General features: G+C 39.1%; 3 protein-coding genes and 1 long non-coding RNA gene across 6 annotated transcripts; 3 read left to right on the forward strand and 1 right to left on the reverse strand.

The window, feature by feature from the left end:
- The first annotated feature begins 5,455 nt into the window (after positions 1-5,455).
- Positions 5,456-12,218, forward strand: LOC133790981 (meiosis-specific protein ASY3). The gene is made up of 11 exons (XM_062228848.1): positions 5,456-5,807; positions 6,445-6,527; positions 6,688-8,340; positions 8,448-8,601; positions 9,061-9,204; positions 9,315-9,375; positions 9,450-9,599; positions 9,672-9,730; positions 10,499-10,633; positions 11,326-11,417; positions 11,596-12,218. Exons 2-11 carry the CDS (start codon positions 6,498-6,500, stop codon positions 11,665-11,667), a joined length of 2,550 nt encoding a protein of 849 aa, XP_062084832.1. The 5' UTR covers positions 5,456-5,807; positions 6,445-6,497; the 3' UTR covers positions 11,668-12,218.
- Positions 12,219-13,387: 1,169 nt separating this feature from the next.
- On the forward strand, positions 13,388-15,704 carry LOC133791005 (transcription factor PIF3-like). Its single transcript, XM_062228889.1, has 5 exons — positions 13,388-13,598; positions 13,940-14,741; positions 14,851-14,916; positions 15,018-15,083; positions 15,189-15,704. The coding sequence occupies exons 2-5, from the start codon at positions 13,950-13,952 to the stop codon at positions 15,465-15,467; spliced, it is 1,203 nt and encodes a 400-aa protein (XP_062084873.1). The 5' UTR covers positions 13,388-13,598; positions 13,940-13,949; the 3' UTR covers positions 15,468-15,704.
- LOC133790988 (uncharacterized) lies at positions 15,695-18,428 on the reverse strand. 3 transcript variants are annotated; one of them, XM_062228869.1, is made up of 8 exons: positions 18,186-18,428; positions 18,055-18,111; positions 17,841-17,908; positions 17,571-17,682; positions 17,124-17,254; positions 16,475-16,643; positions 16,199-16,328; positions 15,695-16,111 (listed from the first exon to the last, which is right to left on the reverse strand). In XM_062228869.1, the coding sequence occupies exons 1-8, from the start codon at positions 18,366-18,368 to the stop codon at positions 15,837-15,839; spliced, it is 1,125 nt and encodes a 374-aa protein (XP_062084853.1). In that variant the 5' UTR covers positions 18,369-18,428; the 3' UTR covers positions 15,695-15,836. The 3 variants fall into 3 exon arrangements, with proteins under 3 accessions (XP_062084853.1, XP_062084844.1, XP_062084861.1); XM_062228860.1 differs by having other exon boundaries at positions 17,571-17,927; XM_062228877.1 differs by having other exon boundaries at positions 17,571-17,908; positions 18,186-18,343.
- On the forward strand, positions 18,428-22,758 carry LOC133791015 (uncharacterized). The gene is made up of 4 exons (XR_009874103.1): positions 18,428-20,264; positions 20,362-21,221; positions 21,595-22,100; positions 22,187-22,758. It is a non-coding gene; the product is annotated as an uncharacterized LOC133791015 (long non-coding RNA).
- Positions 22,759-72,089: the final 49,331 nt, after the last annotated feature.

Consider the following 72,089-nt stretch of genomic DNA (forward strand, 5'->3'; position numbering starts at 1 on the left):
AAATGGTGCAGGTAAAGGGAAGGAAAAGCTAGACCAGCCATGAGTTGGAGAGCTTCAGGGGCAGAGTGTACATATGCGGCCTGCTCTTCCATCATGGCCGAGCCTATCAGTTGGGACTAGGGTTGGACCTTGATTTTGCTGCCTAGGTCAGCTTTTGTATTTGTTTTTGGGTTTGTAACCGTTTTGAACTACGATGGGATCCCATGTATTGTAGTCAAACTTTTTTAATGAAATCGTTGACTTTTGACCAAAATTTTTAGTACCTAAACCTATGGTTAGTTTTAATTACACGATTTAAACTCAAATGACTTGTTTAGCGAGTTAAGCACAATTTAAACTACACAGTGTAATGGTCCTTGATTAGGAGGACGTGACACCATGTAAATGGCTTCGTCAAAAGCGGCCACCAGCAACTCGTCAGCCTGCTCCTTCTCCTTGCGAGCCTCCTCGCTCCGTTTCAACTCCAGCTGGACCTAGACCTCCAAAAGCCTGGATTTGGGCCCTAAGAGATTCCACCTTCTCTCGCTCTTGACGAAGTTGGGCCTTAGCCGCCTCCAAGAGTGCCTTGGTCGAAGCCTCCGAGCCACGGGCACGAACAGTTTCGCCTCCAAGTTGTCCACCACCTTATTGTGGTTAGCATCCTTCCTGGACAAAGTTTCCTCATGTTGAGCTTGAACCCGAGCAGTTTCCTTGGTGAGGGCCTCCTTGGCAACTTCTCGTTGGTTGACGGCCCCCTCCAGCTCCATCTGAGCCATCTCCAACTTCATGGCCATCTCGGCTACCAAGTCCGCGTTTCTATGAGCCAACAATGTGTCCTGGAACAAAGAAAAGTTAGAAACAACATAAAAATATAATTGTAATAAAGAAACGAGACAAACAAGTGGCTTACTATCGTGGCCTGATGACGAATGGCTTGGGAGATGAAGAGGGCATCATTGTTAGGAAATGTGGCATAGCGTTTGAGCTGAAGGGTGGACATGGACGCCCCCACTTGGGCCAGTAAGTTCGCAGCAAATGAGGCCACATCCTGCCTCAACCTAGGCCAAAATCCAATCTCGACTCCCAACCAATCCAAAATCTGTTGGGGAGCATTAAAGGCCTTTGGACATCTGGAGAACTCCACTTTTTGACGAATGATCAGGGCCCGGGCCACCTCGTCCCATTTGTCGCGCCCCTCGTCCTAGACCAGGGATACCATCTTCATCCTTTCCTCCAAGACGATTGACTCCCCTTCCCCAGGAAGGTCCGGGTTGATGGGAAGCATGGGAGCACCCGGGAGCTCCGACGTGATAGTGAGACTTTCACCAAAAGAATGTTCCTTAATTACAGTGAAGTCCTTCATCTTGGCTTGCTTTGCGAACGCCACGACAACAAAGTCCGTCTTCCTTTTATTTTCCCGGCCTCTTACCGAAGGCTCCTGCTCCAAGTTTATGATTTGGTTAGGAGCAGGATGGGATAGATGCTGCTCAACAGGCACCATAAGGGCCAAGGAGGCAGCTTGAACTCCCTCTGAAGCCCCCGTGGCCGGTTCTGAGCTCCCGAGTATCAGATCAAAGATCTTCTTCTTGGTTGGGCCCATGGCGACCTTATTCGCTGATGCCTTGGCCATAGCAACCCTGGCCTCAATCAGTTCCTTCATCTTGGCCACGAGATCAGACATTTCCGGTTCACCTAAACTAAGAATAAACATGCAAGTCTAAGTCCTTTGGGACGAACCCTTATCTATGGAATAGGCCCGACTTAGTTCTCCTACGGAAAAAGCATGAATTTGATCCCCCATGTCATCCAAGTCCAAAAAGCTACCATATTGAAGGAACCAGAACGAATGCATGAGGGTCAGCATGTCCACGGCAATGGGGCAAGGAAGCCCCACGTTGCTAGCAGTCCTGGTCAAATAATCCCGATACTGTTGCTTATTCCTAACAAATCCCTCAGTATGAGGGGCATAAGTAAAAAATGGAGGCGTTTTACCTTGCCCCGAGATGTTGGCCCTAGGAGCTTTAGTGTTGGGCTGCCTCCCCTCGAGCAAGGCATCCAACTCCTCGGATTCGGCCTACTCCGCAAGGCGCACCCACTTTGCATTCAGCCTCTCCGCGTTCACCTTGACCGCGACCTCCACCGCCTTAATGTGAATGAGGGCCAATTCTTCCCTCAGGGCAGAGTCCCTCTCGCATTGTAATCCTCGAAGGTTGGGGGCGTCTATCGACTGATGGGCGGCAATCAATCTGGTCAGTTGAAGATTCTCCGTGGTCACGAAGCCCCCCACGTATAGACCTTCGACATTGGTGGTGACATATATCTTCTTCCTGTCAAAGATGAACTTGGTTAACCAGGTTTGAGCATACTGACCTGTTCACAGGAATGTGAGTATTCAATAAATAAAACAAAGGAGGAGACACAGAACGGGAAAGGATAACTTACCCACTCGCTGAAAGTCCAGCACCAAAGTGGAGTTCTTCTCTAGAAGGAACTCAGATGTCATAAACCAGTAGCGTTTGACATCTAGGGGATGTTTCCAGGAGCTGTATGGAGCCGGACTGCCACCACGGCTCTTTAACCGATAAAACCCATCCTGTGTTTTATCCTTGGAGTTCAATTGCGGCTCCAACCGATAGTAGTGCAACACCTCCACGGGGGTGGCCTCTGGGATCTCATTACAAGCCACCCCATAAACAACTTGTACGCCTGGGGCAGGAGTTGGAACGACGTGATCCCCACGAATTTGAGAAATCACGCGAAGTAGTAGTGAAGCGGGAGAATGGCTCCCGCACTAATGTCGCCTGTGCTCCAGGCCCCGAATATGCCCACTCCAGTATGGGCCTTCTCTTCTTTCCAAGCTAGCCTATTGAAGAAAAGCCCTGTAGTCGACTCTATCACAAAGGATTTCTCCAGCTCGTTCAACATTCGATAGTTCCGAAACTCGTTTACCTCCGCGTCCATTCCCACGTGTTGCCAGTGGGAAGGTTCTGCCCCTCCAGGATAACGGGGCCCGAGTTTACTACATCTTTCGGGTGTAGGGTGATGCCACGACCCATGATCAAATACCTGGAAGTGACAAGAAAAGGAAGAGCCAAGTAGTCAGCACCAAAACCGAAAAATTGGTTAAGGTATGAGGATTCTCCTAAACTGGTCGAAGAGGTTCCCTCCAGACACAGATCCGGGAACAATTAAGTTCCTAGGAGCATGAGTCGGGAACTAAAGGCTAAATATTATTGCAAAAGGAAACTAATTCACCCGGACGGTTTTGAGGCGTCCGAGTTCGATGATTCAGAGCAGTCCAACCCACTCCATCGACCAATTTATCTACGGAAGGAAGTGTCACTTAGAAAGTTCCTTATTATTCATCACTACCACTACCTAAAACCACCCTACACGGTGGTCGCGGTCCTAAATGCCGCATGGTCGCAGAAGCAATATGATAATAAAGAATAATGAAGGAAAATAAGGAATTGACCAGAAAACTTACTGAAGAGACTTGAACTTGGGATATGTTGATGTACATGCGAGAACGCCGACAAAAACTCAGTCTTGAACTTGAGGAGGCGGTAGAACAACTCGTCAATGTTTGCAGAAGGGTCGTCCGGGGCGAAGTCGTCTTATTGATGAACGAAGGGTATCTCCATTGGACATAGGTGGGCTTGAAAATGCAGTAGACGTCGGAAAAGTTCGTTTGCGATTTTGAACATTCAGAATTTTAGCTCTCTGTTCTCTGGTTTGAAAGTTTAGAATCGGTAAAAAGTGAGGAAATGAGCCCTCTGGGGTATTTATAGGAGAAAAACTTCTTGTTCGATCCAACGGTCCACATGGAATACCCCCAAAAGATCCACATCCGACGGTTCCGGATAGCACAGGCGCATTAACTAGCCCAATCAAGTGCTAAATCTTGGATTCGTCAATGCTCGACCGCGCCTCTTTCATCCAACGGTCTGCATTGAAAATCCCAAGACAATCCTCATTCGACGGTTCCGGACAATGCAGAAACATTAAACATCCCACTCGAGTGCTAAAAGCACATTTTCGTCTAGACGGGATGCTTCGAGAAAGCGCTAACATCCATTAGTGACCCAGGACATCAAGGGATTTTCCCCAAGTTATTTGGGTGCTAGTGGCGCAAATGTACCATTTACCTAGAGACACGTGCCTAGGTCAGTGGGAATTCGAAAGGTTGGAAATTAACCAGTTAGCCCTCAAGTAAACGAACCGAGACTTAGGTAAACGAACCGAGACTCCAGTAAATGAACTGGGGCTTAGGTAAATTAACCAGAAGTCAGGTGATTGATCTGGGATGAAGTAGGCAAGTCTCCACCATGCAAACACAGACGAAGACTTGGGGGGTAAATATTGTCCATATTTTCCACCTTGAACTCGTGGCATTGACAAGTGGGCCTCATAGGCCCTCAAGAGAGGTCAAGGCCCAGCGAATACTGAGCAACCAGGGGCCCGGAGGCCCAGACCCGTCTTAGGTTCAACAACTAGCGAATAATCGTATGGTAAAGAGCCCGAACCTGAGACATAGGCCCGAACCAACTTTATGGACTCGCTCAATCTCCACCCTCCGAGTTTAGATCGTTGTGGTAGACGGTCCATTCCAAGGGACGGATCCCACCATGTGGGATCCAGATGAAGTTTCCGAGTTCATCATCTCGATCCAACTCGCTACCAGGATCTTTCCTACGATCCGTCATCGCTAGTTGATATTCATCTTGGTAGAAGAACTCGGATCTTGGTAGATGACCCCAAGCCTGAGTAAACAAACATGAACCTCGGTAAATGATCTCGGACCATATGTCCTGGTAGATCAAGACCAACTCTTCATGCAGCTGACGTGTCCCCGAGAAATCCGGCAGTTGGTCTCCCTAACTAACCTACAAAAGGGGATACACACAGAACGTACAATGTTTCTAGGGATCAGTACTGCCACTATTTTGATAAATCCTGTCCCCAGAATTCCCTAGCATCTGTAAGGCTCTACTACGCTTAAGCCGGCCCAGTGGGCCTAGATTAACAACCTGTAATCATGTTACACTCTTGTATTATAGCTCTGTTAGAGAACACTTATGATTATATCCCTATTGAGCTCGAATTAGTTCGACCAAGCTACATGACCACCTATAAATAGGGTCATTTGTACATTATAGCAGGGATCCGATTTTCTTATGTACGCATAAACGCTGCTGAGCTTGCAAAAAACATCCATTGTTAAACTATCTAAAGTTCAATACTAGTGACTCGTGGACTAAGACTCATTAACGTCCCAACCACGTAAAAACTGTGATCTTGTTCATTTTTTTGCCTTTCTTTCTAGCTCTTATTTCTCGATATATTTGTAGTTTCTGAAAAACTGGGTAAACAAAAATTAAAATAAATTAATTTTAAATTATAAAAAATAATTGAAATTTCAAAATATAAAAAATAACCTAAAATAATTAAAACAATAATGTTATTTAAAACAAATATTTTTAATTAAAATAGTTATAGCCAAAAAACTTTTAAAATATAAAAAATAATAAAACACGTTTTTGGAAGACTCAAATCCATAAAATTGGAAAACCCATAGTATTGGATGATATTTCACTCCCAAAAGAAGAAGAAAAAAGAAAAAAAAAGGGGAAAGAGAGTGTAGGGGCAATATGGTATTTATGATCGTGTGAAGAAGAGGGAGCAACACAAAGAAGTTACATTGCAGCTTCTTATTTCCCGCCTTTTCATCATTTGCTCTTCTCAGCTCAATTCCATTTCAAACACACACACGCAATCTCTCTCTCTCTCAAGAACTGAAACGACGAGCTTATCCATGATCACCGCCTGTAAGCCATTGTTCTTTTCTACTCATCACGCTTCTTTAATTTTGGCTTTCCATTGATTTTCAGCTACTGTTTTCTACTCTCTTTTATTTGATTTTATACAACTTCATTTTCGGATCTCGACTCTATCAATGATTCTCTATTCTATGTGTATCGATTTCGTTTCCAGTTAGAGAAGTAAATTTGAACTTACCTGTATATATTTATATAAGATTATACTCATAATCAGGGTTTCATCTATATTTGAATTTATGATATCTAATTCTGATCATCGTTGATGAAGTTCTAATTAAGAAAATCATGAATGTTCTGAGCTACGTCTATGAACAAACGGTTAGTATCGTTCAAATTACCATAACTCTTTTCGTGATTTTCGTTGGAATTAAGTAAATGTGAGTTGCAGCTGATAAATATTTTTGAGTATATGTCTGCATATCATGCTTCGTGTTCTATTCTTTTGAAGGGGGTTTTCATATTTTCTGTAAGAATGAAAACTTTCCTAATTCAAGGGGAAATGAGATCACGGACCGTTCTTGTTTTTAGCCCCTTTGTTCTTCTGAAACAATATTGAGCTTTGGAACTAGCTAGCTCCTTTTTCATTTTATCTTCAGCTGCAGTAAATTTTGGCCCTACTCTTCAGGTTAGAGCTGCCATCGTGATTCTTGGTTTCATCTTCCCTGCTGAATCGCAAGGATGGAGGTTGACTCACAGAAATTGCGAGATGTAAGTAGGAGTAAACAATTACGTATTAGTATTCTTTGATTCGCCGCAAAGAATCCTTTACTCATTTCAGTACTTTTTCTTAGTTTACATTTGCTGCCACATACGTGCTTGCAGACTCTGCTGCAGTCATTGCAATTTTAATCAAATTTGACAATTTCAGGATCCAACGATCCATTACTGGAGTTTAGGAAGTAATAATCAACCATCGAGTCAGTCCAGAAAGATATCAATTGGGATTTTGGTAGATTCATTACAGAAGAATGCTTCAAAGGATGGAGATATTGCAAATCTGAATGCTGAAAGGGTAAAGTCTGGTTCTGATTTTAGGAAGTCTGCAAAAGGAAAAAGTAAGATCGAAGAAACGACAGCTCCCCAGAAAACTAAACAGACTGAAGCAATAGAGCCGGTGAAATCCCCATGGATTAACACAAGAAACTTCTTCCCCAAAGCAACCACTTCTGAGACTATTCTTTGCACAGAACGGATTTCTAATTCACCAGCCAGTAAGAAGTTTAATGGGGTCACATATGAAAGGAAGGGAAGGAGGGACGGATCCACAGAGGGTGTGCCGGAGTTTACCTTTGCAACGGTGCCGAATGTTTCGAAATCAGATAAAAAGGTGATCGAGGACAAAGCGAATGCAAATGGAAAAACTGAAAGTCTACGACTGAAGCTCCAGGAGATATTGGGAGCTGTTTCAACCCCTAATGAGCAGTCTCCTAATTCTCCAACTCGTGATTTAGGTGTCAATTGTATAAATCAAGAGCAAGCATTTGATGAAATGGGTGATGCAGTTGATAATCATAGACAGAGTCCAGAAAACAGAGAACAGACATTTGATAAGATAGGTGATGCATTATCCAAGCCTACACAGAGTCGTGAAAACAGAGAACAGACATTTGATAAGACAGGTGATACACCATCCAAGGCTAGACAGAATCGTGAAAACAGAGAGCAGACATTTAATAAGATAGGTGATACACTATCCAAGCCTGGACAGAGTCGTGGAAACAGAGAACATACATTAAATAAGATAGGTGATGCACTATCCAAGCGTAAACAGAATTCGGATACAATAGAAACTGATTCTGACTCTGATTATAGGATCAAGAGACCTGTGACTCGTTCTTCGACAAGGAAGAGGGCTCCAGCCAAGGCGCAAAAGAAAACTAAAAAGAGTGGTCAGCTCCCTGGTTGCAAACTGAAACACCAAGAAAAGAACATTTCCCCTTGCGAAGATAAATTTCCCAGAAGACTAAGTACTGTTGGAGGTAGTTCCTCCATGTTTACACAAAAGAAAAGTGATAAGAAGAGTTTCAGAGTTGAGCCACGTACTTTATTTCACGAAAAGGATATAGCAGAAAAGATTCAAGAAGTATCACATAGGAGTGAAACATCACCACCTGCTCAAAAAACATCTTCATTTGGTAAAATTAGAGATAACAATAGTTTCGAACCTGAGAAAGAAAGAGACTATCTTGGAGTGAAGAAGAATATCTCAAACAATTCACCTCTGATAGACAACAGAGACAATCAGTATGGGGATTTTGTGAGTCCAGATAGCAGAGATCAACACAAAGACATTGGTACGCCCTCAATGAAGCGCCAAGAAAATGTTGGTAGTCCAGTTGTAAGGAATGTTGTAAACCTACAAGATGGGTTTCGAAGTCCAACATTTGGAATTAATGCACCTATATCAAGTTCTTCCCTCAGCTCAATGCCCAATTCGGACAAAATGGGAGAAATTCGTAGCTTCAGGGTTCTGCAAAGTAAAACATTTGACTGTTCTGACGATCAACTGATAGAACCTTCAGTATCCTTGGTTAAGTTAACGTTCCTACTAAGATATGTCTGTAGTGTTCCTGTTTTTAAATTGAGGCTTTGTGTTCTGGCTTTCTGTATTTCCTTATTGAACTTCAGGTTAGTACGGAGAAGCTTAAGGGTTTTCCCACCAGAAAAGCATCAAATAAAGTCAAAGAGAAATATGAAGAAACTCCTCTCTCTGAATCATCAACTGAAGATACACGCTCAGCGAGTTCTGAAGAAGGTTCACCGATTAATGATAAATTTGACCGTATGTTCCTTGCAGAGGCTTGTTTTAATTGTAGTACAATGAATGCTACAATTATATATATATATTTATATACATATGTATCTCTCCTATACAATTTATTTCAAAATAAGTTAGCTTGTCATGTTCTCTTATTCACCTCCTTGGTGCTAACATGCGAAGAAGAGTATAAGAACCTCGATGTTTTGTTAAACATAAAAGATTTGTATTAGTTTTGTTGATCATAGGAGTTATCCCAAACACTGCAGCCTTATGCAATGTCTTTTCAGCTTGCTAACCTGTTATAGCTTTTATAGGATCATTATCCGCATCTCGTCATTACTATTTACATGTGAAGCTTGAAACGTTTATCTGAAATAGTTCTTTTCACTGTAAGAAGATATTCTCAATGGGGTTCAAAGATCGACTCTGAAGTTTATGTGTGTGATCAGGTTCACTTATGACTGTTATTATCTTGTGCAGGTTGCAGAGAAAGAAACTCATTGCTTCCAGAAACAAGTACTGCCAAAAAAATGAAGTTCTTGTTTCGTTCAGCTGAAAAGCTCCGTAGCGTTGAAACTAATGTTCAATTAGATGATGTCATTACTAGATCACCCTCTATTAAAGGTCAATTTTTATGTGTTTGTATATTCGTTTTCCCCATTTTTAATTTTTTTCACCTATTACCATATACACATGGCAAAAGCAATTCATCTCATCTTGGTACAATTTGGCAGGGAGGGGAGAAAGTAATTGGATACCGGAACAAGAGCACGGCCAAGAGGACGGGCTAGCTAGGTTTTATCTTCGTTCTGCCAACTTGATAAGAGACATCTATTTTGGTTTTGTTGATTCACTTCACAATGTTTCAGGGCTCTTGAAATGTTCGCATTGGAGTTACAAAAACTTAAAAGCAAAATCAAATCAGTGACTAGCAAGAAATCCTCTGAAATTTTGATGTCTGTAGTAGAAGATATCCATTTGCGATTGCACAATGTGGAGTCTCAGATTCAAACGGATATGTAAGTACTTTCAGCAGTATCTGCATAGCAATAGAAGATGTTTTCCTAAGTATGCTCTTAATGATATTTCAGGGGGAAGCTGAAAAGCGTTAGTACATTAAAAAGAAAACGGATGGATACAAGATTTGAAGGTAAGCTAACTTGACCTAGTTTTTCCTCATCTCCTAACAATTATGATTTTGATTTTGATTTTTCTGTTTTTGGTTTGGTTGTCCTCACTATTTTATGATCCAGTATCAGTTTTAGAAGCTCCCTCTTTGCTTGAAAATAATGTTTCTGATATGTAGGCCTAGGACAAAGTTCTGAACGGTTGACTGTCATTTTAAGAAAAGTGGTGAATATCATCTGGTGTAGTGTAGTGATATTCCCTACAGATTTTTCAACTAATTAGAAGTTATACTTAGAAATTAACACGTATAGTTCCGGGATTCATGTAGTTTCAGAGAATATTTGAATATGTAGATGACCGATCCATGTAGCATCATAATTCATTCCAACTGTCTCCCACGTCCCACCACACCTAAAAATATTTGGTATCATAGGATGGGTTCTTAGAGTTTAAAGTAGAATGTCCAAACTTTATGCTTTTTGAGCTAGTGAGGTGAATTTAGAAATTAACTGGGGATTTCTTTTCCCCCTTAAAAAAGAAAATAAACAAGTTGAGATGCCTTCACTTTTGTTGCTAGAGGACCACGATTTTAAGGTGCTCCCTCACTAAAGCAATCTTCATCACTTGCTGTTGGAATTAAAGTAATCTCAGTATCCCTTGTATAAGCTGTATTAATGATTTAAATTTCGTTGTCAGTGCAATTTGAGACTCAATGTTGTGTGACTAAATGGGTGAGGTTTTCCCCTTGTTGAAACAAATAACGAGGCTTTTAACTCCTACTATTTTGCAGAGCAACAGGAAAAATTGCAATTGATTTGTGAAAGGTTCAAGGAACAGATCAATCAATATCTGGAGGACTGCAAAAGCTCATTTGAAGAGCTGGAAACAGATCATCTAGAGTTGAAAGAAACCATGGAGAAGCGAAGTATGTCAACTATCATTTCTTCATACTTGCATATTTACTCATATAGCCAAAACTGTGTCTATAAGCCATACGCTAGTAATATAAAAAGTGCTTACATAAAAAAGTGAGAATCAGCTCGAGCAGATGATTCAATGAATTTCTGGTTTAGGAGTGCAGCTAGCATGGCATCAATCATTTACTGTTTGTATGATAGTTTGAGTTGGATGTACAAAATTTAGTCTTGTTGAGCTTATCCATTCATTTTTCAGCGTTGTACTAGTTTGAGATGGCAGATAGGAATGGGAGTGGTACCTATATTACCATTTGCTACAGATAAAAACATATGCAAGTAGACATGATATCACTTCTTTGTGCTTGATGCATTTGGGGGTACCTGGATCCCCCTAGGAAATAGAAGTACTCTCTGTTATGTCACGAAGAAGCTGACAAATTATAATTTAGTTTGTCTACATCACCTATGTTAATAAGAGCTTTTACCGAGATAAAAACTTTCCCATCCAAGCACAGAGGAAATGTTCACCTTTTATTTTTTATTTTTAAGAATTCTGAAGCCATCCCATCCATGTAGTTTGTGGCGTACGTTCATTTATGTCTTTCACTGGAACATTATAACCTGGATTTCATTGCTTGTAAGTAATACTGTATTGCAAACTAATTTTATACTGAATTCTGGTACTATTCTCTATTTACAGAAAAATCACATCTAAAGCTTATGTTGCAAGTGGAAGAGGCAATCCAAACCCTATTAAATGAAGCGGAAAGGAAAATCACAGCGACACACGAGGCAAGTTTTTTTTTTAACTTATTAGACCTTGCTCTGAAAAGAAGTCGAGAAATTAGATACTGTAGTCTTAATTTAGCACTGGATATTCTGCTTATCTTAAATTAATGTAATCACTTTTATTGCTGAGACAATTTCTGTCTTTGTAAACATAACTTGTGATAATTCCAATTGAGTGCAGTTTGGGCGGGAAAAGATGCTTCAGTTGAAACAGATTGTAGCTTTGTGTTTGAAAGAGGGGATCCTTTCGTAAGTGGGCACAAGGATCATCAATCTGTACAGATAAGTGGTAACCAAGAAGGTGGTACAAAGAAACTCTCATCTCTTGTTTGTTTCTGATTATACAACTCAATGTAAAAACTGGGTCCTTCCCTGAAATGGTCCACAAAGTGAAATTGGAATCTTATTGTTATACATAGTATTGATATGCATTTATTTGTCTCGAATGAGGAGAGTAACAATTGCAGCGCGGGCAGGCAGATGGATAAGAGTCATTCATTTCATTATAGGACTTGTTTGTTCATCTCGACCTCATATTAAACAGCAGTATATTTAGTGCCTACGTAGTAGTAGTAGTGTGTTTAGAGTAAGAGAACCCATAGATTGTCAAGCGAGTCCATACCTAACGAGTGTTGGAGTGTCAACATTTGGATGGCACCGATTGATTGGTCCCTACTTATCCAATCTGAGGTTGTGAAATAGGAGGGAAGGAACACATTCTCTATATGTAGCAGCTAGCTAGTAAGCTACAATAATGATGTATTTTACTATTATTAGCATAAAATGAATATATTTTCTTGGTTTTGTTAGGTTATTTTTAAGCTTGGGTCGTTTTCGCTTATTGTCTGTTAGTTGAACAAAAGAGGAAGAGTAGGGTTAAAGGGACACAAAAACGCAGGGTCACCTGAATGACACGGGAGAGACACGTGAAGTGAGGACTATTTTTTCTTGGGTTTGGGTATTGGGGTCTCTTCCCATGATTGGGACTGCTATTTGATGTGAGGGACCTCCACATGTCCCACAAGATTCTCATTTGCATTCGAAATTCAAATTGTGTTTTAAATATCCATTTAATTAGGATAGATACTACACTTTCTTTTTCGACATAAATAATCCTAACTCGTGGATATAAAATATGCATCGAATATATTTGAAAACTATTATGTTAATGTGTAAAAATTTAATACTCATTTGTTTGCTTGTATGTACATATATATATATATTATATAATGTGACAGTTTAATTATTTTCATAGTTAAATAGATGTGTGATTGGTTGGGAGACTAACTAAGCCTTGAAGATTAGACAACAAATGTGAATTCGACCCCACAAGGAGAAGGAGAGGAAATTAGATGTGGACAAAGAATCCGTCCGGGCGGAGGGGATTGGGTGGGTGGTGGTGGGGTTAAGACCCACGTGATTCATCCAATCTTTATAAGATTCCCATAATCCATCTTTCTCATCTCATCTCAACACTACTTTTGAACGTACGATGCCTCTTGCCACTCAGGTCTCGGTCAAGTCCCACACCACACACCACACACCACACACCATGCATATTTGAATATTTCATTCTTCTTCTTATACACATACGTGGCCCAAATCCTTACGCTTCATCTCTAAAGAACTCTTTACAATTTCGTGGTTCACCTTCAACCCCCACACACATCCATCCTCACAAAACAATTTTTTTTTTATTTTTTGGATTTATAATGAGTTTATTTTGGAAACGAAACCAACTAATGTAGTTACCCATCCATTCCAAATTTATGCACTCATTTGCTTTTTTGAAAAAAAAAATGAAGGAAATTTAGTTTAATGCCAAAATATTTATATGGGTCCTGACCCCACTTTCGAATTGTGGACACCCGTAAGATGTGACATGCACCATAATGATAGCAATAATAATCAATAAAATATCAAACGAGTAACTAGGGTGAGGTGAGGTCCTTGCTAAAATTTGTGGACGATGTTAGTTCCATGTGTGGTATTGGCAACCCAGGCAGTAATTAATGGGGTTATAAATGAAGTCTATACCCTTCGGCTTTTGGTTGACTATTATGATATCAGCAGAATTCTCTCTCTCTATTCTCTCCCTCCACAAGAGGCATTAGTTACAATAAGGCATAACTAGGTACCCAACGTTCAGATCTGCGGCTCAATCTGATACAAGAAGAAGAAGAGGTGTGTATTACAAATCAAATCAACATATATACCTAATTTGGAATAACAACAACAATACGCTCACAACTCCAATTAGGACATTATATTTGTCGAATTATGCTTATTTTTGTTTAGTTTAGTTATCTATCCTGTCCTAGAACTCCGTGGCTAATTAACAACAAAATATATGTTTATATAAGATGATAGTTCTACTTATACATGCACAAACACACACACTCGTATACATATGTATCATGAAATTTTTTGTACGTTCTTAGGGTTATATATATTAGGGTTATATATTAGAAGTAACAATAGTAGTAGTGATGATGATTTAATGATATGAATGTGTGGATATATAGGTTGTGGAAGATGGATAGTGGTTTTGTAGAATTGGCATGGGAAAATGATGAGATCGTTAGACGACGTCCTCCATCCACCTTCATGTTAAGCCAAAGGAATAGTAACAGTAGTACTACTGCTGCTGCTGCTGTTGCTGGTGGAGACTACAACGACAACTCATCATCCCAAGGCCATACGCTTTCTAAGAAGAGAGGCAGCCTTCGTACTCATACCACTAATAACTACTGCTATCAGGATAATCACCAGCCTAATACTACTCCCACAAGGAACGTGTTTGAGCTATTCTCATCACCAAAGCAGTGTAATAAGTTAGCTTCTAATGGTGGTGAAGATCATCATCGAGCTAGGCCAGTACTACTTAAGGACTGCTTGAACAAATCTAGCAGTACTTTTCAAGATGACCATGACCGTGATCTGCAACCACCGATGAAGATAGTGAACAATAAGCGGCCAGTACAGCCAGCTCATGATAATTCTATGTGCTTGGTCCCTGATGATCATGATGACCGCCAAAACCCTACTTTGGATCAACCCCATCAAACCTACTACGACTATGACTACCCCCAAAACCAAGAAGATGCTGCACTCGTTCCCTCTTTAAATTCGGTGGGAGCTTCAAATGACCATCATGATCACCTACCCATGACGCATAATGGACGACGGCATCACAGTACTGCTACTACTACTACTCTTGACCAAGATGAAGACGAAGACCATGACCATGACCAGGACCAAGAACAAGAACTACAACATAATCTCTCAAGAAAAAGATCTACAAAGCTCCATAATTTGTCTGAAAAGGTTAGTTATTTTGTTTAAACTAGAGATGACTAGTATATTTTTCTTTTATTTCTTTTATGTTTTTTGACTAAGAAACTAACAAATCATATGGCAATATCCTAATTATCAGAGGCGAAGAGACAAGATCAACAAGAGGATACGCACCCTAAAAACTCTCATACCCAATTGCAACAAGGTGAGCATTATATAACACAATCATATAATTTTATGTTATATTTGTATTATTAATTATTATATAGTATGTCAAGTACTAAATATTACATCTGTTTGTGAAAGGTTGACAAAGCCTCGATACTTGACGATGCCATTGATCATCTGAAGACACTTCAGTTTCAATTACAGGTACATCTATAAATATATTTACATGTCTGCCTCAAGTTTCTACAAATAATAAACAAACTATACATAGATCATATTATAATATATGTTGCGTGGAATGGAATACAGATGATGTCGATGGGAGCGGGGCTTAATGTTATGAATCCAATGATGGCGCAATATTTGATGAGCTGTTTCTCCCCAATGGCAATGGCACCAGTATCACCACTCATTGCTTCTCGATTAGGAGTTCAGGTGTTTGGCTTCCCAGCTGTTTCATCTTCAGTTTCGCAGACGTCACAGCCTTCAGCTTCATTCATGCCTTGGCATGTACCAGTACCACCTTCTCCTCAAATTCCAAGATTTCAGACGCCAATGAACTACTACTACTCACCACAAAACAACTAACACTAACACCATTTGGTATTTACTGATGATGACCTTTCTAACACCCAACCGAAAGTGCCAAAACTAGTACTAGTGTTTTATATTGCTTTGATTGTAAAATGTTCATATTGCTCATTTCAAGTGTTAGTCTCCTCTTTTTTAAGGGAACCAAGAAATGGAGAAACTCCACGTTTCTTTTTCTGTTGTAGGTACTCTTATGTAATTGTAATACTAAAATAAGATGAGTCTTCTTCTTTACTTCTCAATATTTTATAATATCACCAATCAAATACAACATCAAAATATTTACCCATTTGAAACGTGTAGTCTATACATGCATTAATTAAGGCAGCCAAACATTTGCCTTAAAAAGAGTAGTTGTTAGATTAGCTAGGCAGCTTCCAGTACAAGAGTTTTTGTTTCTTTGGCAGCAATATTCCCATCCACTGTACTACTTGAAGGGTCATCTGCAACCTTGAGATTTGAGAACAGATCGGTCAATGATTCGGCCGATTCCAACCCCTCCGTTTCCCCAACTGTACTGTGAGCCACCACCTTTGGAATCGGTCGATGGGGATCTTCTCCACTTCCGATCTCCAGCTCTAATTTGTTAAACTCCTCTTCAATATCTTCATCCTCAACAGATGTATACAACGGTGTAGATTCTGCCATAGTCAAAAGGGAAATTAAAAACAAGAGCACAGTTTGTAGTAAGCAAGACTTGAGATAAAAGGGAAAAAAAGTTAAACTACCTAACGCATTTTCTACTTGCTTCTGTAAATCAATGCTCTCCTCAAGTTCTTCTAAACTATGTTGAACTTCTTCCACACTCATCTTATTTTCTTTTATTGCTTGGGCTCCAATTCGGATGGCTTCAGTAACCTACACACAAGCCAAAAAGACCACCATATTCGATCTTGTTTCCTTAACAAAAGCCAACTTCTTAAACTTGTTAAGCCATTAATCAAAACTGTGGAGTACAGCTGAATCTTATTAATATAAAAAGATCACCTTCATGCCAATTATACCTTTTTTGTGGATTCAGCATTTCCAATTACAGTAAGAACTTCCTCTACCCTATTCAAAAGCGTAGTGCATTTTTCTCTACTATTATTAGCCAATTTTAGTGCCCTCATATGTCTCAAAGCCACATTCTTGTTTCCAGAATTTAATGAAGCTATTGCTGATTTTCTGGACCTGTAAAAAGAATACATTCAACTCCATGACCCAAAGAAACAAACAAAAAAGGAAAACAGAAGACACAAGTTTGAAGATCCACTGGTTCTACATTCATAGCATAAGACAGCTATTGACAAAGAGAGCCCATTTCTTTCTTATCCTAAATTATAAACAAAAAAGTGAGAGACCAAACGAAACTAGCTTTTTACCCACCTTCACCAAAAAAATAAACACCCAAGTTCCAACAAACATTCTTCTAATGAATATGCCTAATCGATATAAACCAGACTTTCCTACCAGCTAGAATGAGCCTAATATCTCTAATTGCTCAAACAATTATATATCACAAAATCATCATGTCATTCAACATTCACATGAATGTAACCTCCTTCTTCCAATGTCAGTATTAATAGAGGTAGAGTCACTCTTTCGAATCTTCAACAAGAACCATCTTATCGTTCATGATTTATCTCACAATCAAGATACACGACAAGTTACCTTTCACAACGTTGGTCAATCACAAGATGTTGTTGCTCAAGCTTTTCTGTAGTCCAGATCAAGTGCAGAACATCACAGTCTAAACTTGAAATACTAGAAACAGGTGTTCTTGAGAGGGAGACTTTAACACCCTGGAAAAAAATTATTTTTATAATTTGACATCTTCGAAAAGAAAAAGACAACGCTACAGCATGTTTACGTATATATAGGTATTGGGAACCATAAAACATTCGCTCTAAGCAGTTTAAAACCTATACTAACATTTGCCAAAATATTAGAACTTCATAAACCTAGAGTTGCCTTAAATTTTAAGCCTTGGTAGGTGACAAGCCTTTCATCTGTTAGTTAAATTTTTTGGGCAAGTTTTTGTAGTGCATTCATTACTTCTTGTTGTTAAAGAAAGCATATAGGAGTTTATAGTTTATAGTGAAGTAAAACTAGAAGTACCTGAATAATATCCCCCCTATTCACAGAAAGATGGCGTGCCTTCCCTTGAGATGAAAGGAAGCTGAAAAGAGCAGAAGCTTCATCTGTTGTACCTCCACATATTTCCCGAAACCTTCCCATAGTAACAATACAAGAGCAAGTCCAATGAGTTTGAGATAAAAGATTGACAACCTGGGTAGCTTTATCCTTCAACACTGACATGACAACGAAAACATCTTGGGTGTTGATGTGTTGAGGAGTAGTGATGGGTCTAACCATAAAATTTCTTACTTTTCTGAAAATCTGATAGAGTTGCCCGGTTGTAGGATCCACAAGTTGCTCACTTGGTACAATATCACCTTCATTATACATTACAAGCTGAAGAAAAAGATTGAATGGAAAAGAGAAACCCATGTGTGTATTTCCTTTTTCTCTTTTGAACCAAAAACATAATCGAAAATACATAAAGCAAGAAAGAAGGTGGGATCAAAGCTAACTCACTCACCAATACATGGTCGAGGCATAATGGGGTCAAGCCTCCTCGATTGAACCAGTCCTTTACCTTCATCAGTGAAACAAAAATGGTGGGATATCATCCAAAAGCAGAGATATTTATGAAGAAGAAAAGAAGCAGACCTGGGAAGGTCGGAGGAGGAGAATGTGAAAGTGGCGAGCGACGTTGAGGATCAGATCTCTCCAGAAAAGAAAGATGGGTTGCCAATCCGACCTTTGGCCACTGAAAGCCTTAAATCGAGCCCTGGCCAGCAGTTCATCGTCCCAATGCGGAACTTCCTGGAGAATGAATTCTGTTATCGACATCGGAATGCCAAGCCGGGATAAGATAATCCTATTCCTATCCCTAACCTCCTCTAATTTTGATACTGGGGATGTATTAATTCGAAAAATTTCATTATTAATGCTTAATAGTGTCTATTATTAAAAAAAAAAAAAAAAAACCTCCACTATTAACTATTTTATTTGCATGCTAAACATTCATCATCTACCCAAAATACCCCTCCCATTTTTCTACCCAATTTTTTTTACATCTCTCTATACACTCGGTTTCTCTCTCCCACACAAGAAACCCCAACTTCCCATCGAACCCAACCCCTGTCGAGCCCCAACCCCATCGAACCCCAACCCCTGTCGAGTCCCATGCCCTGTCGATCCCCAACCTGTGACGAGCCCCAGCCTCTATCGAGCCCAACCCTCGTCGAGAGCATCTCAGGTGACCCACGGCAAACGAATGCAATTGGAACCTGATGTCCCACGACAACACGATTTCCTCCCAATCAAATCAAAGGTTAGATCTTGAATACCCACACCCTATTTAATCAAAAAACAAGTCTTTCATTTGGAATATGGGCTCTGTGATCTGTGGAAGGGAATGGGTTCGTCGATATTGTGCATTTTTTTTTCTGGGTTCATGCTAGTTGCTCGATAGGTTCGATACTAGTTTGATAGTAGGCTCGATAGGGGCAGCATGAATGGTTTGATAAGTGCTCTATAGGAGCTTGATAGGATGAGTGTAAATTGCTCGATGGATCTATGGTATTAGATAAAAGGGGCTCGATAGGTTCGATAGTAGGCTCGATTATTGCTGGATGGTTATTTATGTAGAAAGATTTTGCTTTTCTCGATAGGCTCGACACTGGCTCGATAGTCTCTATAGTTTTAGGTTGTTGATATTGCTCGATAGTTTCTCGATAGTGGCTCGATAGGGTATGTTACAGCTCGATTATAGCTCGATAGAGCTTGATGACAACTTATTTAAGTTTTTTGATGATATTTTTTTTTAATTTTTTCCCGATTCTATTTAACATTCTGTTTCTTACCAATTTTTTTCATGTGTTGTTGCAGATGCCTAAGTTGCTTGTTCCGTTTAGTGATCACTTTCCTGGTCGAGTCACATATCGGGGTAGTAGCACTTTAAATCACAATAAGACTAGGTTTGTGGACCTTGGGTTGATAGAAAGGGCTAAGGAATCCCCTTTCAAGCAGTTCTTTTTGGCTTCGAAGTTTAATTTTTCTGGAGTTTTGGTGCATCAACTATTTTTGAGGAAAATCGCCAGTAACAATGAAGATGAAGTACATTTCTTCTTGGGGTCGAAGTCTTGTAGATTTGGCATGGGAGAGTTTGCCCTGGTGACGATGTTGAATTTCAGTACCTTCTCATCACTAGAAGAGTTGGAAGAGCGTAATCTCAGCGACCGCTTGATAAAGGAGTGTTTCAATGATGCTGAGAAAGTAAAGTTCTCACAGGTGGACCATGTTTTCAAGACTTGTACTATTATGGAAGATGTGTACAAGCTTGGTCTATGTTTGTTGGTTGAGGGGGTTCTAAATGCCATAGAGGGAAAGTTGCACATATGGCGAGATATTCTGAAGATGGTTGAGGACGTAGAGTACTTTTTCAACTATCCATAAGGGAAGTACTCTTATGGGAGGCTATTGCAGTCTTGTAAGAAGGACATGGTGAAGCAAAATGCCAACTATGACAACAAGAAGGATGCGAAGGTGCAGCAAGAGTCCAAGTACAGTATGTATGGTTATGCCCTGGCCTTACAGTATTGGGCAAATGAGGCTATCCAGCAGCTTGTGACAGAGTTTGTTGTGCGCTCGGGAAACATGGTCCCGAGGATGCTTAGTTGGTCGCATCGGAGGAACAAGGATTTTACCAAGTCTGTCATCTCACCGATGTTATCGAAGAAGAATGTAAGTTATATTTGATTGACATTAAACAATTATTTTTTATCTATATGCTTATCTTTTATGATTATTGAGTTAACCAAATGTTTTATGTTGTTTGCAGTTGATCGTCCTTCCAATGTTGAAGCCTTGACCAGCAGAAATAGACTATTATTTATCGTTGACAGAGGGAGATCTTCCCCTTTATCCCAGGCTTGGCCAGGATCCCAAGGAGGAAGATGAGGAGGAGGATGCGACTTTTGCGAAAGTCGCCGAGATAGTTTCTCAGGCAGCCAAGATATTTGATGATGTTGCCCCGGAGGAGGAGGTTGTAGGTCCCACCCCTCCTGTTGCCCCAGCTACAGCCCCAACCCAGCCTCAGCACCAGCCCTAGCACCAACACCAGCCCCAGCACCTGAGCTCGCCGAGTTGATTGAACGGTTGGACAGAGTCGAGGATCGACAGGAGACCCTCCTGAAGAACCAGTCAGTGATCCTGGGCGCAATCAGTCAAATCCTGACGTTTATTAAGGAGAAACTGAGGGGCTCCAAGGAAGATTCAGACTCAGAGTCACTGGATATTCCTCTGGACTATGTTGATGATCCAACCACGCCTCCTACCATCATTGTGACACCTAATGCTGCGACTCCGAGAGTCGTTATTGTCAACCCTGAGGATGTTGCTAGGGTTTGGTTTTAGAGGACTAGACGCCAAAAACGCAAGCCAGATTGGTTTGAGGACTACACCGATCTCACGAGGAAAAGACCTCGCACTGATGCAACTGCACCAGAAGAGGAGGATACACATGAGGCTACACAGGTGCTGGACCCTCTCAAGAAGCCAGATCGCAAACAGTATAAGGCAGTGTCCAAGTGGCTGCTTGGAGACATCCCCAACAAGACCCCGAGGGATGTAAAGACTGAGAATCATGGTCCAGCATGGTTTTTGACATGGAAGACACCGCAGTCGTGGCTCAATGATGGGGTAAGCCTTTTATACCTATGTTAAGAAATTATGTTTTGTTTTTAATTTTACAAATTCTATTTTTATTGAGTCGATATGAGCTTGATGAGAGCTCGATAGGAACTCGATGTGGGGCTATTTAGATCGATATGACTCGATAGTGGCTCGATAGGGGTGTTAAACTAGGGTTGTTGTTTACTGTTTGAGATTAGCTCGATGGAGCTCGATAGTAGATCGATGGGGGTGTTAAACTAGGGTTGTTGTTTACTGTTTGAGATTAGTTTGATATAAGCTCGATAGTGCTCAATTATAACTCAATTTACTCGTTTATGCACTATTTTTTAGCCATTTATGATGGTCTTTGCTAACTATTTATATCATACTCTCTTTGTAGCATATTGATGTGGCAGAACACATGCTTCGTATGCGTCGCAAGTATTTTCCCAACACATATCGCCAGAATGCTGTTGTGATGAACATTTATTTCTCACAAGTGATACCTGCCCGATATGATCAGTACAAGAAAATTAACAACAAAACAAAGTACACATGAGATTCTGACGTTATGTCCATGTTGACCGGCATCGAGCAGCAATTTCTGGCATCTTGGGAAGGAGTTGAGGATGTATATTGGTGCCAGAACTATGAACAACAACATTGGTTTTCCATTGAGGCATCTATTTCTAGTTGGACTCTCACTGTTTATGATTCAGAAAACTCGGTGATTAGTAAGCTGGAGGAAATTATGAATCCATGGTGCTTTTTTCTTCCTTCTTTGTTGATGCAGAGTAAATTATCCACTGATAGCTTGATGTTGAAGATTCATGCAGTAGGAACGAGGCCGCATCAGTTCACATGGCGTCACAAACAGTAACATGAGCTCACTCAGTCAAAGAGAAGGTAACAAACATCATCTTCATACTATATTTGTTTCTAACTAAAATTATAGTATCGTACACTTAATGTTTACATTTTTTTTACACTAGGGATTATGGTGTGTATGTTGTCAAGCATATTGATCATCTCATAGTCGGCCTTCCATTGGACCCATCTGCAATGAAAATATAGAGGTGTTCAGGAACAAGTGGACCATAGACTTGTGGTATCAAAATTTGTTACCTTGACGATTGTATATATACAGGGTCTTCACATGAGTAGTTTTATGTTCACTTTTTTTTAAACTTTTATATGGCTGTTATCGAGCTATATCGAACATTATCGAACTAATATCAAGTTATATCGAACTAATATCGAGCTTCAATCGAGTAATATCATTTTTATGTCCATTATCTAGTTGTTATCGAACTAATATCGAGCCATATCGAACCATTATCAAACTACTATCGAGCTATATCGAACCATTATCAAACTAATATCGAGCTAAAATTTGAAGTCAGTTTAAAAGCTAACAACCATATTATTGAGTTCAAATTGAGCTACTATCGAGTTAACATCGAGTTTATGTCGAGCTACAATCGAGCTTAACATAACTTCTAAGAAAAATAAAAGAAAAAAGAAGGGAAAACAAGCTAGGTTATTAATACAACAAGTCCAAATGGGAAAAAAAAAGTTTATAGCCTAGCTTTGCATGTAGCCCTGTTGTGGCTAAGACCACCACACATACTACACTTGCGCTCTTTGCGAATGATTTTGCCATTCGATGGAGTGCAGTTTGTCTTCCTTCTTCCCACCTTTTTCTTCTTCGGCCGACCAACTGGTTTTTTTTTAACGGGAACCCCAACTTGCATTTTCTATATGTTCTTGGGAACTTCCCAATCATCCTCGTTGCCAGTTGGGTAAGTTGTTTCTTTGTAAGACTCCCTCCACATCTCAGTAGTGTAATATGGGGAACACAGTGAGTAAATGTTGACACCGTGCAGGATGGCTGCATCCACACCATGAACACAAGGCTAACCCATTATTTGAAACTTGCCACAGGAGCATGATTTGGTCATCAAATTCACCTCACCATCACCTTCTGGGTTTACCACATGAAATTCGAACTGTCCAAGAGGATGGACTTTCAAGTACCTTGTATCATCCGCAATGCCTGAGACATCTTTCTCATTTATTGTTGCTAATTTGGACGTGCACTTCTCTTCCTCCTCACGACGCGCAGCAAACCATGAATGAGTTGTGAAATGAATGAATTCCACAAAACTAGTGACTGGGAAAGTTCTTGCGTCTCTGGTTTTGTTGTTGAAACTTTCAGCGTAGTTGCTTGTCATTACATTGTATCGATTCCCAGGAAAGTAAGCACGAGTCCATTTATCGAAGCCAATACGCTCAAGATATTGAGCTATGGCAGGATCCATTTGTTTTATATTTTTGAAGAAACTGTGAAATTTCGACTTTCGAAATGCATATTCCGCATTCCACATATTCTTGTGATAGTGATTAGTCTTGAACTTAGCAAATACATTCATACTTATGTGATGGTAGCATGCACTGTGGTAGGCATCAGGGAAGACCAACTCAAGAGCATGAATAATGCTAGCATGCCTGTCTAATACAAAAACCAAATTATCAACAACTCCAATGGCCTCCTTCAATTTCATCATGAAATACTTCTAAGAATTATGATTCTCACTGTCAACAATCGCGAACGCAATTGGATAAATGTGGTTATTCGCATCCAATGCAACAGCACACAACATGTGGCCACCATACCTTAACTTCAAGAAAATGTCGTCCACACATATAATAGGACGAAATGATGTAAATCCCCTTCTAAAAACTCCAAGTGAGAAGAAACAGAGAAAACGACCGTCACCTGTAACAAAATCAGTTATTGTACTCGGATTCTTTTACTGCAGCATGTACAAGTAAGAAGGTAACTTGGAGTACGATTCTTCAGGTGTCCCTCTGACATAACCGATTGCCTTCTCTCTGCATCTCCAAGCCTTCATATAACTCATATCAATCCCAAAATTATTCTTCATATCCTCTTTTATGTTGTTTGCTGGGGTAGCTAGTGCCATCAGTAGCATATTTGTTCTTGATAAGGTTCCTAATGATCCAAGGTGCTGCTTGATGGTGGTCTTTCTGTCGCAATTCTAGTGAGCAAGTATGTACACTATTATAAACATTGATCTCAAACATCTCCGATCGCACTACTTTTTTCCCCCTTATTCTCCAATCACAATCAGGATCCTTGCAGGTGATATACAACACATCAGTACCAGACTTCTTAACCATAAACTCAAAATTATTCTTCATTGCGAAGAGAGCCTCTTTGGTTTTCAATTCCATCTTGTTCTCAAAAGTCTTCCCAAGGTGTAGTTCTCCCAACAGTACACTGGATGAAGGTGTTTCAGATCGACTAGAAGCCATGATATCTTCTTTTGTAAACATGGGAGCACTCCATCTTCTGTGATCTTTTGTTGAACATATTGGAATGTTCCCTATATTGTTATATTCTGTTCCACCAGGACGACTAGATCTGGTGTTAGGTGTTCAACATCCTTGACTTGGTGGGTTCGCCCATGCAATAGGACGTACTGGCTGTTCTTGTACTTGTTCGACTTGCAAATCATTAGACATGTCAAATGGCACTTCTGCACTATAATATGCCTCTGAATCGTATCCTGAGTCCTCATTATGTTCACCTACTGAATCATTATTCACATAAGGGTTGTACTCATACTGGTTTTCCTTCAGGTCACCAATAGGACATCCTAAAGTACTGGCTGCTCCCTTAGGTCCGAGAGTGGAATATGGATATGCAATGACAGTTTTTTTAACACGAGTGACACACAAGGCTAACCTTTCTTTAGATGTTACTCCTAAGAATGCACAGACACCAAGATCACTTTCAACACGAACGGGTGTAAACGGTTGGTTGTCACATGTGTAAGGAACCTCCAATTTCAAACCATACATATGTTTATCAACTTTAAGTTCCTTGTGCAATATGTCAAGAAGTTGCAAGTACGTTACAGTATCCTCCATCGGTATCACCATGCATTGAGGGTCCTTAAAAATCCAAACACCATTGTAGGATACAAAACATAAACAATGGAACTTGTGTTAGATAAAAAACATTGAAATTGTTAAAAAAAACTGTCAATTTTTTAGAAATTCATGAAAAAAAGAATATTATCGAGCTTCAATCGAACTATATCGAGTTAGCATCGAGCCTGCATTGAGCTCTTATCGAGTTTGTATCGAGCTAAAAGTTCTTAAACCAAACATAAAACCTAACCAAAACCTTCATCGAACCCTATCGAGCTCCTATCGTGAACATATTGAGAAAACAACTAGACCAAATATTCCATGGTCCAATCAAACCCTTATCGAGTTTCCATCGAGCCCTTATCGAACCCTTATCAAGCACATAAAAGAACCTTCGTCTACATACTATCGAGCCCCTATCGAACCGTTATCGAGCTCCTATCGAACCGTTATCGAGATCCTATCGAGCAAAAAAGTTGCAGAAAACCCAAAAAAATGCAGATCGCGAATTCTCTCTAAAAAAACCCAAAAAAACACACCAATATAGGCTCAAATCTGTTCGAAATAGCTAAAAAAATATAAATAAACAATACCCAACAGATAAGATGAGTCAATATTCTTACCCATGGTTTTTTTCATCCAAAAACCCTCAAAATGGATGTTGCCTTTGATATTGGTGACTTCACGGAGACAATGGAGATGGCTAACAAAGATTTCGACAAGAAAATCTTACAAATCTGTAGGTTTTAGGAAGGATTTCGTGAGAATGAAAGAGAGAGGAGAGGGAGAGAGAGGAAGAGAAGGTTTTAGGATTCTTGATATAATGAGAGGGGTATTTTAGGTATGAGAGGAATGTTTAACATCAAATTGAAAATATTAATAGTGCTAGGATATTTTGGTAATATTAGACATTATTAAGTATGAATAGTGAAATTTCCCTTTTGATATTGGGATGGGGATTCGAACTTGCGATCTTTACTTTGTGAGTAGAATTTTAATTATTAATTAGACGGGAAAATTTAACAAATACTAGGTTGATATTTAAATTAATCATTTTTACCTAAATAACTGATTTTTTTAAGTTTCAATCCGCTTTTAGTATGAAATTGACCAAATTACCATTCTTACATTCTTCATAATTTATCATTTTCTCATAAAAACAAATGAAATAGATAAAATTTAAAGATTAATATAATGAAGAAAATATTTTATTTAGGAACAAAACAAAAATAAAATAAAATAATAAATTAGGTAGATGACATAATAGGAATGTTAAACAAAAAAGTGGCTATTTTTGTAATACTTTTGGACACAAGCTATTCTTCAACTAGAATCTAAAAAATGGGTATATATTCTAATTTCCACTGGTTTTCTCTTTTTATAAATATGGAATTTTTAATAACCATTTACATATAAATATATATATGGCTTTTCTAAGTTTTTGTTTAAAATCTCGAAATAAGAATTAAAAAAATTTAAATATCAAAACTTTTTAATTCCTATATAAGTTAAATTTCCATAAAGCCCTAATAGCCTTTTTTCCCCTCTTTTCCTCTATCCCTCTTCATATATCGATCTCCAATCTCTCATCTCTTCTATTCATGCTATAATCTCTTTCTCCATCTCTTATTTACTATGCATCTTCATCATTTCTATACTTACCATTTATTTCGATATTTACTGTCATGATGCTTAAGAGGTTGCCTAACAGTTCAACGAAGTGGTGGGTTTTGTAGAGGTAATCAAAATTGGGGAAAAAAATTCACGTTGTAAAGCTGGGAACCTCCAATTTTTTCTCCCATCCAAGATTCTCCATTTTTTAAGATGGTGTTTTTTGCTGTAGCAGGTTCATGTTGCCAGAGAAAATGATTTTCATTCATCTTCTCTAGATAAAGACTTTTTAGGAATACAAAAGTAGGTAAGAAAAATTGAAATTGCAATTTTGTATGAGTTAGATTTGATCTGAACTATAAATTATATTGATTGAATGTTTTCTATGTAGGTTTAATTTTGCTTGATTTCACATGTTTGTGTGTTGTTCATAATATCAACATTTCTCTGGTTTTATATGTGTTGCTCTATTTTTTTGTCTGTCTCTAAGTAAAGTAACCTGAAAGATAACTTGCTTGTCCAACAAGGACTAAAAAGTTACTTGTCACTTGATTATTTACTATATTTGTTAAAAAAAATTAATCTGGTAGTTATCATTTTTATTGATTGAATAATGCAAGGATCAATTGATTTTTACAAAAGTAACCGCGTACTGGAAAAAGTAACCTGCCATTAGAATTTTTATTTTTTAGCATTTTTTAGCTTAATGAAGTAACCTAGGATGTACCTGCAGTTTTAATTGATTGAATTTGGTGAACATTAATTGATTTTGGAAAAAGTAACCTCATAGTCGAAAAGGCAACCTATTACTTTATTTACTGCGTTATTTTAGCTTAATGAACTAACCTGGTATGAACATGCTATTTGTAGATGTGATTGGTGATTAACAACTGAGCTTGATGGTCCGGTCAGGTCAGTCTGACTAATTCGTGGTCAAGTGACGGCGAAGTTTGAATGTATGGCCAGGTCAGTCTGACTAATTCGATTCGCTTGACGAGATCGACTTGAGAGAAGTAAGAGAGAGTATCTCGAGTATTGATAATCCGATTTCCTGTCCTCCCCCCTTAGGGTCCAATTTATCATTATTTTTCTCTACCATTGTTCCTTCGTCTTCCTGATTCGTCTCACTCGCTCCAAGTAGTATCTTTTCAAAATTCTCAGAAAATGTGGCGTGAGCCTTGACTGTTTCAAGGTCCCTGGTTGACTGAGCGTATCCGGATTTGAGTCCAGGTATGGTTTTGGGCATTTGGATGGTTTATTATATATGCGAGCCTATTTACATGGGTTTGGGCCTTATTGGCTAGTCAGGCTGGCTTATTGGGCCAAGAGGCTAATCCGACTGCTTGTTGGACTCTTTTTTATCAAGTAGACGAATTTTGCCCACTACAGTTTGTCCCTCACTCTTTGGTATGGAATTCATTCTTAATCAAAGAGTAGAAAAAATAAATTAACTATCGGAATTTATCCAACTCAATCGGTCCCAAAAGTTAGAGAAAATTTGACCCCCTTCAGCAATCCTTCACGGGGGAAATGCGACCCCTGAAAGGTATATGTGGTTTACATTGCTCCTCAGACCCATGTCCGACTGTCCAAGTATGCACTTGAGGCCGCGAGATGTGCATGTGGCCGAGTGTACGAGGGTGTGTGTGTGTGTCATGCGTCCGAGTGGCATGCTAACGCGCGCGGGCCTAGTTGGCAAAGTGACGCGCACCCGTGCATTCGGTTGTCTGACTGGACAAGGGGTATGCTGATGCATGTGCGACCGAGTGACCGGTTGTCCGAGTGGCCGAGGGTCCTGTTGACGCGCGCGGGCCTACTTAGCCGAGTGACATGCATCTGTGAGTCGGGTTGTCCGACTGTCCGGTCAAGATGCTAACTGGCCAGGTATGTACATGGCCAGGTGGTGGACTGTTTGAATGCCTTACTGACTAGAGCGCATATCGTCTGGTACGAACGGTGCGCACGAGGGGAGCCAAGTCCGACTGCCAGAGCACATAGGGATCGCCTGGTCTGATTGGAACTCACAAATTTTATCAAGCTTTGTATGATTTTGCCTGGGCTCATATTTTACGAAGTATGTCCAAACCCAAACATGCTTTTTGGTAAAATTGTTTGTATGTGTACTATTTTACCCCATTGGATGGTTGACACTTGTCATCCATCCAAGGTCCCTTTGGGCCTATAAAAGTGAGCATTGTTTACAAGCTCTTCACATTTGGTGGAGCATTTGGTGGGGCTTGTCTTGAAGGCTTTTAGGAAAGCTCTCTAGAGGTTGGTTTCCTTTTCCTTTCTTTCTTTGAATGTTCTTATGTCGTTCTTCGTGTTCTTATTTGATCTTGAAGTCGTTTTGTATAGATTGTAGTTGTGGCTTTAGTTTGATTCACTTATTATTGTCGTTTGCATTTGATCTTTGTCGATAGTAGGAACATGTATTTTTATTGTTTGCCGTGTATTATGATAGTTTGCCTTAGTGAATGTATAGTGTCTGACTGAGGAGGTAAGTTGATTAATTAATTTGTCTAGTTCTTCTTCCATTCCTCTTAGGATGTTTTACCCTATGCCTGACTGTCTGGATGGATAGATGAGTACTAGTTGTTTGTCAGTCAGTAACTTATTGATCTATATTGTTTTGCTGTCTGGTAGGCCAATAATGTTTACAATTATTTATACGTTCACTCGATCTTAGATAGTGCATTTGTTCTAGGTGGTCTTTCGAGCATGTCTTCCAGTAATCGAGGTAGTCGTGCTAGGTCTTCTGGTAGGATGACCTGTTCATCTAGTGATGATGGTAGCTGCACCAATCCCAATATTCCTACTGGCTTGGTCAGAATTGGTGTGGATAGTGATGAGCCTATAGTTGGTGGCCTGTCTGGTCGCATGCTTCTGGGTTGTAACTCGAAGTCAAAAATTACTTTAGAGGATTTGCCTCGGCCTTGTCAGGCTTATGATATACCTAGTTATGCTAGTTTGCATGCCCCGTCTAGTGGGGAGCGGGCTAATTGGAATTTACCTGGCTGGGTATGCATGTATGAGCTTCCTTTCAAGGAAGGGTTCAGATTTCCTCTTCCTAGGTTAGTGGAAGAAGTATGTGAGTATCACCTTGTATCGCCCAGCCAGCTGATGACGAATGTCTGGCATGCACTATGTAATGCCCCGAATTCTTCGTTATGGTTTAATGGCGAGATTAGTAGGCCGGGAGGGCCATACCTGTTTAATTATGCCATTAAATGATATTATGCATGTATATGTGAATTATATTATGATATGATGTTATATGCGTGCATGTGGGTCTACATTTGAATAATTATGCTATTTTGATAATTTGGCCCATTGAGGGTGAATATATGTATTTGGGTGCATAATGTGATTAGTGAATGAGATTCCATTATTATGGAGATATATTCGAGCTATTCGGCATGAGACGGTCATATATAATGGATTAGCGGTTTTGTCATAACGGGGTCAATTTTGGGGTAGTAGAAATGTTTATTTGATGATAAATTGGGAATATTTGAGATCAGGGTGAAATTTCGGAGGTTTTGACTATAATGTCCTCGGGGGTAATTTCGGGACCCCGAGCATTAGGTTTTATTTGAGGTTACTTAAGCTTGAAGTAGCTGTCAGATAGAATGTACGATTAGAAAACCTCTCGTTCTCCCTTTCGATAGTTCGTTTTACCGTTTGAGCATTTTCGAAGATATCTCGAGTTCTAGGAGTTGGAATCAAGCGAGGATCGAGGCATAGCGATCCTAGGAAAGATTAGAAGCTTCTTAATCGAAGGATTTGACGGAAAACAACCCAATCAAAGGTAATCTAAGTTTAAAGTTTTGAGTTTTTAGAGTATCTAAGCTTTGAATTGGACTTTGTGAATTGTTGAGTTTTTGGTTGGTTTGAATCTTGGGTTTTGAGGGTTTTGGAGTTTTGGGAAGCTTGGGAACTTTGTTTTGATGATTGGGGATGGTTAGGTATGATTTTGGAGGCTTTGGAGTGTTAAAAATACGTTTGGGAATGGCCCAGAGTTGGGGGCCGCGGCCATGTTCTTGGGGTGCCGCAACCCTACTTTGAAGAAGCAGGTGGATGTGTTGTACCTGCTGGGCGCCACGGCCCTTGATGGAGGGCGCCACGGCCCTTGCTTCAGGAAACTCTGGGGGCCGCGGCCCAAGGTGCTAGGGCCGCAGCCTTTGCCCTGTTTTCATCCCGTTTGCTCGTTTTGACCTCGGGAACTTAGCTATAGGCCTCGGGAGTGTTCCTACTACTTGGATTAGTTGGGATTGATCTTTCGGAGGCTAGATATTGGTGTGGAAACCTATGTTGGCCATTATTATTAATGATGTCCCGTGTTTGGTTATGATTAGGTGACCGCTAAAGGACTAAAGGTTGATCGTTCTCACGGGTCGTTCTTTTAATCTTTCTAGCTCGAATCTGAGGTAAGAAAACTGCACCCTGTGTATATGTGACATGCGTTATTATTATTGAGGCATGTTGATTGATAAATGTGGACATGGATTGCCTATTGAATGCTAGCGAATGTTGAACACTTGTATATGTACTGACTAGTCAGGGACACTGACCTAAAGAGTCAGAAATGGCATAGCGTCATGAACGTCGAGCCAAATGAAGATTAGATCTAATCGATATCAGCGTTGAATGACTCATATGGGGTATTAAAGCTGGATCAACCCTAAGGTCGATGAACTTATAAGCGCTTGTCTGGTCTAAGACCAGTTATTCAGAGCCAAGGCATATGGCCCCGGTGATTGTTTGTCACATGGCTAGGGAACGCTGTTCCAGGGTTATGACTCTATGGTCACGAGGAATGTTATGTTGGTGACTATTCACCATACACCTATCCTGATCAAACTTATGAAAGGTTCACTTATCAGTTAAGCCCGAGTGACCCTAACGTCACATGGCTAGAGGGGGTTGTACCCACTTTTGTGACTGTTGCGACTGTCACCTATTTGTTTGGACTGATGGTCCTGAATGATTACTACGATCATTGTTGATATTATATCATGCTTAATTGTGTTTTCTTGCTGGGCTTTGGCTCATGGGTGCTATGTGGTGCAGGTAAAGGGAAAGAAAAGCTCACCCAGCCTTGAGTGGAGAGCTTAGGTGGTGATGTGTACATATGCGGCCGCTTGACCACCACGGCCAAGGCGTTCTTAGAGGAACTAGGGGGTTTACCCTATTTTGCCGCTTAGGTCGGCAGGATTGTAAATTTGAAATAGTAATGATCGTTTTGTACTGAGAACAACTTGTAAATGTTTGATTAGCTCTGCAGAGCAGTTTGCAATGAAAATATCCATTCATTTTTATTAGTTTTCCACCTTAACCTGTTAATTACACTTAGAGCACGTTTTTGACCAAAGGACTCGGGTAGCGGGTCAAATTTCTGGTCCACCGTTCACCGTAACTGTTCTGGGGTAACCAGGGCGTTACAACTTGGTATCAGAGCAATGCCAAGGTTAGGGTTCCTGTAGACTGGTTGGGCTTGTACACACATCACTGAAGTCAAGCTCGACTCATGGTTTGGTAACTATTTATGTAGTTATATGCATGACTGCTTAAATACAGCATATATGCTTTACCTGTATGTATGAAGCACTATGTTGAACCCGTGCCCTGAAATATTATATTCTCAGCAACTGTGTGCTTATTAGTACTGGGAATTGCTGGAACATACTTATAAGTATGATTGATTGTGAACTATTATGTGATACATGCTGAGTGCTAAATGCTATAAACATGTATCTACTTGTATATCTGTATGACTGTGGAATGTGATAATTTTCTGCTTGTTCTTGGACCGTAAGGCGGCAAGAGGTTTAGTTATTACTACCTGACTAGCCGTATTGATCATTATTTCAGCAAGGTATCAGTGACAAAATTATGAATCCAGGACAGACAGACACCTCAGCTGGTCAGAGTGATCAGGGCCAGAATAATAATAATAGCCAGGGTTAGGAAAATGACCAGTCACAGATTCCACAGCCAGCTCCTGTAAACTGGCAGTAGATAGTCAATGATCTGCAGGCCACAATATTAAAACAGGGCGAAGAGCTTTGTCTCTTGATGCAACAGCAAGGGCCTACAGTGGCCAATGGATCAGAGGCACCTCCTGTGTCGGTGCCAGCAGCTGGGCAGCTGCCTGAGGTTGAAAATAAATGGGAGCCTCTTTATGAAAGGTTCAGGAAGCAACAACCTCCAGTATTTGAGGGCAGTGCAGATCCTGCCAAGGCTGAACAATGGATGAGCATGATTACCACTATCCTTGATTTTATGAGGGTATCTGGTAATGAGAGGGTGGCCTGTGCCACTTATATGTTTCGGGAGGATGCCCAAATTTGGTGGGAAGTGATTACCCAAACCAAGAATGTAAATGCCCTGAGTTGGGAATAGTTCCAGACTCTGTTCCATGAGAAATACTATAATGATGCTATCAGGGCAGCTAAAGCTGAGGAATTCATTAGGCTACTGCAGGGGAATTTATCAGTTACTGAGTATGCCTTGAAATTCAATCGTTTGGAAAAGTTTGCCAAGGAGCTAGTGCCCACTGATGGGACCAGGAGAGAGAGATTCTTGCAGGGGCTACAACCTAGGTTAGCCCGAGATGTACATATCACCACTGTGGCAGGGGTTACTACGTATGCACAGGTGGTGGAGAAGGCACTCACAACTGAGAGGGCAGAGATTAAGATCTAGCGTGACAGTGCAGCCAGAAAGGATTTCAGGAGGTCAGGTCCTCCATTTGTGGGTTCTGGTAGGGGTGTTGGCCCCAGTGATCAGAAGAGGAAGGTTCCTGACACCTTCCCAGTTCCAGGTCCTGACAGGAGGTCCCGTGGTATTTCTATGGGTCGTCCAGGAGGTGGTGAGGCCTGGAAGTCTTATCCTGAGTGCCCTAGATGCAAGAGGCATCACTTGGGAGAGTGTAGGGCAAAGGCCTACTTCTCATGTGGAGCGGTGGGTCATCTTAAAAAGGATTGCCCTAAGGCAAGAAAGGAAGAACCTAGAAAGGCAGACAGCTCGGCCCCAGCTCGAGTGTTCGCGTTGACTCAAGCAGAAGTTGAGGCTTCTCCCTCAGTTGTTACAGGTCAGCTTCTTAGTGCTGGAACCCCTTATAATGTGTTGATTGATTCTGGTGCTACACATTCTTTTGTTGCTAGTAGTGTTATTGATAGAGGCCTTGTGATTTTTATGCTGTGGGGTTTGGTACCTTGTTACCCACTGGAGAGTTAGTGGTATCCAGGAGATGGGTCAGATCTTTGCCAGTGATAGTGGAAGGCAGAGAGTTGTTAGTGGATTTAATAGAGTTGGTTATGACTGACTTTGATATGATATTGGGTATGGATTGGTTGGCTAGGTATGGGGCAACCATTGATTGCAGAAGGAAAATGGTCACCTTTGAGCCTGAAGGTGAGGATCCTTTTGTGTTTGTTGGTGCTGTGCATGGACCCCATATTCCTATGATTTCTGCATTGAGGGCTAGGGATTTATTGCAAGGAGGTTGCATTGGATTCTTAGCCAGTGTGGTTGATACCACTCAGGTCGTGCCAGTGAGACCAGAGGATACTAGATTAGTTTGTGAGTTTCTGGATGTGTTTCCAGAAGATTTGCCAGGGTTGCCACCGCATAGAGAAATTGAGTTCATGATAGAACTGGCACCAGGGACGGAGCCAGTGTTTAGAGCGCCTTACAGAATGGCCCCAGCTGAGTTGAAAGAATTAAAAGTATAGTTGCAAGAACTGTTAGATTTGGGTTTTATCAGACCTAGCTTTTCACCTTGGGGTGCGCCAGTTCTGTTTGTAAAGAAGAAGAATGGTTCTCTGAGAATGTGTATTGATTACAGGAAACTGAATAAGTTGACTATTAAGAACAAGTATCCTTTGCCAAGGATAGATGATCTGTTCGATCAGTTGCAAGGCAAGAAGGTATTCTCAAAGATCGACCTTCGTTCTGGTTATCATCAGTTGAGGGTCAAGGAAGGAGATATACCCAAGACTGCTTTTCGTACTAGGTATGGGCATTATGAGTTCCTAGTTATGTCTTTTGGATTGACTAATGCCCCTGCTGCTTTCATGGATCTGATGAACAGAGTATTCAAGGATTATTTGGACCAGTTTGTGATTGTCTTTATTGATGACATTCTGGTATATTCTCGGTCAGAGTCAGAACATGAGTATCACTTGAGATTGGTTCTACAGAGACTGAGGGAACATAGATTGTTTGCTAAATTCAAGAAATGTGAGTTCTGGTTGTCTCAGGTATCCTTTCTTGGACATATTGTCAGTAAGGAGGGGTTTAAAGTAGATCCAGCAAACATCGAAGCAGTCAGAGATTGGCCAAGGCCAAAGAATGCTTCTGAGGTTAGAAGTTTCATTGGATTGGCAGGTTACTATAAACGTTTCGTGGAAGGGTTCTCAAAGATAGCTAGTGCATTGACTGAGCTGACACGCAAGAATCAGAAGTTTGTGTGGTCAAATAAATGTGAGAACAACTTCCAGGAACTGAAGCAGAGGTTGATTACAGCTCCGATCCTGAGTCTTCTAACAGGTCAGGAGAAGTTTGTGATTTACTGTGATGCTTCTCATCAGGGTTTGGGCTTTGTTTTGATGCAATCAGAGAAGGTAATTGCCTATGCTTCTCGTCAGTTGAAGGAGTATGAAAAGAGGTATCCTACTCATGATTTAGAGTTAGCAGCTATGGTTTTTGCTTTAAAGATATGGAGGCATTATCTTTATGGAGAGAAGTGTGAGATTTATACAGACCACAAGAGCCTGAAATACTTCTTCACCCAGAAAGATCTTAATATGAGGCAAAGGCGTTGGCTGGAATTAGTAAAAGATTATGATTGTGAGATCCTGTATCATCCAGGAAAGGCCAACGTGGTAGCTGATGCTTTAAGCCGGAAGGGTCCGGGGCAGATTCATGGTATGAGGCTGATAGCCAGGGAATTAGCAGATGATATGACCAGAGCCGGTATAGAGTTGCTGGTGGGCCAGTTGGCTAACATTACGCTTCAGTCCACGCTGTTGGAGAGGATTAAGGAGGGTCAGCTGAGTGATCCCCAGCTGATCAAGATCAGAGAGGATGTTCTGGCTGGAGCATCCAGGGATTATACAGTGTCTGAGATGGGCTTGTTGAGGTACAAGGGGCGGATATGTGTTCCATTAGACACTGCATTAAGGCGAGAGATTCTGGATGAATCTCATACTACACCTTACTCTTTGCATCCAGGCACCACGAAGATGTATTAGGACGTGAGATCGTTATATTGGTGGCTAGGGATGAAGAGAGATGTAGTAGAGTATGTGGCTAAGTGCTTGACATGTCAACAAGTCAAGGCTGAGCATCAGAGGCCGGCAGGTTTATTGCAGCCTCTGGATATCCCAGAGTGGAAGTGGGAAGACATCACAATGGATTTTGTGGTGGGCTTACCCAGGACTGTTGGTCAGCATGATTCTATTTGGGTGATAGTAGATCGCTGCACCAAGTCAGCTCACTTTCTACCAATGAGGACTACTTATACAGTTGACCAGTATGAAGATCTCTATGTGAGAGAGATCGTGCGGCTCCATGGTGCGCCTAGGTCGATCGTGTCAGATCGGGACCCTACTTTTACTTCCAAGTTCTGGGGGAGTTTGCAGAAAGCCATGGGGACACAATTGAAATTCAGTACTGCTTATCATCCTTAGACAGATGGACAATATGAGAGGACAATCCAAATTTTGGAAGACATGCTGAGAGCATGTGTGCTGGACTTTGGTGGGTCTTGGAGTAAGTATCTGCCTTTGATAGAGTTCTCCTACAATAACAGTTATCAGTCTACCATTGGAGTTGCACATTATGAGATGTTGTATGGTAGGAAATGTAGATCTCCCATCCATTGGGATGAGACAGGTGAAAGGAGATACTTAGGTCCTGAGGCAGTTCAGAGGACCAATGAGGCCATTGAGAAGATTAGAGCTAGAATGCTTACTTCTCAGAGTAGACAGAAGAGCTATGCAGATCCCAAACGCAGGAACGTGGAGTTCAAGGTAGGAGACTATGTCTTCCTTAGAGTCTCGCCATGGAAAAGGGTGAGAAGGTTTGGGAAGAAAGGCAAGCTGAGTCACAGATATGCAGGTCCATTTGAGATCCTGGAAAGGGTTGGTCAGGTGGCTTACAGGTTGGCTTTGCCTCCGGCGTTGTTTGCCGTGCATAATGTATTTCACGTTTTAGCTCTTCGGAGGTATGTGCCTGATGTTAATCATATTTTGAGCTATGAAGATCTGGAGCTTGAGGCAGATTTCTCCTATGAGGAACAGCCTGTCCTGATACTTGACAGAAAAGATAAGGTCCTCAAGAACAAGATGATACCTTTGGTTAAGGTATTGTGGAGGAACAACAAGGTCGAGGAAGCGACTTGGGAGCTGGAGTCGGACATGCAGAATCAGTATCCCGAGCTGTTCAGGTAAATTTCGAGGACGAAATTTTTGTAAGGAGAGGATAGTTGTAATGCCCTGAATTCTTCGTTATGGTTTAATGGCGAGATTAGTAGCCGGCAGGGCCATACCTATTTAATTATGCCATTAAATGATATTATGCATGTATATGTGAATTATATTATGATATGATGTTATATGCGTGCATGTGGGTCCACATTTGAATAATTATGCTATTTCGATAATTTGGCCCATTGAGGGTGAATATGTGTATTTGGGTGCATAATGTGATTTGTGAATGAGATTCCATTATTATGGAGATATATTCGAGCTATTCGGCATGAGATGGTCATATATAATGGATTAGCGGTTTTGTCATAACAGGGTTAATTTTGGGGTAGTAGAAATGTTTATTTGATGATAAATTGGGAATATTTGAGATCAGGGTGAAATTTTGGAGGTTTTGACTATAATGTCCTCGGGGGTAATTTCGGGACCCCGAGCATTATGTTTTATTTGAGGTTACTTAAGCTTGAAGTAGCTGTCAGATAGAACGTACGATTAGAAAACCTCTCGTTCTCCCTTTCAATAGTTCGTTTTACCGTTTGAGCATTTTCGAAGATATCTCGAGTTCTAGGAGTCAGAATCAAGCGAGGATCGAGGCATAGCGATCCTAGGAAAGATTAGAAGCTTCTTAATCGAAGGATTTGACGGAAAACAACCCAATCAAAGGTAATCTAAGTTTAAAGTTTTGAGTTTTTAGAGTTTCTAAGCTTTGAATTGGACTTTGTAAATTGTTGAGTTTTTGGTTGGTTTGAACCTTGGGTTTTGAGGGTTTTGGAGTTTTGGGAAGCTTGGGAACTTTGTTTTGATGATTGGGTATGGTTAGGTATGATTTTGGAGGCTTTGGAGTGTTAAAAATACGTTTGGGAATGGCCCAGAGTTGGGGGCCGCGACCCTGTTCTTGGGGTGCCGCGGCCCTGCTTTGAAGAAGCAGGTGGATGTGTTGTACTTGCTGGGCGCCACGGCCCTTGATGGAGGGCGTCGCGGCCCTTGCTTCAGGAAACTCTGGGGGCCACGGCCCAAGGTGCCAGGACCGCAGCCCTTGCCCTGTTTTCATCTCGTTTGCTCGTTTTGACCTCGGGAACTTAGCTATAGGCCTCAGGAGTGTTCCTACTACTTGGATTAGTTGGGATTGATCTTTCGGAGGCTAGATATTGGTGTGGAAACCTATGTTGACCATTATTATTAATGATGTCCCATGTTTGGTTATGATTAGGTGACCGCAAAAGGACTAAAGGTTGATCGTTCTCACGGGTCGTTCTTTTAATCTTTCTAGCTCGAATCTGAGGTAAGAAAACTGCACCCTGTGTATATGTGACATGCGTTATTATTATTGAGGCATGTTGATTGATAAATGTGGACATGGATTGCCTATTGAATGCTAGCGAATGTTGAACACTTGTATATGTACTGACTAGTCAGGGACACTGACCTAAAGAGTCAGAAATGGCATAGCGTCATGAACGCCGAGCCAAATGAAGATTAGATCTAATCGATATCAGCGTTGAATGACTCATATGGGGTATTAACGCTGGACCGACCCTAAGGTCGATGAACTTATAAGCGCTTGTCTGGTCTAAGACCAGTTATTCAGAGCCAGGGCATATGGCCCCGGTGACTGTTTGTCACATGGCTAGGGAACGTTGTTCCAGGGTTGTGACTCTATGGTCACGAGGAAGGTTATGTTGGTGACTATTCACAATACACCTATCCTGTTCAAACTTATGAAAGGTTCACTTATCAGTTAAACCCGAGTGACCCTAACGTCACATGGCTAGAGGGGGTTGTACCCACTTTTGTGACTGTTGCGACTGTCACCTATTTGTTTGGACTGATGGTCCTGAATGATTACTACGATCATTGTTGATATTATATCATGCTTAATTGTGTTTCTTGCTGGGCTTTGGCTCATGGGTGCTATGTGGTGCAGGTAAAGGGAAAGAAAAGCTCACCCAGCCTTGAGTGGAGAGCTTAGGTGGTGATGTGTACATATGCGGCCGCTTGACCACCACGGCCAAGGCGTTCTCAGAGGAACTAGGGGGTTTACCTTATTTTGCCGCTTAGGTCGGCGGGATTGTAAATTTGAAATAGTAATGACCGTTTTGTATTGAGAACAACTTGTAAATGTTTGATTAGCTCTGCAGAGTAGTTTGCAATGAAAATATCCATTCATTTTTATTAGTTTTCCACCTTAACCTGTTAATTACACTTAGAGCACGTTTTTGACCAAAGGACTCAGGTAGCGGGTCAAATTTTCGGTCCACCGTTCACCGTAACTGTTCTGGGGTAACCAGGGCGTTACACTCTAATGGCTATGGAATTTTTTAGTGAGAAACATGGCATTAAGTTTACTGTTGTAGAGGCGTTACGTGCCTACTCTTTGAAGGAGCATCATACGGACAAGGGTAGTGTAACAACCCAAAATCACTAATATGGCTTAAGGGCCTTGATTAGTGTGCTGGGAGGGCATAATTGGTTTATGTGTGAATTTATTAGTTTAACGCATGATTTTGTGATAAGCATACTTGTATGGTTATATGAATGTAAATGTGATTATATGCTATAATTGTGAGGACCACATTATTATGTGGATAATTTTGCAGCATGCGACTTGAGGCGATCTTAGGGAGCTAGTTAGCGGGAAAGTCACAACGGGACTTAATACTTGACTTGGGGCAAGTCAAGGGGTATTTCGGGTATTGGATGGTTATTTGGGTTATCGGGTTATGAAAATAAATAATTGGAGATTTATGGAATACTGGGGAATTTTACCATTTTGCCCTCGGAGACGTTTCCGGTACCCCGAGCCTCGGGATTGACTTTATTAACTAAGGTTAGACTAAGGAAAAATTGAGAAAACAGTAGAAGAAAACTTAAACCGACCTTCCCTCCTCCTCTTATTCTCCCTCAAGGAAAACCACAAGAAACTTAAGAAAACTTGGCTGGGATTAAGAGAATTGGAGCTGTAATCTAGGAGATTGAAGTGGGATTTTGGTTAGTTTTTAGGCTAGGTTTTTGCTGGGTTGTGTTGCTGAAAACGTGTTAGAAGTTTTGCGGTAATTGAGTTGTGGAATTGGGATGGTTTTGGATGATTTTGAGTGAGGTTTGAGAGTAAAAAATGGTGGTTTTTCTGGGTTCTAAGGGGGCGGGCCGCGGCATAGTTCTTGGTGAGCCGTGACCCTCTGAAGCTGATGAATGCTGAAGATGGAGGGTGGGCCACGACATGGGACATGCAGGGCCGTGGCCCGTGTCTGGTTCTGAACGTGGATGGGCCTCTGTTTGGGGGCCATGCCACGACATAGGAAGCTTGATCCACGACCCTTAAGGGAATTTGGGTTTTGGGGAATTTGGGCATGGGGACTTAACCTAGGGTGCTCGGGATCGAATCTACTACCGTGCTTGGTGGAATTCGATGTTCCGGAGATTAGAACCTTGTTTACAAGCCCTTTTTACAATTGTTAATGGTATCCCTTATCTTGGTTGTGACTAGGTACTAAGCTAGGGCTCGGGAAACGGATTGTGCTCAAGAGGCATATCTCTTAGTCAGTTCACTTGGAATATAAAGGTAAGAAAATTGCACCCGGTTGTGAATTGATAATGGGACTAAGGGCTCCCTATTTTGTATGCTTATTGAAAGATGGTATTACACCATGTGATTAATAAAAAAACGACCTAAGAGTGCCAGAGTTTACATTAGTGCACAGGGCGCGGCTCAGCCACTGATAGCTGAGGACAGCTTATTATGCACTGAGCTCGATTTAAGTGGACTAGAGTCAGTGGGGTAATTAGAGGGTGCGACCTAAGGGTGCCGACCCTGGTTATCATGTGATCTGATTGTCATTATTGATTGTGGATTTGTTATGCTAATTGAATAAGTGTTGGTTTATTAACTCTTGGTTTATGTCTATGGATTATGTAACTAGTGTGGTATGCTAAATGTATGAACATGATTTAAAGATTGTTCAGTTGATATCATGGTTTGTACTATAATGTTATGTTTTCTTGCTGGGCCTTGGCTCACAGGTGCTACGTGGTGTAGGTAAAGGCGAGGGCAAGCTTGATCAGCCCTGATTCAGAGAGCTCTGAGAGCAGAATGTACATGATCAGCTGCTCATCCGCCACGGTTGAGGAGGAGACAGGAACAGGAGAACCATAAATGTCTGTATTGCCCTTAGAGTGGCTAATGGTTGTTTGTACTCTGGAAATTTTGTAAACTGACTTTTAAATGTTGTTTCTTTGGGATCCCTTGTGTAAAATGTTTAATTATATTGAAAGTACCTTTTGAGACCAAAACCTTTTTAACCCTAGCTCATTAATGGTTTTAGTGACACATTTTTAACTAGATGACTTGATTAGCAAATCCTGCACTTTTATAAATACACAGTGTAGTGGTCTTGGCCATCCAGGGCGTTACAGGTAAATACCAATTCTTGTCTAAGTTGAAGAGTTCCCTTATTGTAGATCTGAAAGATTGTGACAAACATTGGAAGGATCGATACTTTTTTGTTTCTCATAATGTGTTGGGGTTGCCGGCTGATTGTAAGATTCCTCATGCATGGTCTTCAGCCAGTGAGTGCTTGTGTGTGATGAAATTATTAATTTCTTTCTGTAGTCTTACTGACAGGTTGTTTTGTTTATTTTGCAGGCATAGTGAATTTACCATTTGCCTGGGTGTGTCGAGGAGATCAAGGAAGGGTTGATCGGTTTGCTGAGTTTCGGGAAGAAGATCGTAGGTGGCAAACAATCTTGTCTTATTCGAATCTTTGTGGTAGCTCTTTGTGGAGTCAGGTTCCTCATCATCCTGAAGGTATTACCCTTCCTACGAGTTGTATTCAATCTCACATTATACTTATCACAATAAGTCTTGAGATTTTGGGGTATGAATCGTCTTTGCTGACTGAACTGACTCCAAGCAAACGGAATTTTGCAGACCTTCTCATGGTTGGAGAAACATTTCGTCTAAATCTGACAAGCTCTGGGGCTATGGAACACCTACGAGCACGTAAGAAGCAGGCAGTTGCAACTTCAACTGCTAAAAAGGATGTTGTTAATGAAGTTCTACCTCCTCCTCATACTGCTGGAAAGTCTCAGAAGAACAAGAAGAAGTGGACTTTTCCAACTGATTCGTCTGACTAGTTTGTTGAGAAAATAGAGCTTTCTTTTCCGTCGTCTGCCTCAGCACATTCTAAGTTCGGTCCTCACCTTGAAGAGGTTAACAAGCTACTGTGGCCTGAGGACAAAGACAGGTTTGATCAACTTGGATCAAAGTCATCACTTTCTGCTTCCATTTCCCATGCTTTTCAGGTATGTCTGATTTATCAAATTTATTGCATAATGATGGATAGTCAGATTGATTGATTGTTTTTCTTTATTATGTCAGGGTATGCAAGGCCTTATGTGGGCAAATGAGAAGATTCAAGAATTGGAAAAACAAGTGAAAATGTTGAACCGTCAGAATTTTGATCTGCGGTCTGAGGTCAAGGGACTGAAGACTTGCAAGAAAGACCTTGAGAAACTTAACGGGGAACTCAAGACCCAATTGGATGCGAAGGAGCTAGATGCCAATCGACTGCGACCTACTTTGGTTACCTTGGCCAATGTTCAAGCCAATGTTGATATGTTGGAGGGTCGTTTGACTGATATTGCCTTAGAGGCCGAGATCTAGTGTGACGGTCAAATGGCGATTCATTTTCGTGATGGGAAGACTGATTCTTGGAATGTAACTCAGTTCATTGCTGATTATGAAGAACTGCAGCAAATGAGGGTTAAAGAGGCTATTCAAGCTGACAACCTGGCTGTCTCCTTTGGAGATATGACTACAGGCGACCTTGGGCAGGAGGACTGATTTTTGACCTTTGCTTGATTTACTATTTCTTTGTTGTAGAAGCCTTTTCTTTTTCTTCTTTTTTATAAGTTTTTTTATGACTGTACACACTTTTTATAAGTTGTTGTTATATGTTGTAGTTTCTATCTTTTCATTATGTCGGTAGTAGTCGGGCTAGCCTGAATGGTTGATATGGTAAGCTGGCAGTCTTGATGGTTATGTAACACTGATGCGTGTCGTATTGCGTACCAAATTTAACAAATATTTTATTTACTCTCAAACCAATTATTTAGTATAACGGCAAATAGAGGTCGAACCCAAGGGAACTATATTCAGTTTATTATTCACAAAAGCTTAACAAAGTTAAATTGGAAAGGGGAGTTTTGGAAAGTAAAAGTAAAAGCAAGAATTAAGAAAACAATTAATAGCAAGAAGAGATTAACAACGATTTTAAAGACAGTTAAGAATTATTCTCCACCTCAGACAGTCATGCATGAATATCAATAATGAATATTATTCTGATTCCCAATTAAACTATTAACCCTGCAGATAACGCTTAAGCAGTCAATTATCCCAATCTCCCTATCATAATCAATTACGGCTAAGCGCTCAATAATTAATTCTATTTACCAAATAACAAACCTATTAAGCATACAATTCATTTAATTTAGTAAAAGCATTAACAACAGTGGAGATAGGTTAATCTAGGCAATAAATCAATGAAGCATTTAATTCATTTAACCTAGGTTCTATTCTTCATCACAATCAACAACACTTTTGACCACATCATTGATTGCAATTTATCACAAATACTTAGAACCCTAAACTATTAGGTGAATAGAAATTCTAAGATGATAATGAAATAATGTAAACCCTAATTAGTTGTACACCCTTACAAGGAATCACAAAATTCATACAATAGGCATAGAAAAATAGAATCAATTTAATATTAGGGAAATCAAGAAATAATATTCACATCTGATTTCAAACAATCATGTCTGGGTTTTGAATAACCCCTAACCTAAAAGAAACTTAGCCAACAATCATGATGAAAAACATAACCAGAATCAAAGAATAGAAGAGTTTAGAGAAGAAGAAAACTATTGAAAAAGTTGAATGCGATCCTCCTTCTTCTCCTCCGCTCTCTCTGTGTTTCTCTCTCTAAAATCGTGTATCTAAAACTTTTTTCACGAATATGACCTAATCCCCCTTTTATTTCCCGTCCAAAAATTAAGAAAAATCGAATTTGAATTTGAATTTTAACGCGTGCCGCGGCAGCCATATTTCCTTGCCGCGGCACGAGGCTTCAGATATGCGATATAGGCTTTGCGTGCCGCGGTATGCAACTTTCCTTGCTGCGGCACGAGACTCTCTGTTTCTCTTGTAGCGGCAGGGACTTTTCCCTGTAGCGGCAAGGACCTGTCTGACTTGCCTCGTAGCGGCAAGGACTTTTCCCTGTAGCGGCAAGCTCTCAGATTTCTCGTACTTTTGTTCTTTTCTCGATTTTTCTTCACTTTAACACTTTACTCCAATGGTTAGAATCCTACAAAATCATCATTCAATCAAAAATCATCAAAAATATACAATTATCCTTAAAAATAATGATTTAGATTAAATGAAACAAATTAACAAAACGATTCTAACTATCCCCAAACACACTACTTATGAACACAAAATCTGATAAGTAGAAAAGTAAACTTTATACAAAAATATACTTATCAAATTCCCCCACACTTAAACTTTGCTAGTCCCTTAGCAAACCCACTAGACTCTAAACAAAACTAAAAACTAACACAGAGGCGGTCTCACTGAATACAATGATTGTCTCAGAGAATTTCACTAAAATATTATGCTATAGTGACTTTGAATTTCATAACCATCAGATTTTCAACTCCCAAATTGATGAACCACTTGAAATTTGTCTTAAACCACGAGTTATAACAGTCATACTTACCAGTTCACTTGAATCAAGATGAATTTATACATGTCGTTTTATTCAAATTTTTTAAGCAAACTAGCCCCTCATCAGAAAATGAATATATATATAAAGGGCAACCACTTCATAGACACTAACCAATTACTCTCCACTAATATAAACACACAGAATCAAGAATCAAAAGGTCTTTATCAGCTTATAATGGATGGCTAGGGTACAGGGTAGATGAGAAAGATACATTTTAGGCTCATATTGCACCATAGCATACCTAATATATACTTTTTCTATTTCTACTTTGGATCTTCTTCAACAATTCCCTCATAAATTTCATACATTGTTGATCTCTCTATTTTCCCCCACACTTATTTTCATGCAAGAAAAAAAATTTCTTTTCTTTTTCTCTTTTTGCTTTTAACATATTTCTTGGGGATAAATAGGAGATCTTTACACTTATAACCACATCATAAACAGAAACTCTTACTATACTTCTCTTTTTTTTTCTTTCTTTCTTCTTTTTTTTTTTTTTCATATAACCTCTCATCCCATAGTAGAAATTTAACTAGCTAAGCCATGGTGCAATGGGTTATCAACACAGATAAAGAAAAAGAAAGAAGTTTAGGGTTAAGTAATGAGTTTTCATCGAAAAAAATATATGGTCAATAAGGCCCAAAACAGGGAACTAAGGATACATTGTTGATAAGGTAGGCTTGAAAGGCTCAAACGATCCAAAGAAATTGCCTTTATCATTTTCCTAATTCTGTGCACTTATGATTTCGCCTCAAGCAATTTACTAGTGTGTTCTAGAGTGGCGGGGGCTAAGTTGAATATATCTATATTTCTTTCTCTTTTTTTTTTTTTTCGACATGCATAAACTATTTCTAAAACAAGTAAGTAACAAATCTAACTGTAATAAATCGCTATTTAAATCACAAATTCAAGGTAGTCATCAAAACAGGAGTCAATCACACGAATCATAATCTATCCATCATCTTCTAGCATTCAAGTTTAGTGTCACTCATAAACTCATCATCGACCATTGCATTCAATAAGACCAGCCCAAGACACAAGACAAAACAACACACACACAAACACTTATAAACAAAGACAATTAACCAGACAAACAATTTGTTACCCGTCCCCCACACTTAAATTGAACATTGTCCTCAATGGAGATAAGTACAAATTAAGACAAGAACAGTAAATAAAAGAAAAATAAGAAAATAAAATGAAAGAAAAATAAGAAAATACGAAAAAAGAAAACTCCCTCATCAGTTGCGACTAAAAGTGTCATCCTCATCATAGTTGAACTCCTCTGTGTCAGCTGCTTCATCAGCATCTCCATATTCCTGAGTGTTACTCGGCTGTACTGGAACAGCTGGAGGATAAGGTGGCAACCAATTTGGGGCCGGTGGGAATGCAGACATATCCGCCCCTAGATGGGTTTGCTGCATCCTGAAGCATAGGTCTTGATAAGCAGCAATCTCCATCATCCGTTGGTTGTGGGCCACCATTTCATCATGATATGCTCGCATGTCAATGCGAGCTCGGTAAAGTTCCGTCTCCATGGCGGCAACCCGATCAGTAAGTGACCTGGATCGGCCTGTGTGAGGCTGCACAGGTACATTGGGAACATTATCGGGTTGTGCGGATGATGTGGCGGTGGGCTTGTCAAATCTCTGAATAGTATTTCTGTCAATAATGTGCATTGGGTTTAAGACCTCTTCATTATCATTCCAGCGCACACCGGCTTTATTGCATATGTTTGTGATTAATGAAGGATGGTAGAACCCGTACTGTGTGCTAGCCATACTCTTCAGAATAGAGGCGTGAATGATCTTGCCAACGTCAATAGACTTGTTGGTGACAATGGCATATAACAAGTTCCCATACGACACGTCCACTGTCCCAAAGTGTTTTGTGGGGAACAATTTTGCCCCAACAAAACGGTGCCACGCCTTGAGTTCATAGTCCATATACTTGGACTCCAGTTTGTGTGACAAAGCATTCTCTGTCGTCCTCCACCGCGCCCCGCTAATGCCAATGGCTTGGATAATGGCATTAGGATCCAGATTTGATTCAGAAGCATTAAATTCGTCATTGGGAATGTCTGGCAAGCCATAGTAACGGTTAATGGCAGAGGCAGAATAGGTAACGGGAACACCCCTAACCATTACCTGTAAATTCTTGCGGTCGATTGCATTAGCATAGAACTCACGAACAATTGAAACAACCGCGGGCTGTGGTTGGGCACACAGGCTTTGCCAACCCCTCTGCTCGATGATACTCATCAACCTTGGATAAGGATGATGCATGTCTAGATCAAAGCCCCGTTCTGCCACCCATGCCTTCTTCTTATCAATGGCATCCTTGTAGCTTTCAAACGCTTCTTTTGAAGTGAATTTCTTTGCATCATACTTGACTTTGGCTGTGGTAGACGGGCCTACATGGTCAGTGCGTGATCTCTTGCTCGACATTATATCACAGGCAATAATTGAGGATTAACGCCTTCAAAGTGGTAATGAGTAATAATTAATGGCACAGCACAGAGTAGAAGATGTAACACGCTCAAATCTGACTATTCAACTCACTGTGGCATTTCATCGAGCATGTAGAGTGCACTTTTTAAACTTCAGAGATCACAAGTTTATGGCTTGATCAACTACCCCCAATATGTAGATTGAATCAGAATAGAAGCACAATCACCACAGAAATCATTATCACAAACGAGATCCACAACACCCGTCTACTCTTATAATGGGTTTGAATGATGCCAAGTCTCAAACAAAGGAGGGCAAATGAGAATATTACCTTGAATCCAGTTAAAAGCTGTGAGAATGTGCTTGATTACACCTTGATCCCTTGCAAAGACTTCCAAATGAGTAGGAATTGAAGAGAAGAAGAATGGGTGGCAAATGATGTGGTTTGAAGGAATGGGTATGGGTATAATGAATGAGGATGGTGAGGGAGAATGGGAAAATGATGAGGGTATTTAAGGAATGGGAGAATGGGAGAATGATGAGAGTGTTTAGGATTGAAAATGGTGTTTAGGGCTTAAGAGAAGAAGAAGAAGAAGAATAGAGAAGGGGAGAATCGGTTTGTATTTAGGAGAAGGGTGAAGGAATGGTGAAAAGGGAAAGAAAATAGGGATTTAGGCAGGTACTGGGCTCGTGCCGCGGCAGGGGGTTTTACGTGCCGCGGCACAAAAGGCTCGGATTTGGGGGTTCTGAACGTGCCGCGGCAAGCACTTTTCTGTGCCGCGGCAGACTTCTCTCGGCCTGGGGGGTGTGCATAGCATGCCGCGGCAGGCAATTTTCTGTGCCGCAACACAGTGGTCTCGGGTTCGGGCCTTCGTATCGTGCCGCGGCAAGGCTTTTATGTGCCGCGGCATGGTGCCTTTTTCTGCATTTTCTTACTTTTTTTTTTCACGTTTTTCACGGTTTAAAGAGAGACTCAGAGTACAAAAAAAATTGAAAAAACTAAATGTTCAACTTAAAAAATAAAAATAAAAATAACTAAAACTGAAAACAATAAAGATGGCTACGTTTAACGTCGCTAGCTCGACTCAGAACTTCACTCTTCAGCAACATAAACTGGGTCTTCAAGGTACATCACATGAACTTGCTCCTCCTCGGCCATTGACTCATAATAAGGCTTCAATCTCTGGCCATTCACTTTGAAAGACTTCCCCGTGCTTGGGCTTACAACTTCGATCGCTCCATGAGGAAAAACCTTGGTAACAATGAACGGACCTAACCAGCGAGACTTCAACTTCCCAAGAAAGAGTTTAAGGCGAGAGTGATACATGAGAACTTTCTGACCTTCCACAAAGCTCTTCCGGAGAATATGTTTGTCATGAAAAGCTTTGGTTTTCTCCTTATAGATTTTCGCGCTCTCATATGCTTCATTGCGTATTTCTTCTAACTCATGCAATTAAAGCATTCTTTGTTGTCCTACAGCAACCGTGTCCAAGTTACACTTCTTTACAGCCCACCACGCCTTATGCTCTAGCTCCACCGGTAGATGGCAAGGTTTACCATACACCAACCGATAAGGTGACATACCGATAGGTGTTTTATATGCCGTTCGATACGCCCACAAGGCATCATCAAGCCTTGTACTCCAATCTTTCCGGTTTGAATTTACAGTTTTCTCAAGGATCAATTTGATTTCACGATTAGAAACCTCCGCTTGCCCGTTGGCTTGTGGATGATAAGCAGTTGTCACCTTGTGAGTTACACTATAGCGTCGAAACAATGCTTCTATACTCTTGTTACAAAAATGAGTGCCTCGATCACTAAGTATAGCCTTAGGTGTACCAAAACGCACAAAAATGTTGGAGCGAATGAAATCCACTACTGTTTTGGAATTGTCCGTTCTAGTTGCAATCGCTTCCACCCATTTAGACACGTAGTCTACCGCCAATAAAATATATTCATAGCCGAAAGAGGATGGGAATGGTCCCATGAAATCCATACCCCAAACATCAAAGATCTCAAGAATTAAAATGGGAGTTTGAGGCATTTGATCCTTGGCCGTTATGTTACCCACTCGTTGACAACGATCACATGCCTTACAATAAGCATAAGCATCTTTGAAAATTGTGGGCCAATAGAAACCGCTGTCAAATATCTTACGATCTGTCCTCTTAGGTCCAAAGTGTCCACCACAAGCATAAGCATGACAAAAAGCAAGGATGGAACGAAATTCAGATTCCGGTACACACCTACGAATGATTTGATCAGTACAATACTTCCAAAGATAAGGTTCATCCCATATATAGTGGCGAGCATCATGCTTAATCTTGTTCCGTTGTGCTTGTGTGAGATCACTTGGTAACTCCTTTGAAGCAAGGTAATTTACAATGTCGGCATACCAAGGAATATATTCTTGCATGGCAAGGAGTTGCTCATCTGGAAACCGCTCATGCAATGGTAAGAACTCCTCCTCCCGAATCAACCGACTCAAGTGATCAGCCACTAGATTTTCCGAGCCGCTTTTATCTTTTATCTCCAAGTCAAACTCTTGTAACAATAAAATCCACCGAATAAGTCTTGGTTTTGCCTCCTTCTTTGCTAGCAAGTATTTAAGAGCAGCATGGTCGGTGTATATGATTACTTTCGTCCCAATCAAATAAGAACGAAACTTCTCCAAAGCAAAGATAACCGCCAATAGTTCCTTCTTAGTGGTAGAGTAATTTAACTGTGCATCATTTAGAGTTCTAGAAGCATAGTAAATCACATGAGGAAGCTTACCAACCCGCTGCCCTAGGACTGCCCCCACTGCATAATCACTAGCGTCACACATAAGCTCAAAAGGCATCTCCCAATTCGGTGGCTGGATAATAGGCGCTGTAGTCAAAGATTCTTTTAATATGTTAAAGGCCAGTAGACACTTCTCATCAAACTCGAACTTAACATCTTTTTGGAGGAGCTTGCACAGTGGTGTAGAGATTTTAGAGAAGTCCTTTATAAATCTTCGATAGAAACCCGCATGACCAAGAAACGACCGTATTTCCTTGACACTAGATGGAGGTGGCAAATGAGAAGATTCAAGAATTGGAAAAACAAGTGAAAACGTTGAACCGTCAGAATTTTGATCTGCGGTCTGAGGTCAAGGGACTGAAGACTTGCAAGAAAGACCTTGAGAAACTTAACGGGGAACTCAAGACCCAATTGGATGCGAAGGAGCTAGATGCCAATCGACTGCGACCTACTTTGGTTACCTTGGCCAATGTTCAAGCCAATGTTGATATGTTGGAGGGTCGTTTGACTGATATTGCCTTAGAGGCCGAGATCTAGTGTGACGGTCAAATGGCGATTCATTTTCGTGATGGGAAGACTGATTCTTGGAATGTAACTCAGTTCATTGCTGATTATGAAGAACTGCAGCAAATGAGGGTTAAAGAGGCTATTCAAGCTGACAACCTGGCTGTCTCCTTTGGAGATATGACTACAGGCGACCTTGGGCAGGAGGACTGATTTTTGACCTTTGCTTGATTTACTATTTCTTTGTTGTAGAAGCCTTTTCTTTTTCTTCTTTTTTATAAGTTTTTTTATGACTGTACACACTTTTTATAAGTTGTTGTTATATGTTGTAGTTTCTATCTTTTCATTATGTCGGTAGTAGTCGGGCTAGCCTGAATGGTTGATATGGTAAGCTGGCAGTCTTGATGGTTATGTAACACTGATGCGTGTCGTATTGCGTACCAAATTTAACAAATATTTTATTTACTCTCAAACCAATTATTTAGTATAACGGCAAATAGAGGTCGAACCCAAGGGAACTATATTCAGTTTATTATTCACAAAAGCTTAACAAAGTTAAATTGGAAAGGGGAGTTTTGGAAAGTAAAAGTAAAAGCAAGAATTAAGAAAACAATTAATAGCAAGAAGAGATTAACAACGATTTTAAAGACAGTTAAGAATTATTCTCCACCTCAGACAGTCATGCATGAATATCAATAATGAATATTATTCTGATTCCCAATTAAACTATTAACCCTGCAGATAACGCTTAAGCAGTCAATTATCCCAATCTCCCTATCATAATCAATTACGGCTAAGCGCTCAATAATTAATTCTATTTACCAAATAACAAACCTATTAAGCATACAATTCATTTAATTTAGTAAAAGCATTAACAACAGTGGAGATAGGTTAATCTAGGCAATAAATCAATGAAGCATTTAATTCATTTAACCTAGGTTCTATTCTTCATCACAATCAACAACACTTTTGACCACATCATTGATTGCAATTTATCACAAATACTTAGAACCCTAAACTATTAGGTGAATAGAAATTCTAAGATGATAATGAAATAATGTAAACCCTAATTAGTTGTACACCCTAACAAGGAATCACAAAATTCATACAATAGGCATAGAAAAATAGAATCAATTTAATATTAGGGAAATCAAGAAATAATATTCACATCTGATTTCAAACAATCATGTCTGGGTTTTGAATAACCCCTAACCTAAAAGAAACTTAGCCAACAATCATGATGAAAAACATAACCAGAATCAAAGAATAGAAGAGTTTAGAGAAGAAGAAAACTATTGAAAAAGTTGAATGCGATCCTCCTTCTTCTCCTCCGCTCTCTCTGTGTTTCTCTCTCTAAAATCGTGTATCTAAAACTTTTTTCACGAATATGACCTAATCCCCCTTTTATTTCCCGTCCAAAAATTAAGAAAAATCGAATTTGAATTTGAATTTTAACGCGTGCCGCGGCAGCCATATTTCCTTGCCGCGGCACGAGGCTTCAGATATGCGATATAGGCTTTGCGTGCCGCGGTATGCAACTTTCCTTGCTGCGGCACGAGACTCTCTGTTTCTCTTGTAGCGGCAGGGACTTTTCCCTGTAGCGGCAAGGACCTGTCTGACTTGCCTCGTAGCGGCAAGGACTTTTCCCTGTAGCGGCAAGCTCTCAGATTTCTCGTACTTTTGTTCTTTTCTCGATTTTTCTTCACTTTAACACTTTACTCCAATGGTTAGAATCCTACAAAATCATCATTCAACCAAAAATCATCAAAAATATACAATTATCCTTAAAAATAATGATTTAGATTAAATGAAACAAATTAACAAAACGATTCTAACTATCCCCAAACACACTACTTATGAACACAAAATCTGATAAGTAGAAAAGTAAACTTTATACAAAAATATACTTATCAAACACTCTTGTATTTTGACTCAAGGTAATCTTGTATCGATGTATGCTTTCTTTGGATGATTACTTATGCTACCATCTTTCTTGTTTTTGTTTTGTCTGGATGGCTATCTTAGCTTATCCTTTCCTTTGTTTTGGTGTTTGATTGACTTGACTCATCTTATCATTCACCATGACCGTCTGGCTGGTGATTTACTCTATCTTTGTCCCCCAGTCTAAGTGTAATATACCTGGTATTTTAAACTTAGACTATTAGTTTTTTTTTTTGTGTTAACTCGAGCGTTTGTCCTCAGATAAATTATGGTCAGGCTAGTTTACTTTCTTGACTGACTTGCTGGACAACCAATCTTAGTTAAAAAAAATGGACGTAATTGGGGCTGCACTCCATAGAGCTGTCTACATACCCTTGTCAGGGATCAAGCCCAAATGTAGTTCTGACACTTCCTGCATGATAGTGTCAGTATGTTGCTTGAATAAAGATCCCGTGAGATCATTGATGAAAGAAAATGAAAGAAGACTGGGTTGAGTTAAATGTGATACTGTTTTAAGTGGGTAGCATTCCAGCTGTTGTTGATTTCATGTCCCTCTTTAGTTTGTAGCCTGTATGCTTCATGTCCGACTACCTTTGTGATCAGGAAGGGACCTTCCCATGTCGGGGTGAGCTTACCTGCTCCCATTCCCTTAGTGTTCTGGAACACTCTTCGTAGTACCCAATCTCCCACTTTGAATGTCCAAGTGCAGATGTTCTTATTGTAATGTCTGGCTATGCTTTGTTGATAGGCTAAGACTCTTAAGAGTGCTTTGTTCCTTCTTTCGTCGATGGTGTCGAGTTAATGGCACATTTTTTCCCGATTTGCTTCATCCGTCATCAGTTCATATCTGGATGTCACAACTGATGGACCCAAAACGGGTATGTTTTAAATATTTATAAATCGCAAGCGTACGAATCGTTCATATAGAATAGTATCGTGTAAGCAAGGATGTCGAACCCAAAGGAGTTGTCTAAAATCGAAAAGAGAACTATTTTAAACCAAAATTAATAAATTCTAACCTAGTTCCAAAGATTGATGATATTTTTGTATAATGAAAATAAAATAAAAGGCAATAATATAGAAATTATAGGCAATATATAAACATAAATTAATAATTGTAAACAAGATGGTAAAATAAGATTATTAAGGATTAGAATCCACAAAATATAAGTTCAATAATATTTATAAGTACATTGATCCCCAAGTTTTAGTGATAGTTAAAATAAATCAAACTATCATTTTCCAAATAGATTTATAATTTTAAGCACAAATTACTTCTAAAAAGATAGGATTTTTCTTCACTTTTCAAAATTATAATTTCAAAGCATTTAGTGTAAATCAACCTAATGAAATAACAAATAAATAAATGAACATTATTTATAAGGCAAAACATAATATTTTTGTTCTAAAGCATGGATGTGTACAATTTAATGACACATCTTACACAAAGAATATTATGTTTTTGCACTAATGAAGAACAAAGTGTAAATATGTGCTAACAATCCAAAATACATGATATTTAACATGAAAGAAGATATTTGAACAAGAAAAATCAATAAACTTTGTTGCACAAAATGGGAAATCAATATACAAAATAAACACTATCTAGTTACATATTTTTTCATCATCACCTTAATAATCTTAAAAAGATTAGAAACACACAACTAGAATAGCAAATACAAACTAAAAATTACAAATATAAATAGGAAAATTTGGAGGATGAACCCCCAAATTTTTCCTCTAAAAATACATAGAAAGTAACCAAAAAGAAGAAGAAGATGAAGAGAATTGAGAGATTTTGAATGTGTAGAAATTATGGTATAGTAACCTCCCCCCAAAATTGACACCCCAAATCCTTTATTTATAGCCAAAAAATGAGCATTAAAATAATCAATTTAAATTAATTTAATTAATTATAATATGGCAAATAGAGGTAAATTATAAGGTGTAATAATGATGTTTTGGGGTAAAATATGTAGAAAGTGGGGTAAAAAGTGGTATTTTTGAACATAGGGGACAAGAGTACATAAGAGACAATTTTTGGGCTCAAGAAAGGAAAAGGCAGGAGGGATTGGGCAGGCTACTGGCGTGGTGGAGGCATTGGGCCTGGGTGGTTTGGCTGGCAGGCGTAGGCCTGGCTTGGTGGAGGCAGCTGCTGGCAGATGGGCAAGGTATTGAGTTGAAGCTGCTGAAGAGGGCAGCTGGAGGGGCACATGCGGTTGGCTGGAGAGGTCTTCAGGTGGCATTTGACTAAAGCAAATGGCTGAAGTTGGCTGAACGTGGTGGCTGGCATTGGGCTAGGACGTGGGCTGGAGGAGAAATGGGCCTGGTGGACTTCATTCTTGGGCTAAAGAAAGAAGGCAAAAATGCAACATTTTTTTCTTTTTCTTTTCCTATAAAAAATGCCAATTTTCCTTCATTTTTCTTGCTTTTTCAAGAGCAAAAAATACAACAACTTCTCTACAAAAATAAACATAAATTAAATTAAAACTAAATATTTTCGATAATAAAATATACAACATAAGTTCCATAAAAATATTAATTAAAACTTAATTCATTTAAACGTTTAAGTTCAAAATTGCATCTTTTTACTTCTAACTTAACAATACTAATTTCAAATAATTAAACTACAACATTTTACAACAAAATAACTATAAAAACATACAAAAATCTATAAAATTAAAATAAACCTAATAAATTCAAAATTACTTAAAAACTTAATAAATCAATTAAAAACTCAAGAATTAAGCAACAATTAGCACATAAAAAGTGGTAAAATAACTCTATTTTGTAGAGTTATCAACAACTTCGCTCTCAGTAGGGATGATTGCCTCCATCCCGTAGGCTAATGAGAATGGTGTTTCTCCTGTCGCAGTCCTGGTTGTGGTTCGGTAGGACCATAGGACTCCCGGCAACTCGTCAGCCCATCTTCCCTTAGCTTTTTCAAGGCGCTTCTTGACTTTGTTCATGATAGTCTTGTTGGATGACTTTGCTTGTCCATTTTCTTGGGGATACCTTGGCGTGGAGAAGCTGAGCTTGATATTCCAGAATTTACAGAAGTCTTGGAAGTCGAAACTAATGAATTGAGAGCCATTGTCCGTCACGATCTCTTTTGGTACTCCATACCTGCAGATCACATTCTTTCAGATGAAGCCCTTTACTTCTTTGTCTCTGACTTGGTTGAATGAGTCTGCTTCGATCCACTTGCTGAAGTAGTCAGTCACTGCAAGCATGTACACCTTCTGTCCTGGTGCGGTTGGAAGCCTGCCTATAATGTCCATTCCCCATTTCATGAATGGCCAAGGGAATGTGATTGAGATGAGACGCTCTGGATGTTGGTGGGATATTTGAGCAAACCGTTGGCATTGGTCGCATCTTCTTGCATAGTCGGAGGAATCGACTCTCATAGTTGGCCAGTAGTAGCCTTATGTTAGGGCACGGTGCGCCAAGCTTCGTCCTCCAGAGTGGTTGCCGCACTCCCCTTCATGCAACTCAACCAGTACGTACTTGGCCTTTGCAGGGTCAATGCATCTCAAATATTTTCTAGAAAAGGAACGTTTATAGAGTTTACCTCGTACAATAGTGAAGCGGGCTGATTGAGCCTTGACCCGACGTTTCGTTCTTATCTTCCGGAAGTATGTCCTAATCCTGGTACTCGACTATTGGAGTCATCCATGCTCGATTGTTTGAGATGTCACTAACTTGCTCTTCTTCACCTTTCCAAACAGCTAGCCACATGAGATATACTACTAGTATCATCTTGGAGTAGGTTGTCTGAATGGAGGATCCAAGGTTTGCCAATGCATCCGTATGACTGTTCTCCCCTCTTGGTACTTGGTTGATAGTGAACTTGTCGAAGTCCGACTGCAACTTTTTGGTCTTGTTGAGGTAGGCTGTCATCTTGTTATCCCGAGCCTGATAGCTGCCTTGCATTTGGTTGACTACCAACTAGGAGTCACTAAAGACCACAATCCTCTTAACTCCCATGTCTTTGACTAGTTTGAGTCCAGCTATCATTGCTTCGTATTCGACTTCATTGTTGGTAGCTTTGAACCCACATCTGATTTCTTGTTCGATTACATCACCTTGGGGTGAAGTTAGGACGAGCCCTCCTCTAGTGTTACTTGAGCTGTCTACTTGCAACTTCCAGATTCTGGCTAACTGTCCCTCGGTCAGACAACAAAGTTCTTTCTCTGCCTGCACATGCTTGTTAGGTGTAAAATCAACAATAAAGTCAGCTAATACCTGAGATTTGAGGGAAGTCCATGGCTTGTATGTTACTCCGTACTCGCTGAGCTCTACCACCCACTTGGTAAGTCTGCCTGATAGTTCCTATTTATGGAGGATTGTTTGGAGTGGAAAGGTGGTCAGGACCGTTATTGGATGACACTGGAAGTATGGGCGTAGCTTCCTTGCTGCATGGATGAGTGCTAGTGCAAGCTTCTCCAGCTGGCTATATCAGGTTTCTGCATCAAGCAAGGCTTTGCTTACATAGTAGACTAGAGATTGCTTGCCTTCCTCTTCTCGGACTAGGACCGTGCTAACTGCCATCTCGGATACTACTAGGCAGACGAATAGTGTCTCATTGTCTTTTGGCTTTGAGAGGAGAGGCGGCCTGGTCAGGTACTGTTTTAGTTGGGCTAGTGCCTCTTCACATTCAGCTGTCCACTCAAAGTTTTTTATTTCCTTAATGTGTTAAAGAAGAGGTGACATTGTTCTGAAGACTTTGAGATGAATCGGCTGAGTGCTTCTAGTTAAATTCTGTGCGTCTTTTATGCACGTTGGGGAAGGAATCCTTTGGATTGACTCTATCTATATTGGGTTAGCCTCGATTCCTCTTTGAGTTACTAGGTATCCAAGGAACTTTTCTACAATCACACCAAAAGAACATTTAGTTGGATTCAATTTCATGTTATATTTCCTAAGAATGTCAAAATATTATTTTAAATGACTGATATGGTCTTCTGCAATGAGGGATTTGACTAGCATGTCGTCAATGTAGACTTCCATCGTTTTCCCCAGCAAGTCGGCAAACATCTTGTTGACTAATCTCTGGTAAGTCGCTCCTGCGTTCTTCAGTCCGAACGACATGACCTTGTAGCAGAATATGCCCAAGTTGGTCATGGAGGCTGTCTTTTCTTGGTCTTCTGGATGCATCAGGATCTGGTTGTATCCTGAGTATACATCCATGAAGCTTAGGAGTTCATGACCGGATGTGGCGTCTACCAGCATGTCTATGTGTGGTAATGGGAACGAGTCATTAGGACACGCCTTGTTGAGGTCTGTGAAGTCGATGCAGACTTGCCATTTGCCATTCTTTTTCTTAACAATGAATACGTTGGCCAACCAGCCGGGATAATGCACCTCCCTCACGAACCCATTATCAATGAGATTTTGAACTTCTTCGTTGATGGCCTTGTTCCTTTCAGGGGCGAATTTTCTTCTTTTTTGTTTCCTTGGTGGGTAGTCTGGGTCAACCTGCAATTTATGGACAATAATTTCAGGGTCAATCCCAGTCATGTCCACATGGGACCAAGCAAAACAATCATAATGGGAAGATAAGAAATCAATGAGTTTAGTTCTGATGTTAGGGTCTAATCGTGATCCGATTTGGACTTTATGGTCTGGGAAGTCCGGATGTATCTGAACTTCGTACAACTCCTCCATGTTTGGTTAGTCCATCTGGGAGTCAGTCAGTCTGTCTTTCTATAATTGCTATAACTGAGCGGGTTTGGCCTTCATGGTTGTCTGGTAACATGCTCTTGAGTCTTTCTGCTGGCCTTTGATTTCTTTTACTCCCCATTTAGTTGGGAACCTTAGAACTTGGTGGTATGTTGAAGGGACTGCCTCCATTTCGTGTATCCATGGTCGACCTAGTATCACGTTGTAAGCAGACGGAGAGTCTACTACCAGGAATCTTGTGCATAAATTGACTCATTCGGCATAGATAGGTAGCTCGATCTCTCCTAGTGTGTTCTTTTGCTCTCCACTGAAACCGATGATGATTGTAGTCTTCTTTATGATCTTTGATTCATCTATCCTCATTTCCTTGAGAGTACTTAAAAACAAAATGTTAGCTGAACTACCATTATCAATAAGTATACGTTTAGTAAGAATGTTAGCAATGTAAAGTGCAATAACAAGAGCATCGTGATGCGGGTTGAGGAGTCTAGTTGACTCTGTTGTTGAGAAGCTGATGGTTTGAGCTGGTAGGTTGATGGTATTCTTCTCTGTCTCGCTGGACTCTCCTTTGATCCAATTGGTCTGCCTGGCATGTCTTTTGGCTACTGAATGGATGACTTCGCTTACCTCAGAGCCACTAGTTATTATGTTCACTGTTCGTTCATGAGTAGGTGGTTTCGGCGGTGTTACTTCTCTTCGGACGACTGACCTGTCTGCCTTCTACTTGAATGTTTGTTTGCCTTAGTCTGTGAGCAGGTCAGTCAGGTGACCACGTCTTAATAGGTTGGATACTTTGAGTCTTAAGGCAATGCACTCATCCGTTCGGTGACTGTGGTCATTGTGGAACTTACACCATTTTGTTTTGTCTCGCTAGTCAGATGGAGTCCTCATCCTTTCCGGCCATTTCACTTTGTCTCCGAGTCCTTTCAGTACGCCAACGGTTTTGGCTGGTGAGAATGAAAGATTGTATTCTGGTATCTTTGGTCCATCTCAGAGACGTGTCTCGGACGACCGGTTGTACTCCCTCCTTCTGTTCTCTGATTTGCTAGAATACGGGTATGGCTTGGATCGTCTGTCATTCTGCCGTATGTCTACCCTTGAGTCTGTTCGAGCATCTTTCCTTGGAGAAGAATGATAATAGTTAGCTTCATCCTCCTCCCATTTGATATGTGCCCAGGCCTTGGCGAGAACGTCTTCCATCGTCTTGCAAGGATACTTGGTAAGTTCTTTGTATAGGTCTAAGTCATAGCGGAGTCCTTTGCGGAAGGCTGAGATGGCTGTGTCCTGATTACAATGGGTATAGACACCTTTTCTTTATTGAAGCGGCCTACATAATCTTGTAAGGGCTCACCCCGTCGTTGAACTATGATGTAGAGGCCTTCTGCAGATTTCTCAAGTTTCCTGCTGCTAGCAAACTGCTCAACAAAAATGTCAGTCAATTGTGCAAAAGTAGAAATAGAATTATTAGGTAAATTAGTATACCACTGGAGGGCTGGTCCATTCAGACTAGAACCAAAACCCTTACACATGCATGCTTCCCTCATGTCGCGTGGGAGGGCAACGGTGAACATTCTCTGCCTATATTGTGCAATGTGATCATCTGGGTCAGACGTCCCGTCAAACATCTTCATATTTGGGAAGTTGAACTTCTTTGGCATTTCCACTAATGCAATGTCATCTACGAATGGAGAGTATGCATGATAGCTTGCTGCACTCTTCTTAATTGGATTCGACATCCCAGGAATCTGTTGGATGAGCGCCTCTATCTCAGCCAACTTTCGAGCCAACTCAGGATCTTGGATTGGAAAGGAGCTTGTGGTTGCTTGGCAAGCTGGCTTGCTCATGGCTAGGTGATTCAATCCAATCGTCTGCTGCTTAGGTATATTCAGACCAGCTCCAATGATGGTTTGGCTGTCTCTAACGATAAGCTGACTAACACCTGGAACCTGCTGCTGTTTGGGTCCAGTGGCTGGCTGACTGGCTCCTGGAATCTGCTGCTGTCCAGCTGCCGAGGCTGGCTGGCTGGCTGACTCCAGGAATCTGCTGTGGTTCGGGCGTAGATGAATGTCCATGTTTAGTCATGGTTACCTATTCACCTGCATTGACAATAGATTTATGCATGTTAGACATGGTGGGTGAAGTTTGATAATTCCTTACCGAGGGTGATGGAACTGTTTGATTTGATCCATCATTGTTGGAGATAGGGGTGAGGTCACCCAAAGGTTTCATAGGGCTAATTGGGCCTCGAAAGTGGGATAGCTGAACCTCGGTGGCTTGAGAGGACATGGCCTCCATTCGCACGAGCAGGTTAGCATTCTCAGCTTCGAGCCTCCTTATTTTCTCGCGTTCTTCACTCATCTGGGCGGTAAGAGTAGCGAGCTGGGCGGATAGATCGGGTGTCTCAGTCACGCCTGACATGGCTCTCAAGTGAACTCCTTGATCTCTTTGTTGATCGTCTGATTGCTAGGGCCCCATGGTGGGCGCCAAATTGTAGATGTGATTTCGTACAATTGATTAGACGGGTACCAGCAACCTGTCAAGAACAAAGAGAGAGACGAGAGTTCAATTGGGAGCACCGGTGGGGTGTCAACCAAAGGGACTCCAATGCTCAAGTTAGTCAGATAGTCGTTAAAGATAATTGGAATGGTAAAATAATAATGCAAATAATATTGAATGAATGAGTAGAATGATGGGCGATTGACGACGGAGCTTGATGGTCCGGTTAGGTCAGTTTGACTAATTCGTGGTCAAGTGACGGCGGAGTTTGAATGTATGGCCAGGTCAGTCTCACTGATTCGATTCGCTTGACAAGATCGACTTGAGAGAAGTAAGATAGAGTATCTCGAGTATTGATTATCCGATTTCCTGTCCTCCCCCCTTAGGGTACAATTTATCATTTTTTTCTCTATTGTTGTTCCTCCATCTTCCTGATTTGTCTGACTCGTTCCAAGTAGTTTATTTTTGAAATTCTCTGAAAATGTGGCGTGAGCCTTGACTGTTTCAAGGTCCCTGGATGACTGAACGTATCTAGATTCAGGTCCGGGTATGGTTTTGGGAATTTGGAAGGTTTATTATATATGCGAGCCTATTTACATGGGTTTGGGCCTTATTGGCTAGTCAGGCTGGCTTAATGGGCCAAGAGGCTAATCCGACTGCTTGTTGGACTCTTTTTTATCAAGTAGACATATTTTTCCCACTACACTATTTGAATTGATTGAACTCGGGGAGCATTAATTGGTTTTAAAAAAAAATAACATGGTATTGCATAAAGTACATTGTCAATTGTTTATATGCATTGTTTTGCTCAATTAACCTACAAGTTCTTATTTATAATTTTTTCAATGTTTAAATAATGTAACATGGTATTCTAAAGTATTGTTTAATTTTGTATCAGGTTACCTTTATTCATAATACACTTATTGATTGTGATTTTATATTATTTATGTATATTTTTTCAGGTCAAACCATATAACACCAGTACTTTCCAAGTTATTGAAGAAAACAAAATGTTTATAGTCAACATTAAAGCTATATACACAACAATTGATTACTTTCTGTTGCTTACACACATATATTAATAGTGGAATTTTATGGAATTACGTACTGATTTTGATCAAGTGGCATCTCCTCCATGTCAAATTAACTTAGTACTTTTTAGACACCATAAAAGTAACCTATAACAATTATACACATAATAAATACAACAACAAAAAGTAGCCTATTACTTTGCAATCTCTAAAATTATCAAAAGATAGCCTAATACTTTACAGTCTATAAAATTAACAAAAGATAGCAACAAAATGTAACCTATTACTTTTTTGACACCATAAAAGTAACCTTTAACAATTACAAGCATAACAAGAAAAAGTAATATGGTACTTTGCAATATATAAAATTAACAAAAACAACAACAAAAAGTAACATTACTTTTTGGACACCATAAAAATAACATAAAATAACTTCAAGCATAACAAAGACAACAACAAAAAGTAATTTAGTACCCTGCAATCCATATAAGAATAAAAAAAAAATACAAAAAAAAAGCATGAACATTCCATTTTAGATAAACAACACCCCTTAACAATATTCCTAGTTGTGATGTACTATTATTTCTACGTCAATCACTTTTATTTGCATGTTATGATATATATTTTGACATTTTTTATACATTCAAATTAAAATAAAAATAAAAATTATTCCAAATTTCAATTTTACCCATGTTATATAAATATATATACACTTACATGTATTGGGTAGACAAAATAATAAAAAAAATGATTTCTTTTTGTAAAATAAATAAAAAGAACGAAAAAAATATATATGCTAAAAAATAGATATATATATATTTTAAAATAAATCCTTTAAATAAAGAGAAATTTACGTAAAGTGCCAAAATTGGCACTATTTTTACTTTTTTACTACCAGGCCTTTTTTTTTCTTCTTTTATTCAGTTTTGTTGATTTTTTTACTGTTTAATATATTTAATATTACAAGATTGTGGTTTCCTCTATGTGACACACGATTTTTAATTTTTTACACGTTTAACTTACTATATTTTTTTTTTGAAATAACGTACACGTTTGAACAACTCTTGAACCTCTTCTCATGATCTTCTTGGTTAAATGAACGGTTTTATCTCCACGATCTCATGGCTATCACATTATAGGTTATGAAGTATTTTTCATTTTCCCTCTCTTTCTTAACAAAATTTTAATTTCAAATTTCTGTAAACCATTTTTGTTTCTCTATAAATAGTAGTGTGTCACCGGAGATGGCTATTACGCGTTCTGCTTCATGTTCTCCATCTCCAAAAAAAACCTAGAAAATCGTCTAAGCCTTGTAAAGAAATTTCGAGATTGGGGAAGAAAGTTGTTGGTCGGTCCACGAAAGGAAACAACCTAAAGGCAACCCAGAAAAAAGATGATGAAGATAGTTCTAAATCTTTGAAGAAACGTGTTGTTTCTGATTAAGTTGAAGATAAGAAAGAAAAAAGGTTAAGAACTAAAAGTGGTGGTCCCAAAATTTCTGAAGTTTCTAGAATGAAGGGAGAAATAGTGCAAGCGGATAAAGGGGCTCAGGTTGGTTTTTACTTTTTTTTTTCTAGTTGCTTTTGTTTATCTGTTTTGCTTTTCTTTTTTTTTTTGGGAAAATTATTTGTGATCATTATTTTGTGATTTTGTTAAAGCATTCTAGTATTTTTTTTATTGATTTGAAAATTTTATGCACTTTTTTTTAATTGGTTTAAATTTTACTATTTTTTTTGTTTTGTTTCTGATTACAGGTTGCTTTAGGGTTTCTATTGGGTTTTTTTTTGGTTTATTTTTGTATTTGTTTTCGTTTTATGTTTATGTAACTTATTTTATTTTTGTTTGTAGGTTTAGGACAACTGTTATGCTGAGTCAGACTATTTTAATACTAAATTGGTTGCAACTTGTAATCATAGTGTCATTGCAAACCTGAATAAGCATTTGTTTGATAGGCAGAAGGTGATGTTTTCTAAACCATATTTGATCATTATTTTGGTATTCCTAGTTTCACATTTCAATAGTTTGTTGTTGAGGGAGGTTAATCAGCTTAATCCTGATGAGTTTTGGGCAAATATTTCTGGTCGTAGGATCAGATTTAGTATTAAGAAATTTAGTTTGATAACTGATTTGGATTGCCAATGGAATGTAACAAAATAGATTATAGGCAAGATTACAATAGTATTATTGAAGAATGTCTTATGGAGTAAGCAAAATTAACAAACAAAGTATTAAAGATGCATTTAATGGTGAGAGGTGGGGGAATGATGATGAGCTTGCCATCAAGTTAGTTGTTCTATATTTGGTTCAGTGTTTTCTTTTGAGTGGTCCTGAGGATAGAGCAGTTTTTAAGGAAGATATAGATATTGTTGATAGTGGCCCTTATCATGAATATTGTTGGGGGAATGAGTCATTTGTTTTTACCTTGGAGTTTTTTAAGGGGAAGATTGCTAGTGGGATTAAGAAGAAAAACAAATACGTAAGAGCTAATGAAAAATATCATTATGAAAGTTATTATAGGCTGTTAGGTTGTCCTTATGCTTTCCAAGTTTGGTTTTTCAAGTGTTTCCCTTACATTGAAGGCAAATATGATGTTCGTGAGAGTGCTACAATTTCAAGGATTTTAAACTGGAGCACTGGTATAAAAACTCCAACTTTGTACGAATTGAAGAGGCACATTTTTTATATTCCTTTGGCAAATTCATATTTTTTTTATGTTGTTTATTTGTTATTGTTTTGTTTATTTCTAGTTGATTTTCCGTTTCTTTGGATTTTGTTGTTAACAATCTGATGTTTTGTTTATGTTATTTTGTTGTTGTTTTACTATTGCAGTTACGGGTACAAAACTTGGTTTCCACTAATACAAAGCTTGCTGAGTTGAATTTGAAAGGGTTTTTTCAAGATCGAACACTTGATGACCGTGGTAAAGGTAAACGTGTTGTTCATGACACGAAACTTGGTGTTGAAGAAGTTGAAGATGATGATTTTCCAGATAAGACATTTGATAGTAGTTGTTTTTCAAAGGTAGATGAAAGTGCTTCTTCATCTAGTATTGAAGAATTAAAGAGCAAACTTTTTCAAGTTGTAAGTCAGCAACAGTTGTTGTCCGCTGACATGTTTATCTTGAAAGCCTTTGTTCAGTTGGATTTTAAGGACCTTATTTCTTTTGTACAAGATTTGCACACAAAAATTGATTCAATGTTTGAGCATTCTATTTCAAAGGTATTGAAAATGTTGTTTTTTTTTTTTTAGTATTTGTTTTATTGTTAAAGAAACAAAAAACCCAAACGTTGTTTTTTGTTGTTGTTTGTGTAGGAAAATGTTCATGCTAAGGTTACTGTGGATGTTGAAGATGATGAGGAGACTGAAAGTGATGTCGACATTCATGATAAGAACAATGATGAGGAGTTAAAGGATAATGACGATGATGATGAGGATGACAAGGAAAGTGATGATAAGAATGATGTTTTTGAGGGCCAAAGTGATGATGATGATGATGATCATGGTGGAGGCGGTGATGAAGTAGATGTTGGCGGTAATGTTGAAGGGAAAGTTGATGTAGATGAAGATTCAAATGTTGTTGAGGGATCTTCTCAAAATGTCGTTGAGGAAAAAGTTGGCAAGGTACGTATGAATATTTCATTTATTTAATTTCAATATTGTAACATTAATTTATTTAACTTTTTTTTTGTATTTTTTAAAGGTTGATAGTGAGAAGGATTTAGATAATTTTTTTCAATGGACTAAGCCAGCTTCAAGTTGATGATCCTGTGTTGACTGGATTAGCAGCTGTGTCAAAAATGATGGTTAGTTGTGTTGTTGTTTTGTGGTTGTCTGAATATTTTTTTTTGTGTTGCTGACTTTATTTGATTATTATAAATGTTATTTTGATGTTGTCTAAATGTTGTTTTTGTGTTGCTAATTTATTTTTATTATGATCAATGCTTATTTTTTATATGTGTTTTTCATTATTATTTTATAGTTGTCTTCAAGTGGATCGGATGTTGCTAACAATGTAAGTTTGGTTGCCAAAACAGTTGAGGATGTTTCTGTTGCTGCATCAGTTCAACAGCCCGAAGTTGTTATTTCTGACAAGGTTGAGGCAGTTGATCTACAAGCAACTCCAGTTGTTGAGAAGAGGCTCGCAAAGCCTGGAGCTGCTTTGAAGTCTCCATTTTGTCAGGATTTTGAATCTGGTGGTTCTCGTTCAGTTCAAGAAGTTGAAGATTACAAGGTGGTTAGTTGTGTTAAAGGTTTATTGCCACTAGATGAGAGCATTGGGCAAGTTCCTGATCCAATTCATGAGAAGGAGTTTGATGCTTGGTTAGCTGATGGTCGAAACAAAAGGGCGAGATATGTTAATATTTTTGTTCTTTTTGTTTTTTGTATTGATTTCATTATTCAATTATAATATGTATTTTTTTTAATTTTTTGTTTGGCAGGAAGAACAATATTTACCAGAAAAATAAGATTCTATTTACTCCATTTGATCTAGGTGTTGATTATGTGAATGATAAGATGTGGTTCCACACTCTTGTTCATTGTGGTGAATGTCTTACTGATTCAGTATGTTTTTTAATTTTTAATGTTGTTTTTGTTTTGTTCTGCTGTTTATTTATAGTTGCTGGGCGTTTTGATTATTTTTATAATGGTTGTTGTTTTGTTACAGTTTAGTTGTTTTTATGGGTTTATTTATGATTTTGCTGTTATTGTGTTGTTTACAGCACATTGATGTAATATTTTATTACATCAGAAAAAATGAGAAGTATTTACCTGGGCCTAAGGTGAACTTCACTTCAACATATTGTTGTTTTAGTTATTCTATTTCTTCTTTGTATGAGAAATTTGTGCAGAAGAATAAGGATGGTTCTATTGTGAATCTAAAGCATAAGGTTGTTCAGTTTATCAAGGAGAAAAGGTTGATGTGTGGTAGTCCATGGATTGAATGTGATCATGTGTTGTTTTCAATAAATATGAGGAATGATAGTCATTGGATTCTAAGTCGTTTGACTGTCAATGAGAGGATCATTTACATGTATAACTCATTGAAAAGTGGGCGGTATGAAAGTGTTGCATTGGAGGCTAGAGAATCATATTCTGTTTTGTTGCTGTTGTTCCTTGACCTTATGAATTTCTATAATAATAGAAATGACAATAATGAAAGTTTGATTGATTATAAGGCTCCATTCTCAGTTGTTAGTGTTGATAAATTACCTCAGCAAGAGGATACGTAAGTGTTTTATGTGTTTTGGGGTTTTAATAACTTTTTATATTTTGTGCATTTTTATTAATCTTTTTGATGTTTTTGTTTTGCAGTGATTGTGGTGTTTTTGTTGCATCATTTGTTGAATATTTTGTTGATGGCAAAGAGATTCCTTCAAGTAACTTCTCTGCTGAAGATCATCATTCTAGGCTTGTTGTGCTTTTTTATTCTTATGGAAAGATGAAGCAGGATGAAAATGTTGCTAGTGAAACTAAAGTTGCTAAAAAGTCTCCAAAAAAGATCGCATAGAAGTTGAAAGGGAAGAATATTGATTTGAGCATGAAGATTTGATGCATATGTTTGTTTGGCAACAACGGTGGAAACAACACTGTAGCAACTATGGAAATTTTTTAAGGGAAAACATATTAAAAACTTATTTTTATGTAGTTATTTTGTCTTTCTGTTTTATAGATATTAAATAGTTGTTTGGATATTGGTTGTTTAAATGCGTATTTTGTTTTAAAGTTTTTTTGTTATGAAAACAAATATGAACTATCATGTTTTTTGTTCATTACAATCATGAATATATTATTATGATTTAACAACCGCACAACAACTAAAAAACAACAAAAGAAAAACCTTAGAAATTAAAACATAATGTTATAAATTTATGTTCATGCCATGATTATGAACATATAACTTTGGCTCAATTTATAGGTTATGAAAACAAAATTGTTTAATTAATAATAAATTTATTTTAAAATTTATATTTTAGTTATTGTCATAGTTTTACATTTTATATATTGCATAGCAACATTAAAGCAACGTTACAAAAATTGTCAATTTAAAAAAAATAATGTTTCCATTTTTTCTCATTCCGTGTTTATGAACTAATAACTTTGCTTCACAATATAGATTCTAAATATAAAATAAATGAAATGAATGTTGTTGTATAAACAAAATCAATTAATTGTTTTTGTAGTTGTCTTGTTGTTTCAGCTTCTTGGCGCTCTGTTTCTGCATGTCTTCCTATTATGTCCTCTTTGTCCACACTTGCTGCAGTTGTTTTGCCTTTTATTTTCCCAAGCAGCTCTAAATCTACTTTTCTTTGGTCTTCCTGCTTTCACTTTTCCAAATTGAGGCATAACAATCATGTCTTTGACATATTGTGGCACATCCCAATTGTGTTGGTTTCCTACAGGGTATATTGTTGATTCATATGTTTCCAATCATATATTTGTTGTGTAGTAGTGTGAATAGTAATTGTAAGGGTCTAGATTCATTTCCTTCATCATCGTGATTGCATGACCACATGGAATTTAATCCATTTAGAATCTATTGCATATGCATGTTCGATTTTTGAGGTTTACAATCCATGATTTTTTATCTTTGAACACCTCAAATAGATATTCATTTGATGCCTTTACCTGTAGCACATTATGAATAATTAATTTATTTATAACAATTATAATTCTGCTGAAATCTAAATGCAACAACATATGAACAACCCCCACCGTTGCTATGGCACGGAAGCAACGTAAGCGCAACCCCAGAAAAACTTAATTAAAATTTTTAAAAAACTGTTTAAAGATCTTACAGTTAGTCTCAACGAGTATATGTAGTTGTCGGTGAGTTTTTTTTTCTACCTTTGGTGTCAATGTTGTGAATGTATTTTGGGCTTGCCTTCTACTTGTGTATGTCTGATCTTGGAGTAATCCACACAGGCACTCCAACAGTGTTGTTATGGGTACCTCTCTTACTGCCAAAGTAGTTGCATTGAGTGATTCTACAATATTTGAAGTCATTGTTGAATATCTATTATTTCTGGAGTGGAATCTTGTCCATTTTTCATAACCAATTTTGTTTAAAAAAGGACATATGCGATTATCCAAGTTGTCGAGCTCCTTCATGTAATATTCAAATTTTTGCTCTGTGTATGCTGTCGCAGCCCCAAAGAATGGTTCCCTGTATTTTTTTGCATGTTTTTTGTACGTTGTTTTCAGGTTGCTGAGCAGGTGGAACATGCAGTACCCATGTGTTATTTCTGGGTATACTTGTTAGGTTGCTTTTATGATGCTTTCATGTCTATCTGATATTAGACATTGCCCTTCTCTAACAATGTAAGCTTCTCTTAATTTCTTAAAATACCATTCCCATGACTTGTCATTTTCTGAGTCTACAATACAAAAATGCAAGTGGAAAAAATTTACCTCCAGTATCTTGTGTACTAGAAGAGAGAATGTTCCACCATATGTAACTTTTAGGAAAGTGTCATCAACAACTATTGTTGGTTTAAATTTTGGCCAGCCTTTCAAAGATGCATTCAATGCCATGAATAGAAATAGCAAGCTATTGTCTTCTCCTGTTTTGATTTCTAATATTGATCCAGGGTTGGTTTTTTGTAGCATGTACAAGTAACTTAGTAAGAGGCTATATGATTCTTTTGCTTTTCCTCGCAGGTTGTTGAGTGCATGCTCCCTACTCCGCCATGCTTTCATGTAGTTCATCTTTATACCATACCTGTCATTTAAGTCGCTTCTGATGCCTTTGGTGTGGTTGTTGCTTTAATGTTTAGGAACTTTGGCTTTATGCAGTCGCCTATTAACTTTGATGTTGCTTGATACTGGTCTCCAAATCTTATATCAAAGGATCAAGTGTGTATTTGGTAGTAATTTATAATGATAAATGCATGTGTGGTGTCGTTCCTTGATGCTCTTAGTGACCACTTGCATTTTTGGTCCAAACAAACAATACTGTACTCTTTGGAGCATGATTTTTGCACCCTATATTGGAAGTGATTTGTAATTGCATAGTAGATGAGCACACTCTTTAGTGTTGATTTGTCTTTGTATATCTTTCCACATAGAATATCTTGGTGACGAGGATTTGTGATTATTAGTGAGTCTTTAGTATCAACCCGAGTTTCTTTATTTTGATTGTTCTTGAGTTTCTCTAGCATTTCCGATCTGATAAGCGTTGCATAGTCAATTATGTCAAACTTGTCATTGTGTTCTTCTATGTTTGCCTCCGTGCGTTGCTCTGTGGTTGATTTTGTTGTCCGCAGACCATTGTCGATGATTTGTACTTCTTGTGTTACGGTTGACTCTCTATTTTCAAAGAAATTATTTGATGTTGTTGCTGTGTTGTTGAATGTGTTCAAACATAATGGATACTTTGTGAAGTCTGAATCCTTTTTTTTCAGCTGAACGTAAAAGAAGACACTAACATTATCCACTATTTTTAGGGGTGGGTATCCTTCTTTTATTTGGTATTGTAGTTGCAGATGCGTTGATGCGGGGTTGCATTGTAGATGCCAAAACAGTTTCTGTAATAGCTCTTCATAGTTGCAATCCACTGATATGAATTCCCCACTAGGTTCAAAATTGATGTAATTATTGTTGTCATCTCGATGTCCATTTTTCTGTATCAAGGTTGCTATTACATTCATTCCCTGAAATTTATATAATTGAAATTTTTTTATTACTATTTGTAATGTTGGAATTTATACTATTATCAAAATTTTAAATTGTAGGTGTGCCCCGCAATGGCAACATCAATACAACCCCAATGAAACTTCATTTAAAAAGAAAAAAAAAATATCATCCTTATTTTGTATTAAATCCCAGAATTTATATTTTGTTTTTTTTTTCATATCCAGTTGTTGTAAAGACAAAAAATAAAAAATAAAAAACAATGCAAATTAATATTCAGTTGTTTTTCATATCTATTTGTTGTAGAAACAAAAAACAACCAGATTTGGAAGACAATTATCGGTAAGCAACAGGTAAAATAGTTTGCAACCAGATTTGATTCAAATATTTAGGGAAAATATTAAAATCACCATACCTGATATTATGATTCCACTTCGTTTGGAAACTCGTTATTAATGTTTCCCCGTGTACCTCATTTGTTCTGGAAAAATGAAAAAATATATTTATACCTGATATTTAGTTTTTGAAATTTTTTTCTATAATTGAAAAAAAAAAATCGTTTCTTACCCGTTTTTGTCTCAATTTCGTTGGAACTGAATGTTGTTTAGGTGTTTTCCAATCGTTGTGTTGGGTTGTTTTCCATTTTATTAGTAGATTGCCGGCATGGAGAGGATTTTCTGGTTTGCTTTTGGTTGTTTCGCTGGTTTTGGGTTTCAGAAGAGATAAGCTTCCTTTGAGTGTGAGCTCATTAAAGAAGAAGTCGTATTTTTTGTTTAAATTTTTGATTTACTGTATAAATTTAATTAATGTCGCCTCACCGTATTTTTATAACTTTTGTTCTGTGTATGGGTATACAAGAAAAAAAAACCCTTAAATAAATGGGATGTAATGACAGAAATATACCCAAAATAATAACACAAATCTCTAAGGCCCCGTTTGGTATGGGGTAATCCTAAGGTGGGAATGGGAATGTGGAGACAAACCCATGTTTGGTATGTCATTTTTGACATTTTTAACTGAGGGTTTTATTTTCCCGTGGGGTTCACGTGACTTTATTTGGGGGTAATATCTTAACTTAAAAATATTTGAGTTTTATTTTACTGCAATCTCAACCTCTTCTCTCAAACTCATTTCGTGAAGCCCTAGCTGTCTCTTTTCTTCATATTCTTCATCAAATCTAGCTGAACCAAGTATGGAATCTCTCTCTCTCTCTCTCTCTCTTATTTTGATTGAAGTGTTTGTCTATGCTTCATTTTTTTTTTGTCTATGATCTGTAATAGCTGAACTAGAATTTTTTTTTTTTGCTAAAATAGTTTGCTGAATTAGTTCGAAATCTAAGTTTTGTTGATAATAATAGGTCCTTTTTGTCATACTTGTGCTCTATTTTGTGTTTTCTTACTTTGTTTTCCATGGGAAGTTGTTGATGATGGTAGAGTTGAAATCTAGAGGTGGGTTTAGGTTTTTAAGGTCATCTATTACAGATGATGAGAATGATATGGAGGATATGTTTGACTTTTTTTGTTTATCTGTC

This window comes from Humulus lupulus, chromosome 1 (assembly GCF_963169125.1).
Source record: "Humulus lupulus chromosome 1, drHumLupu1.1, whole genome shotgun sequence".
Classification (NCBI taxonomy): Eukaryota; Viridiplantae; Streptophyta; class Magnoliopsida; order Rosales; family Cannabaceae; genus Humulus; species Humulus lupulus.

Coding starts and splice junctions, on each gene's coding strand:
- LOC133790981 (XM_062228848.1), top strand. CDS start 6,498: ATGGAGGTTGACTCACAGAAATTGCGAGAT. Junction 9,205..9,314: donor TAGATCACCCTCTATTAAAG/GTCAATTTTTAT, acceptor ACAATTTGGCAG/GGAGGGGAGAAAGTAATTGG. Junction 9,376..9,449: donor CAAGAGGACGGGCTAGCTAG/GTTTTATCTTCG, acceptor ACAATGTTTCAG/GGCTCTTGAAATGTTCGCAT.
- LOC133791005 (XM_062228889.1), top strand. CDS start 13,950: ATGGATAGTGGTTTTGTAGAATTGGCATGGGAAAATGATGAGATCGTT. Junction 14,917..15,017: donor TCATACCCAATTGCAACAAG/GTGAGCATTATA, acceptor TGTTTGTGAAAG/GTTGACAAAGCCTCGATACT. Junction 15,084..15,188: donor CACTTCAGTTTCAATTACAG/GTACATCTATAA, acceptor AATGGAATACAG/ATGATGTCGATGGGAGCGGG.
- LOC133790988 (XM_062228860.1), bottom strand. CDS start 18,368: ATGTCGATAACAGAATTCATTCTCCAGGAAGTTCCGCATTGGGACGAT. Junction 17,928..18,054: donor TATGCCTCGACCATGTATTG/GTGAGTGAGTTA, acceptor CTTTTTCTTCAG/CTTGTAATGTATAATGAAGG. Junction 16,112..16,198: donor GCAAGTAGAAAATGCGTTAG/GTAGTTTAACTT, acceptor TGACTATGGCAG/AATCTACACCGTTGTATACA.